The sequence below is a fragment of the Phaethon aethereus genome (genome assembly GCF_964289735.1).
Source record: "Phaethon aethereus genome assembly, chromosome: 1".
Taxonomy (NCBI): domain Eukaryota; kingdom Metazoa; phylum Chordata; class Aves; order Phaethontiformes; family Phaethontidae; genus Phaethon; species Phaethon aethereus.
The window spans coordinates 53021606-53082553 of record NC_138575.1 but is presented as its reverse complement, the minus strand read 5'-3'; the positions used below and the strand labels follow the sequence as shown (position 1 = coordinate 53082553).

General features: G+C 36.9%; 1 protein-coding gene across 1 annotated transcript; it reads left to right on the top strand.

The window, feature by feature from the left end:
• Positions 1 to 2202: 2202 nt before the first annotated feature.
• CDK17 (cyclin dependent kinase 17) lies at positions 2203 to 55715 on the top strand (the record flags this gene model as incomplete). Its single annotated transcript, XM_082014130.1, has 16 exons — positions 2203 to 2851; positions 17235 to 17399; positions 23977 to 24110; positions 40139 to 40264; positions 44723 to 44779; positions 46377 to 46491; positions 47016 to 47110; positions 47958 to 48020; positions 50971 to 51094; positions 51881 to 52001; positions 52541 to 52638; positions 52950 to 53055; positions 53862 to 53904; positions 55113 to 55203; positions 55438 to 55515; positions 55678 to 55715. Exons 1-16 carry the CDS (start codon positions 2734 to 2736, stop codon positions 55713 to 55715), a joined length of 1572 nt encoding a protein of 523 aa, XP_081870256.1. The 5' UTR covers positions 2203 to 2733.
• Between the last annotated feature and the right edge of the window lie 5233 nt (positions 55716 to 60948).

Genomic DNA, 60948 nt, shown 5'->3' with positions numbered 1-60948 from the left:
TTTTGGATTTAAATTAGATTTACTGGTAACCAGAGAAAGTACGTATGCATCCATTGAATTGGTCAGAATTAATATCAGATAATTTCCATTTAATTTTGTTAAATGGAATTAAAATTGACTTTTCTGTGAAATTGCTGTAATTTTAGAGAACCAATGCTAGCTTTGGATTGTATAGATCATATTTTCAAAGCTCTGTTCACTGAGATCTTGTCTCAAACTACCAAAATTTAGCACGTTCTGCAACTTTTGCCAGAAGTGAGAATAAAGAACTCAAAAAGTTGGGACATTTCCAAGTGCTAGATACGGGTCACTCCTTTTTAAAAAAATACATGTATCCTTTACACATCTGAATTAAGAATACTGATGCCTTAAGGGAGGAAAATTTCATGTTGGTGAGCATCTTTTCCTTTAAAAAACTGAATTATGTAGAAGGAAGCATTGACTCACACATGGATTCCCACTCCTAGTTCCTTTTTGTTGTTAAATTGTTGCAAAATCAAGCCCTGAATTTAACTCAGAATCTTAGTAAAAGTGGTGCTTCATCACTCCATGAAACCCTCCTTTAACAAGAGAAATTTTTTATCTATAGTTAACAAAATATTTGCTTTTATATTAGCTTGAGATTTAGATTATCTCTTGCATTTTCTAATCCATGTGTCTGTTAATTTATATGTAATATTTTTCAGCAGTAGACCTTCTTTTTGATTAAAAAGTTCTGTAGGCTTAAATATTTGCAAGATCAAAAGCCAAGAACAGCCTGCTTTCATATGAAGGCATCTGTTTTTTCAGTTACTGCCCAAGTGGAAAATTGGAAAGAAATTATTGTGCTGTCAGGTAGCTTTAGTGCATTACATAGCTAAAAATTACATGTATCCTTTTTGAGAATACATGTAGGTAGGAAGATGCAGGTTTCAAAGAACACTATAGGAAAATTGGGTAAAACCACATATTCCAATTTAAAAAAAAAAAAAAATAGGTTTTTAAGAGAAACATAGGCTATCGTTTTGGAAAAGTTAAAATAAACACAGGAATAATGCAGTTTCAAGTAAGGTCTTTAAAGCAGGTCCTGAACAGGAAAAGTAAATGTTCCCTTTGGACCGTTCTCTGAATGCAGTTTCTTAACAATAAGAATATCCTGCTTTTGAGTGAGAGAAAGCAAAATTATTCATACTAAGGTGTGGCTTTATTGCACGTACAGCAGTGCATTAAAAGGCCAGTTTAGAAACTGCTGGCTTAACTGTATCTCCAGCAGTTATTTTTTTATTTCCTATGTATCTGTACCTGGCGCCTGACTATTTCTACTTGTTGTAGCTGTGGTTGTCTAAGATGTTACCCTGTTTTGTAATCCACCTCTTTCCCCCTTGGATGCAGCTGCTGCTTTGCCAGTGATTGTACTGTTCATCTCAGACTTCGGGGCTCAAATCCCAAAGGTCGTCTTTTGTCTATGCTTATGTGTTAATCTAGTGTGTGATGACTGCTGTGCAATCTAGTCGTGTGATGGTTTAGTCTATGTACGCGTTCACCTACCACTTCCAACTTATTCCACTGATTTGTTCTCCTTTTTATTATGTAGCATCTAAACAAAGAGTAAGCTATGCAGTTGAAATGTGTATGCTTAAAGGGATGATGTCAATATAACAGTAATCATATTCAGAATTTGTTATTAATTGTAGATCCTTAGCGTCCTACTTGTGGAATTTCTCTGTTTAAAGGAGGACGTCAAGGAAAATGTGATTTTTCTTTTAAATTTTCTGTGCGAATTAGGTGTTTTGGAGTGCGAAGAGGCTGATGCGGGATGGGGGGAATATGAGCAGCTCAGACTTAAAAATATGCTGTGCTTGTGTTTAACACTGCTTATGTGATTCTTAGGGACCCTGAGCAGATGAACGAGTTATTGTGAAATAACATCTAGGGTGAATTGTCCATACAGAGTAACGAAGGACAGAATTGTGGTTCTTGTTGTGCAAGGGCAAACATATGGCACACTGCAAAGTTCACTTACTAGCTTGGGCTTGTGGCAACATGTTTATCGGCCTGGACCTTTGTTATTATTGCTTGTTTGCTCACCACTTTTCATGGAGAAAGTGCCTCCTTGTTTCCAGTTTAGTCTTAATGCCTGCCTGTAGAAAAACGTCTGTTCTAGCTGCCGTTATCAGGCCCTGGCTATCTATTTCCCTAGGTGGGATTGGGTTTGAGAATTGCTTTTGTTTTTAAGGCTTTTAGTGTTGTCCCCTTCCTCCTTTTGTGAAAAGGGCAAAATATAGAGAAGTTCAGTAACTTCTCATCCGTAAACAAACGGGCTGAAAGAGAGAGAAGGTTCCAGCCTCCTCAGCAGGTTTTGTGAAAGAGGCTGCGGAGGAGGTGGCAGAGCGCGCACTCAATAAGTTTTCAGATGACTATTTGTTTTATTATTGGATTTTAAAATCAGGGATCAAATTAGCTGTTTTGGGGTTTTGTTGTTGTTGTTTTTGAAGAAAAATATTCTCACTTGTGTAACAAAAATAAAAATTGCAAAAATGTATGGGCACCTACCTCTCAAGACATTCTTCTTCAGTCCGGTAGAGTAATCTTGCTTGAAGGATAACTTGCATATTGATTAAATTTTCAGTAAGCCTTCCTGCATTTTTATGAGGTAATTAAATTTTGTTTTCTGATGAACTAATTTTTTCTCAATTTTTGCTTTATAATATTTTTTTTTTCAGGCTTCCTTAAGCCAGACTTAATATTGATAGAATGAAAAAGTTTAAGAGGAGACTTTCCTTAACCTTGCGTGGAAGCCAGACCATTGATGAATCACTGTCTGAGCTAGCAGAACAAATGACAATTGAAGAAAACAGCAGCAAAGATAACGGTAAGCATATCTTGCACTTTCCAGAAAATGTAAGAATTTTATCAGGCCCCACTCAAGTGAGTGTTGTTGGGGTTTATTTCAGTTTTCACAATTGCATGGACTTCCTCACTAACCTGTTCTTTTGATTTATCTTACATTTGACTTTTAACACATTGATATGTTGTTACATATTGGTTTGGTTTGCTTTGATATTGAACTGTTACACAATTATTTATCAAAAGCTACCTAAATTGATATTTTATTGTGGTGTGCAGCAAGGATCATAGATGCTCTTTCAGTAAACAAACCCATGACTGTATGCATTTAGTGGGTCTCAGATGAACTTCATATGGCTTCAAATTAATTTTTTTCTCAAAATCATTATTCAATAATATGATTGATAGTAATTGCTTAACTATTATAAACAAAACTGTTTACCTTATCACTGGTGATAAGTAGTGCAGTGCACTAGTCTGAGAACTCCGTCACCTATTCACATCTCTGATTAGCATTTCCCTTCAGCAATGTGAAGGCAACTAGAAACATTCAGGATGACCAGCTTGCCTGTGTATTCTTACACAAGTCTTTGGCTGATTCCATAAATGAACTGGCTGCTATAAAGTCCACATTAATGATGATACTGCTTTTGAATGCAATCTGCAGTATTAATGACTGGAAGAGTTTTTGTTGCTTTGTTCTGTTTCCTGGGCTGCAGCATTTAACTCGTATTTCATCTTCTATGCTGGTTAGTATTATTTCTTGCTCTACTGACATCTAAGATTTTCTCAAGTATCAAGTGATCTAATTTTTTTTTTTTTCTCCCACTTCACACCAATAAATGGTTCCGAATTTTCCCATTGAAATCTGACAGGGCTGGGAAATTTGAACAGAAGTAGAGGCAATGGAATTTGCCCTTTAGACTTTCAAAAACTCATCCAAGATCTGTTGCATACCAAGCTTTTGAAAGCTGCATTTACCTTTGGCAAAACGAAGCTATTCATATTTTTCATTTTTACCCTTAATCCTTGGTATATTCGTTGCTGTTTTCCTCTGTTCGTCATGGGCCATGCCCAATAGTTTGGAAAATGATGTTTACTACAACTTTTTCTTTGTTAATACAACACGTCGACTCTGAAACAGTAATTGTAGTATTTTTACACTGATGTCTACTAAGTACTTTCTGAGATACTGAGCAGTTGTCCTCATGGTTTCACTTGTACTAGCCTTTGTTACTGATGCATACTTTGTTCAGACCTTTATATTCTTCTGACAGATTGATTTCATTATGCAAATAAGTGCTAAGAATATTACTCTCATGCTGGGACATGAGCATAAAAAATTGTCACCAGCATCAGTGAATGTAGTGAACTGCGTTGCTGAATTGATTCAGTTGAAAACTGGATCCAGGGAGAAAAAAAGGATTTTAAAGTGGACCATGTTCTGGGTGCCAGCTCAAGGGACAGAGGGCACAATAACTTGTTTACAGAAGCATGAGCTTACTCTGTCTTAAACCTTGTATGAATCTATTTGCAGTTTATAATATTTATCTAAGAATTACCTGAAACAGTAATACTTAGATGTCTTATGCATGCTTGTCGCTAAACTTTGACAAACTTAACTTCTCAGTAGATATTTAAAGTGATAAAAATACAGTTCAGGAAAATGTTTCTAATAACAAATTCATTATTTAGCTTTTAGTGCTCCTTTTATTTTGCTTTCCGCGTTATTTCATTGGCTGAAAGGAAGCTTATATGCTAATACTATGTGATACAATATGTTATGCTTACAACTGCAAACTGTTGTTAATGCCTTAGTAGAGTATCTTTGGATACACTGAAATGTTGTTGATCCTCTTGAAAGAGGAAGAATAATAAAGATAAACTGTGCTGTTGCTATGCGTAATCTTTAACTCATCATTTTATGTAATTTTTAAAGTTTTACTGGCATTTGCTTCCTTTTTATGATATCTCTAGAATGCAGATACAGTATCTGTCCTATCTTTGATCTTGCAGAGATGAACAGGATACTACTTTGTGGGTTTTTGTTTTCCTTTGTTTTTCCTTTCCTTTCCAACCCACCTTTCTTAGAAAGTAGGGTTGGAAAAATGCTTGCTGCACCAGCTACTCCTGCTTTTCTAACGGAAGCTCTAACTTTGCAACAGATCAAGATATTTTGGAAGGAGTAGTGTTCATACAGACCATAGGAATCGGTCTTTGGGCAACAACAACTGCTGGAAGAAACAGTACGGAAATGAGTTCTCTCTTTTGGTGAAAGACAAGTTTGGTAGAGAATATAGGCTGGAAAAAATCCTTCAGTGCACATGTAAAAAAAAAATATATTGGAGTGCTTAAATGAGAGAGGTTTGCCTTGGCATCTTATAAAATCAGAGTGCTAAGAAGCCTCTACTAACTGTAAATATCCAGCTGGGACACATGAGAGGATGTAGTCTCTTGAAGAATAGTTTATAAAGTGATAGCTGCATTAAGATCTCGAAAGTGCATCTTTTACTGCGATGGGGCTGATCTCAGAAGGCAGGAGTAACCATCTCCCTAGTTTTGTTTTAAAGAAGAATAAACATCTCCTTTACCCTGTGGAACAGAGAAACACAAATGTGCCCAGTTTGCAGGCTTTGGATCTGTTCTTAAAGGAACTTAAAAAGCACAGTCTAGTAAATCAAAGGCAAGCCAATATCTTGATCTACAGAGAATCAAAGTCAGGGATACAAACAGTCTTCAGAAAGTGATTCTTCAAATGTGGTTTATTTTCAACCATTATTAGATCATGAACTTGAGAAATGAGAGTTGAAGGGCGTCACAACTGTTCTTCTCATGCCGGAAGGCAAGGATAGGCCCTGAACACTGAAGGCCTTTACAGCAGAATTTTCTTCCATTGTTGTTGTCCGATTTTGTTTTGTTTTATTTTTTCTTCCTAGTGAATCACCTGTCTTGTCTCCTGTCATTTCATTCTGATGGTCCTGTTCACTGAGGGACATAGTTTTATACACACTAGCTTTTTCCCTTCCTGGAGAATGACTGTGTTACTGGACCTTGGAGGTTGTAGAGGCTACGTCCATAGAAAACCACGAGACCTAGGATCCACACTCATCTCTGTGTGATTTTCACATACATGACCTGTAAAATCTTTATTACGAAGTTCCATTTCAGCACTGTGATTCCAGAGGTAGATCACATGCATGTAGTACCAGGGACCTTCCCTCATGGTCAGCCTTTTGCAATAACCTGTCTTGTTCAGCCCCCCGGCAAATGTTTCCTCTCCCAGAACAATTCTGTCTGATTTCAAATAACTGCTGCTCCAATCCAGAGACCCACTTTGTCATTAGCTCCAGCTTTGAGTGGGTTGTTTGAAGATTTACTTTTAAAGAACAGTACTCCTAATGCAGAACAAATTGTCCCATTTGCAGTTCATAGACATAAAAATAGATGCGTAACTTAATTTCTTCGCAGTGCATTGATACCACTGAATCAGGTAGCCTTTTGTACGCGATCTCATTTCATACACAGCCTACTTCATCGCGTGATGTCAGTACAATCTCAGTATGCAGCACTCGCCCATCAGCAGCAAAATGAGATTAGCAGGGATCAACCCATATTGTTTGTTGCAGTAGCACAGAGCTGTTGCACTGAATGTAGAATAACCAACAGTTTTGCTTTTGGTTTCAGGTTATTTTGGAACACCATCAAATTATTTAGTGACTGGAAACCTATATATAATTAAATCTACCTTACAAGTTATGTTAGTCATAATTGGCTTCTGGGTGAGGAAGCATCGCAAAATCAGTTGCATAAACCATAAAAATACAGGGACCAATAAAATGCCTATTATATATCTGAAGCCTTGTGAACTGTGGACTGTATGAAGTATAGCTTGCACTATTCTAAGTACAGAAGCTTTTTGTGATCTCTGTTTCAACATATAAAACTGGTTACTTGGATTTGTTGTTTATTTTTAATTCTGTCTTGATTCGAGCACGCTAACAATGTGCTGGCTTGCCTTTTTAATTCTAGGTTTGACCTTAATATGTGTGTTCAGATTAAAATTAAAAATACTAAATGGTAATTTGTAGCAGTTGACAACTAAATGTGCTCCTGAAATTTTTCCTTGCCAATGACATATTAATGAAATTTGGCTAGAAGTAATATCCAAATCATGCATATTTAAAGCCCAATTAACTGTAAAATTTATGTAAATACTTTAAATACATATGAATACGCTCTTTAATGAAAGCAAAAATGTGGCCGTATTGTCTAATGTAGAATACATTATCACAAGCTCCAGGCATGCTTTTAAGAATAATTACATGATATATTCAAAAATACGTCCACAGCTCTTGCATTAATATATAAGTAACTTGGAAAGCCATTCTGTATTGCCGGTTTTTATATATAGATATATACACACATACATACTAAGCCAAAAAAAGTGAGGTTCTGATAGAAATGACTTAATGACTTTCTAGAATAATAATTATCTCCATTTGGTCTGTTTTAGCTCAGTGATGTGATCATAGGATCCAGTCTCACAAACACTTGCATAATTTTTTTGTAATTTTACAGGTGTGAGTAATAATGGAAGGATCAGCTACAGTAAAGTGCGTAAGTGTTTTTTAGGTTTAAGGTCTTAATGACTAGTTACTACTTTGATAAGAGGAATGAATGTTTATAAAAGTTGACACATTGCAATACTGTATCAGAACATCCAAATGGCTTTGTAGTTGTAGTCATTTCATATCATCTTCAGCACAGCTGAGAAAGTCCCATTCCATCTGCTATGTGTGATTCCTTGAGTATGGAAGGAAAACTGTGTGTTGAAACATATTTTCAAGACACTGTTCTTGAATTGAAAATGTGAGCACAGAAATACTTACTGGTAATTTATCAATACTCTGTTGATACTGGAGGAAAGTATCAATATAAAAATAACGGGGGGTGGAGGGAAGAAGTTCCCAGAAGTGATAGAGCTCATTCTAGAGCTACAGATTACTGCAAATAACTGGCAGTTGTCACAACTAAATACTGAACTTTGTACTGTCCATTACACTGTACTGGCAATGTTTTTATTATAGTCTGTATGTACCCTTCTGTGCTGTGGCATACATCAGTTTTTGTTACTGCTTTTCAGTATGGTTTCTCCATCCCACGTACGCTGTCCAACATAGTGTTCTTTCTTCCCTTCTGTTTTAATTTGCTGCTTCCCACAAAACCTGGAGGCTCTATTTATGTGTGGAAGTGCTTATAAAGTGAAATGAGCATGCAAATTCAGTGCCTGAAAGCATGCTGCAGAGACCTGTAGTCGGGGGGGGGGGGGGGGGGGGCAGGGTGTCCACTCACAAGTGTTTTCCTTCACAAGTGGAACAAAGATTTGGCAGGAGAGCATGGTGTTTACTTGAGGAAGTGGACTCTAAATACACCAGATTTCTGCTAGCGTAGGCTCACTGATGGATATGTAGAGATTTGTTCTCAAATGGCATTCAGATGGACTTGTTAAGTACATTAAAGTAAAACAGACGTAACTAGCCAGCACCGTTATTTCTGGAAGTGGGGCAAAGAGGAGCCAGAGCCCCTGTTTCCTGATTTGGTTGGCAGTGTGGCCTCCCAGATGTTTGCGTCGGGAGCTACAGGGTAGCTGCGTGTGAGGAGGCAAGGATGGAGGCTGGGGATACTTGTATCTTGGCTATGATGCTGACTCACATTAATTTAAATTGTATCAGAAACAGTGTTCTGAAGGATTTGGTGTACTGCGAGGCCTTGTTGAGTTACGCGGTTTTAAAAGGAAGGTTAATACTGGTGGTGTGTCATGCATATATGATAGGAGGTACAAGAGTACCATGTTTATGTTCCAGTGCGTGTTCTGATGACTAAACGTACTGTCTTGAGAATTTTCTTTTAAACATTGTGAAGTATATAAATCTCAAGGGAAGATTTTCAGCTTTGACTATTTTTTATTTGGTTGTGATCATCTTTGTCTTGGTACCTAGACTGAACGCAAAAACTTACTGTATGTGAAGTCAAATTTGAAAGGCTTTTTGTAGTGTTTTTTGGATATCTTCATCTCATTTTCTGTCTTCTGTATTATCTCTTCTTTCTGTAGTTTAAACAGACACCTTGGAAAAGTTTCTGTCCCAAATTTTAAAAAACCCAAAAGTTTACAGGACATTAGAGTGCAGTTTTCATCATTGAGGTACTTAATTTCTGGGAGAAACTGAGTTTCTTTAGGTTTCTTTTGGCACATTTCTTCAAACCTGCTGCCATTATTTTTTTGCCATGTGTCTTCCAAGTGAAGAACTTTTGCTCTGGACATGACTGCTGTACTCAAATGGATTAATTTTGAGCAACTGGAGGGAATCCCTTGACGTTCTGCTAAGTTTTTAATATTGTAATAGTCAATAGTTTGAAGGTTTTATCTTATTATTTAATAAATAAATACAGTATATATCTTAAATATCTTAAATGATTTTGAATGGTTTCTCGATTTTTAGAGTGACGTAATGCTTTCCTGGGTATTACGTAATGGAGTCCAAGAAAACAGCCCCATAAAATAATGTATAAATATATAGTATTTTATACAGTGCTCCTCATGTAGCTCTCTGAGAGTACAGATAGAGTGAACGTATAGCTGCTCTGAGTTATTTAAATATTTCTTCTACAGGAGCCATCACCTGCAATCAAGTAATTTTACTGAGTGGATATGACAGCCTTACAGCAGTGTAATTAAATATTGTACAGTGCAGCATACCAGGTCTAAGATGTCAGAAATTCACCTGCTTACATTCTAGGATTACTGAGAAATAAAGGGCTTCTTGACAACAGCTTCTTCAGGAAGGCAGTTTGTACAAAATATTTTGTATTGCATGTCCAAAAAAAAAAAAAAAATCAGGCTTTATTGCCAATAGACGTGTAAAAATTGAGTAATCACTAATACAGCATATATTCAGATTAGTTAAATGAATGTGTAGTAGATGATGCCAAAATATGATTAAGCTATATGACAGTAGCATTTGAGACAGTTGATATAAATAATTTTAAAAGGTTATCATGATGGACTGCGACCTTCATGAATGCAGGGCTATTTAGAGAATGAATATTTAGTTTCACATATGCAGAGTTTTGACACTTCCCCATTCTTTATCAAAATGGAGCGAGGATGAGGTCAAGGTGGATGGAAAAGAAACTGCGTAGAGTCCTGTCCTATAAAAACCAGTAGCTGATTCTCAGGGTATTTAGTGAGATTTTGTTATAGTTGAGCCAGTCCAAAGTCAAGCCACAGCTAAAAGCGGTGAGTGAGGTTCTGCCTCCACCCTTCTGTCAGCAACCACCCGCTTCGTGCCCTGTGATGACCTAGTTCAAAAACCTGAATCAAAATTAGACTTTTTTTTTGCTGGGGGAGGACCTTGAGCCACCTTTTTGGTAGCAGCAGTGAGTTGTGGCAGGCTTGTGGTTGCACAAAAGTTCATCCCTGGAATATGGAGCATTGCCTGGGTTCAATCACCATTACATACCCAAACTGGAGATCATGAACGCTAGGTCTCTGATACCTGTCTTATTTTGATTAGAAAAAAATCCTATTGTGTACTTTACCCGCATGAAATTAAAATGTATATGTATTTGTATGGTTTCCATGGGCAGAATGGATAATGGTTACTGAATAATACATTTTCTTGCAGACTTGTTCAGTTCTATCAGAGATGCTTGATTTAAGGGAAAATGTCACCATGTATGACAGGTGATTTTGATTCTTTATTAAAGCTAGATGAAGGAAATATCAATCCAAAATTTAGGCAATGAAGTCTGAAAGCCAGGTTGGTCTTTTTGTCACATAATAGGGATGCTCATGGGACATAAAAAAAGAAAAAGAAATAGTTAAATACGTGGTATTAGATATTCATGAAATGTGTTTTAAAATGCATTTACATTCCTAATGAAAACACTTTCTTTCTTTAATCCACCAGCTGACTGACATGTGACAGTATGTCAGTTGCTGAGTCCTGGCATAGAAATGCCAGGCAATTCTGCAGGCTCTCTGGAACTCAGATTAAGTAAATCCAGTTAAGTAAATCCAACACAGGAAAGAAAGTGGTAGTGTGGCTCTCTGTTACGGTAGATGGACAAGGAAAAGAAACATTGGGGATTTATTGAAAAATTGCTTAACTGGGGAGTAATTTCAGGTCAGGGTTTGTGGTTAATTTAAATTGCAGTTAAAGGAAGAAGAGGAGACATCTTTATAACCTCATAAAATATTTTTTTTTAACTAATTCTTCAGGCAAGCCTCTTGGTTATATACACTATTGTTCTACTCGACTCTGGCAGTTCTCACAATTATGAAATAAAAAAATCAGTTCCACTTACGTTCAAGCATAAATTCCTGTTACTTCACAATTGAAAGACTTCAACAGCTCGTTTGAGTTATTTTCTGTTCTTGTATGTTTGTTAACATTGGTGTGGCATTATTTCAAACTTAGCAATGCAATGGTACCTTATTGGGTACTGTATTTTCTTGAAGTATACGTGTGTGTTCTAAAACAGATTAGCAACATGGTCTAGCAACTCTTACAAAATTAGTAAGCTGAGCGGGTTGTTTTTTAAACAGTATTTTCTTTGAATGGTGCTGTTGTAGTTATTTTGCATTATGCCAATAATAACGGAAGTTTGAATGCTATGATGCAAGAAATACCAGAAAATTATCCAAATTAAATAAACTAGCAGCTCAGCATTTGCCAAACTGGAAAATCAAGTAGTACAACAGTGCAGTCACCATGCATTGCCCAATTCTAAACCTTGCTGAAGATGCACACTTAGCAAGATAACATGGATGTGACATTAAAAAAAAAAATGTGGTTTTCTATATATGTTTGTGTGTGTGTATGTATATATAAAAATAAAAATAAAAATAAAAAAAGCAGGACACATTCATATTTCAAGAAGTGTTCTGGGACATTGAAAAGAAAACCATGTGTCCATCCTGTACGCCAGTGTAGCATTTCTAAATATTCTCATTCAGAATGTTTCCATTAACTTTTTTCACATTTAAAGACTAAATTTGCACGATAGCTTAGTAGGTTTCATAAGAACTTTAAGAACTGAGCTGACATTCCTTAAAAGATGAGTGAAAGATGAAGTGTTTTGTAGCCAAAATAAAATAATGGCAACTAACCAAACACAATTTAAAAAGAACTACTGTGAAGTCTCTCTTTCAGCTTGCTTTACATATTTACAGATTTTATCAGTTTGGAATTACAGATTATAGAGCAGATTGAGGAGAGAGAGCTAGAGGTAAATAATTAATAAGGCCCTCTCTGGAATGGTGGTGCCAGCAGGAGCCAACATGAGGGAACTGCCCAGGTGCTGCAGAAGTCTTGCACCATAAGGAAGGCTGGAGATCTGCCTGGCTGTCCTCCAGTCTCTGAGGATGACAATTAAGGGTAACTCTAAGATTAGAGCCCAAAATATAATAGCATTTCCCTAGAGTACTCCACTGGTTTCTACTTCAGAGACTTCCTGAACTAGGCAAGTCTCTGTGCAGTTAGCGACCCTGAGCAGATTTCTTGTTCAGCCTCCCCTTGAGTCTTGTAAGCGTCTGATAGCTGTAACATCCTGTGGTGAGGAGTTGCCACAGACTGCGCAGTGTGAAGAACCGCTTCCGTGCGCCGTATGCAACCTACTACGGCTGGCTTTCTCTGTGACCTTCGCTCTTGTGCTGGAGGAGCTGGTGGATGCAGCTGATTCCTAGGAGACCTTTTACAAGTCTGTGGGTTGTATCATACCTTCTGCAGTTTTAATCTGTTTGAGAGGGGAAGATCGGAACTGTACGTGATAGTCAAAATGCAGCAGAACCATACACTTGCATAGTGGCATAGAGATTTTCTCATGTTTTTCTATTCCCCTCTTAATTTCTATCACTCATTTTGGTTGCAGATGAATATTAAGCCAATAGCACCATGAAAATACCTACTGGGCTACCAGAAACACCTCCATCATGTCAGCTGAGCCTTTGAGTGCTTACTGAGTTATGTTTACCAACTACAGTGACACTAACACAAGGACCGTTTTATATAAGGAAACATTTTTTTAAAAGAAAAACCAAACCTATAATCAGAGATAAAATTATAAGAAACAGTTTATAGATGTATGTAGTAAAGGCATTCAGCTTCTACAGTTTTGACTCATCTTACTCAAGACCAGGCAGGTGCACTACATACACACCTTAAAAACTACAGTGTAACCCTTTAAATGTAGTGAATCAACATATTAAAAATCCTGCTGAAAAAAATGAATTCTTTATGTGAATGAAATGAAATTGTAATTTTGGAAGAAGTACTTAGGAATCTTTGGACAGAGGGAGTTAAATACTTTTTTCAAAAGCACTTTCTTTAAATCTTGTGTCTCCTAAAATGCACAAAAATAAAAATAAAGTCTTGTACATTTATTTCCAGCAAGAGTTTGCTTGATCGTTTTCAATATTTGTTCCAGCTCTTAGCCGTTATAGTCACGGTTGCAAGGAGGAGGCAGCACACGATGCTGTTCATGTGAACATTTCTTTAAAAGTTTCTTGTAATGTGACAATGCAAACTTACCTGTATATACAAAAATACTTTCCCAGACCATAAGTCTGTATGTTATACCACTGTAAAAAGAGAATGCCGTATGATCCTTCCTTTTTGTAAATTAATGGGTACTCTGATTTTAAAAACCGGTTGTAATCAAGTACTATTAATACTTCTCTTAGTCATAAGTGTACTAGTAATCTGAGAGTTTTTGTAACCTTCATTTCATTGTCTGTCGGTAGTTATGCCTGTCCTCCTACATGACCTAAATTGTTGTTGCTAAATTTTGTAATAGGCTCCATAATTTAGAACAGTACTTACGACAGTGCAGGAAGGTAATAGTTGCCTATGATGGCAAAAGTTATTTCTGTGTAATTGGATCTTATTATATTAACCATTTGCCTTTCTTTTTCCCATACATTTTCTGTTTTCTTATCAATTTTATCTGTGTTTATCCTTATAATTGAGCTGAACTTTTTATATGTTAAGGTATATTAGGAATTTTGTTTTAAACTGTAAAATATGTACAAATCTACAAGTGCCATGAAGGAAACTGATTTTTTTTTAAAAAAATCATCTTTGTTCATCACACTGTCATGTTAGTGATAAACAAACATAAAACTCAATCTCTACTAGTTGTTCAGTGTATTCATAAACTCTGGCCTTTTTTACATGCTACACAGTTCATGGAGATAGATTAATTTTAGCAGGAGTAGACAAAAGCCATAACGTACAAGGGGAGTTATCAACTCTGTGCTCTGTGAATGCAGCTGTAGTCTATGTGTGTGTGTACACTCCGGTGTGGTTAATGATACTGGGATCCTCAGTGACTGTGAATGTATAGAGGTGGGTATGGGGGCCAGGGTGGCTGAGGCATTGTGCTGTCCCACTCACAGGCAGAGCTTTGTTTCCAGCCATATGGCCCTGCCCCTTTCCTGTGCTGCCTTTGGTGCTTCTCTGACCTTTGTTGAGACGTAGCCTGGCATCTTCAGTTTCTCATTAGGATGAGAAGAGTAATGTTTAATTTGATGCAGAATTTGCATTTTTGTGCATGAGACAATAATCTTGCCATGGGACATGCGTTTTCAGTTACCAAGCATTAGTCTCAGCACTTTGCGCAGGCTTTAAGTTACATTCCAAAGCGTAAGGCTGTTGACACTAGTGGCAGAGCTAAGAAATATTTGAGTGATTTTTAGCAGTACATTTCTATACTAACAAAAAAAAAAATCTGAGAGCTTTCTTTCTAGGTTTATTATTGGGGCTTTAAAACAAAACAAAAAACTGAGGGACTTTTGCTTTGCTTGCTCTAGCAGGGCTTGGTCAAAGGGAGGAGAGTTTTATTTCCCAGAAAAAATATCTTTTTGAGTTGGCTCTCTTTTCATAACAATTTAGTTTTAGAAACAATTAAAATGAAGTAGAATTACCTCCTTAATATATATTGTTTATTGCTTATATGAGGAATACAAATAAAGTAGTAACTTTAAAATTACGCAAACTAGCCACGAAATCCCACCAAGCATCATGGTTATAACTGGTGATGACTGTCTCAACAGAGCAAGCTATGTACTCATCAGGTATTTGGATTTGGATCAGCATTACCATTCATTTGTTCAGCACTGTGTGTAAACTCAGGGTGAGGTTTTTAGTCTAGAAATTAGAGCAAATTCAGACTAAAGATCAGTAAGGAAATTGGAGAGAAGAAAGCAAATTTTAACGTAAAAAGTAAAAGAAGTAGTTACACTGTATGTGAACCTCTGTTTCCTGTTATGTGGAAGCAGTAACAGATTCTGTTAAAAAATTGATGAAGAATTTGCTGCCTGCTGCCCTAGGATAAATGTGCTGTTGAAATCACACAAGGAAGCTGACACCACCCTTAAATTAAAATGGATGATGCAGTGTATTAGAAACAGAAATAAGGATTTGGGGCAGAGATGTGCAGAGTTTTGAAGGTGAAGACACTGATCGGACTTCATGAACGTGTATGTGGACTTAAGGTGTATTTTTCCTCATGTTCACCCACTTTGAAGCTGTGTTTATGAAGGATGCTAGTTGAAAGGTGCAGGCAGGTTCATAACAGTGCTGACATGTCCTATCACATTCTGTTTTTTGCTTGAAGCTTTTTTTTTTGCTTTTATTTTTTTCCTGCAGCAGCTTAGTTAAAGCTTTTTTTTTGGTCTATGTTACTCATGTTGATATGCAAAAATTCTTTGTGTAATTATTTTATAAAGTCACTGGCCTGTCCTTGGGTAGTTCTGTCCATGTACTTCTGTCTCTGTCCTTCAGACCAATCATAATAATATATCCAAAAGGTTTTTGTACATGTGGGAGGGAGGGGGTTCCCTTCAGGATCCTGTTTCCCTTGGGTTATTAGGTATTTGTTGCTGTTATTTTCCTTCACCATTGAAATTCTGCTTTCCATAAAATAAGTTCTGCTAGCTATATTCTTATTCTTATTTTATTTTGGAAGGGAAAGCAAGATTTTTGTGGTTCCTGCCTGTGAGAATGTAAGTCAGGGTGATGAAATAGCATCCCAGATTGCTCCCTGTCTCAGCAGGCATGAGCGAAGCTCTGAGCAGATCCTGGCTGTGTTACGCCCGGGGAGCAGTGGCTCCAGAAATGCCTCAGGAGGTGCCGCTCCATCCAGCAGCGCTCGCGCTGCACTTGCTCAGTGCATGGCTGCTGCCTTTTCCACCTTCCAAATAATACCAAGCACCACGTATCTGTAATGGTAGCAAGAATCAAATGATGGAAAAATAAAATTACTTGAATCGAAAGTGTTCATTGAGCACATGTTCTGGTCTTTTTCGTAGTACAGGGGCAGTGCTTGTATGGAGCTGCCGGGTGACTCTCACCTCTGGGTGCTTTTTCTGTGGTGAGAGTATTTCTTCTTTAATTTCTTGGATGAATGACTTCATCAGTGGTTCTGATAAGTCCAGTTTTGTGACAGTCTATACAAGCTGCTTCTTTCAGGGGTAAAAAAATCCTCTTTGTTCTAGTACCATGACAGTTCTTGAGTCGTAGTTCATGTGTGCAAAGTCAGGCTTGCTGAGGGAACATGAACACTCAATTTCTGTGCACATTTCTATACAAGATTTTAAAATTTCTGATGTTTCATCTTTTTTAAAAAGTGTGTATCAATAATAATAATTTTAAAAAAAATCTTACAATCCTGGTTTCGAGTCCAAGTACAGTGAACTGTTTGAGAGACAATCCAACAGAAAGCCAAAATAAGTCATTGAATACTTAATTAATCTGATATCCTTTAAGTTAATAACCTTAATTATGGCATGACAGCTCTGGTGGGTATAGACAGGTACATTTCCTTCTAAGGACTTCCAGTACTCAGGCCTTGCTACTAGTGAACCTCAAGAATTTTGGGAGGGGGAATATTTCCGAAGGCTTGCAGTTGAATTTGCTCATCATGTGAGTTGATCTAACAGCTGGTCTGTTTACATTATAGTAAAGATGAAACATTGTGCAAATAAGACAAATAATGAATTCAGAAAAAAATTATACTGATATTAAAAGCTACGTTCTATCCACATTTTTAGACTGTATATTCAGGTCATTTTCTGATCCATCAGCAGAGTGACAGAATTTAATAAAATGAAATTTGGGTAATATTTAATGTTATGTTTTGTATTAATTGATTAGTAGATCATAGAATTACTGCCAGTTCTCTATTACTAGTATGAAAGAGAATCTTACCAGAGTGGTGATTTCCTGTTTAGTAACTGTTTTTTTTTCTTTTTTCCTTTTTTTTTTTTTTTTTTTTTCCCTTCTGGCATGTTCCTGACACTCCTATTTGCTTATGGGAATGAATCTTTTGGTCCTTGTGAATTGTAGAGCCTATTGTGAAGAATGGCAGGCCTCCAACGTCTCACAGCATGCACTCATTTCTCCACCAATACACAGGATCTTTCAAGAAGCCCCCTTTACGGAGACCGCATAGCGTCATAGGGGGCAGCCTCGGCTCTTTCATGGCAATGCCCAGAAATGGGAGCAGATTAGGTAATTTACTACATTGTTTGTTTAAGTTCATTTTTTCTGTGAAGAATAATGTCTGTATTGATTCTTAGCGAGAGATACGGTTATTCTAATGCTTTAATAAATCTCTGGGAATGTAGTAGTCTTTTTCTAGGGTTGTTAGACAAACTTGTTTTTAAGGTACCCTTTAAGATTTTCAGGAGGAAAGCAATTACAAGAACACACAGAAGTCACCCATGAATTTCTGACGAGTTGCAAACTTACAAAATTTACAAAATACTCTTTCTTAATACTTTGCAAGAAAACGGTGTGTCCATCTCAGCTAAGCATTGGTGAAAACTACAATAAAGTGAATATGATAAAAATAGAGGATAATCATCCTATATGTGGAATTTAAAAAGAACTGGTATATTAATTAGACTTTTCATTATCATAAGAAAAAATGCTTTTTTTAGTGATAAATTAAGGCCACTTGACAATAATTATCTTTTTGTTTTGGTTGTGAGCTATATTTATGGTTCTGTGGGGCAAATAAGTTATGAAAATCTTTTTTCTTCTCCTTCAAGTAATTTGTCATGGTGCTGCCTCCAGTCACTATTAATATTTTACCCTGCTTTTATGTTATTTTAAATTATGCTTAATTAATTGATACTAGAAAATGAGAGCAAGTCACAATTTAATTAGAATTTTATGAATTTTTCAGTCTTCTGCCCTCCTTTAGAAGTGCGCGATAAACTGATCTCCTTCAAGATAATAGTCAAACCACTTATATCCTCCTCTGCTGTAATGTCACTCATCACAGAATCATAGAATGGAATAGTTTGGGTTGGAAGGGACCTTTAAAGGCCATCTAGTCCCACCCCCCTGCAGTGACCAGGGACATCTTCAACTAGATCAGGTTGCTCAGAGCCCCATCCAACCTGACCTTGAATGTTTCCAGGGATGAGGCATCTACCACCAATCTGGGCAGCCTGTTCCAGTGTTTTACCATCCTCATTCGGAAAAATATCTTCCTTCTGTCTAGTCTAAATCTACCCTCTTTGAGTTTAAAACCATTATCCCTTGTCCTATAGCAACAGGCCCTGCTAAAAAGTCTGTCCATGTCTTTCTTATTTGCCTTTTTACTGTTCGTGCTGCAATTCAAACTGAAAAAAGAATTCTGTCCTCTTGAATGGACTTTAGCAGCTGTTACCACAGAGAAAAACAGGTTTTAGAGTACACATTTTGACTACTATATTAATTGCTGATTTCACTCAAGTCCTATACACTTCAGGGGTTTTCATTTTTTGCCTAGCCAAGCTTTGCTTAAGTTGCCAAGAATCTTAACAGGAAGACAAAGTTAAAAAAAAAAAAAAAAATTGTGTACCTAAAGAAATCTCTGATTAGCAATGTTTAGTCTTTTATGGATTATTTGTTAAATCAGATGTATATAAACTGTGTATAGGAACAGCAGAGATGTATACTTCTGTATCCTTGTTCTTGCATGTTGCGTTTAAAAACATTCTATAATGTTTAAAATATAAATCTACCAGTAACTTATTAGTCTTCAAAATTTCACTATGAACTCAGCACTCACAATTTTAATACGTTAGTCTGTAAGAAGTGTTATAATAACATGTTTTGAATAGCTACAGATTCCTGTAGAATTTGTAATTTCATTGAAGTAGTATGGAATAGATTTACTGAGTGTATGCACATACATGTTAAACACCTCTTTCAGTTTTGGATGCAGTGATGCCATTAATGATGCCTTTTTTTTTTTTACTTATTTGATGAAAATTTAAGCTACTTGGACATGTTGTCTAGTGGTAGGTAACACAAATATAAGCATATACAAGCATAATTACTAATGATCTCTCTGCTCTTTCTTCACATCTTTCTTCCTTTTGTTCTTGCCATATGCGAATGGTTGTTACTCAGCAGGATACTGAGATTTTCTCCACTGAGGTAACATCAGAAATGAAATGGTCAAATATTTCACACTACGTTAAACTTTTTTTTTTCTTTGCATTCTTCATTCATCCTCTTCTCTTTCCATTTTTTCCTCTATTCCAATGGTGGAAAAATGCTATCAGAGAGATATCCTTGAAATATCACAAAACAATGGCATTTAAAGGATGATTATTTGGTTAAAAAACAGATTAAATCAAGACCTGCCGCAGGTGCATCTTCACACTGCTTGCTTTTGAATGAGATTATCGATATAAAAATTGGTTGAGAAGCCCAGCTGTGTTTTGGAGTTTTGTTTATTATCTGAGCAGTGAACATGGGTTCTTGCTGTTGGGGTAATGTGTAAAATCCCAAAATATTTTAAAAATAATTTCTACTTGGAAACATCTCTGTTAGGTTTTGTAAAATGTTTTGTAAAGACAGAAATTGTGAACTGATCTCTAAAAAGTGTGCCTTTGTTTAAAATTTTATAGTCATTCAATTATCATGATGATTTAAAATAAAGCAAATGCAGGCCAAATTGTGCATCAGCCATGCCACTGATGCAGATGAAAGTCTTGCTGAGGCTTTTCAGTTTGCATGTAACTACACAGCTTCTAGTCTTGTACCTCCAGAAACATTTAGCCACTGCAGTTCATGGTGGAGCCAGAGCTAATACTGGATCTGACCTGACTGAATGCAGAGCCAACTTAGTTGTCCTTGTTCCATATGTGTATTACTGGGAACACTGGAGAGGTGCTTGGAATATGCAAAGCCAGCACAGAGCTGAAAGTAACCCTTCTGGTGAACCTCAGTAGCTGTCAGGTTGATCCCTGCTTTTGACAGTTGTGTTGATATAGTTATGGAGAGGCTTGGTTTCTGTGTTATAAATATTGGAATTGAAAGGAATGATGTTTCCATAGAACTTTCATAGATTGGTAATGTTAACAGCAAAGGCAATTTCTCACTATTGCCTTCCTCAATTTGAATCATTATTAGTGAGACTAACCATAAAATTTCGCCACTTCACAAAAAAAGTAAGCTTTGGGAAATTGCACCTTGGAAGGGATCCAATATTTGAGGCACATGGTCATTTTTGTAATCATTTGAAATAAGATGGAAAGATCATGCAGTCTGACTCACTACTGACTAGTTAGTGCATAATTTTTTAGCTCACTTGGAGTCTCATTTGCTGCACTGTAGGTCCCCTGTATGAATTTCTGCTGTGGTGCATTCTCCACAGCTGAAATGAGAACAGCCTTTTCTTTTAAACATACTTCCATATTTTTCCTGTTATATTGTAGTCAACTACAGCTTTTCATTACATGGCCATACTGGTTATTTAATTAGCTATGTAGAATACATTAAAATAAACATCCGTGTAAGAGAATGGCTCGGGTAGTCAGTGAAAGCAATTCAATACATTACTCAACCATTAAAACCTCTGAAGACCATGTGAGCTGGCTTTGGTGTAGGTGAACTTGCCTATAGAAAAGCTTAGTGACATTAAGGAAATATTTGCATGATTGCTTAATCAAATATTATCATCATGCACCTGTGTAAAATGGTTAAAATGACTAGGCTAATGCCTTATTCCTGGGTTTATGCTATTAAAATAATGAAAATAAGTCTTTAGTAACCCCTTTTTAATTGAATAAAATAAAAGGACACATTTATATTAGATGATAACACAGCCAAGATACTTTTTAAAAGCTTAAAAATATCCCTATTTAGAATATAATTAAGACATCTGGAATTCCTTATAGATAGGAGAAATTCAGATGTGTTTAATAATCGATTTTTGGATGCTACACCCAGTATCCTGCTTCAACCCTCTCGGTTATGGGTATGTAGCTTATCCAGACTTAGCGGAATTAATCCTGTCATAGCAGTATTCAAAATAGATTGACCATTGTCTTATTTGGAACAGGCTGCCCAGAATGTTGGACCCAGGATGGTGGAGTCACCGTCACTGGAAGTGTTCAAAAAAATGTGTAGACATGGCACTTCAGGACATGATTTAGTTGATGTGGTGGTGTTGAGTTGATGGTTGGACTTGATGATTTTAAAGGTCTTTTCCAACCTTAATGATTCTGTGATTTAAGTCTGAAATACTACATTTTTAGACTATACAGACCCACTTTGTCTTCACATTCCTGATTTATAATGAGCAGGATCTACTTGCAGCTATGTTATCTGCCCCAAATACGTGGATTTGTGTTACTACTTCTTGAAATAGTCCTTAGTTGTGTATTATTGTATAGGTGGTCTTCTTAATAGAAGAATTATCTATGTCAACTTGGATGCTCTTTGTAATTCTGAGCATTGCATTTCAAAGTGTCATTTTCTTGGAGTAATTTCATAATACATATACTTTTGTGAATTGAACGTTTTATTTTAATATAGAAAGTATGACTGTATCAATCATGTGATTACTTCAGTAAGTGTCATCTTCTTTAAAAAGAGATTATGTAATTGCTCCATGGCTTAAAATACAATGCTTGGTTAATTTAATCAGTCTTATTTTGTGAGGTTGCCCAGATAACTGTCTCTTGTCTAGCTTCCCCAAAGAAAATAGACTTTGGGGCCCAATCAATGGGCTTGTACTAACATGAGGATAAATAGATTGGGGATCAATTGTCAGTAGCTGTTACACTTAATTTTACAAACAGAATCTTGGGAGCTGTAATTGCTAAAATGGATTACATGACCTCTCAAGAAAGTATTTTGAAAGAGAATCTTTAATAAAGAACTGATGTGGTGAATGTGCTGTTTACCAGACACAAGAATGCTGGCATAACAGCTTTGCTGCAGATAGTGTTTTAAATAATGTGTTTATAGTACTAAAAATTATTTCCTAGAGTTTATTAGAGATTTTTAAAAAAGGCAGCTATCAAGTCACTACAGAGACTAGGAGAGATTTCTTAGAGGCTTGGCAAAAGAGAGTCACATTTTGTCTGCTTAACTTAAGGTTAAGGCCAATCTTTAGGGATCACTTTCTACAAATCTTTTCCCTGGTTCAAACTACCATGCCTGTAGAAGAACTGATGAATATTTACCTTGTTTGAAACCAGGACATTGCTTCTTACTGTGCAAGGAGTGCAGCTTATTTTTTCCTTATTTGGTCCAAATATAAGCATGACTTGCAGGGAGAATTCTGATGCAATGTGGATTTTTAATTGAAGTCTGATCTGCATTGCTGTTGAAAAATTTGCTTTGTGCATGAGATGCTTGCTTAGTTTGTGTGTTTAATTACAGTACTTTGAGTTAAAATACATGGTGCCAATACCTTACGAGTTAATCTTTTTAGATCCAGTCTGTTTTCCATAAAAGGAAATTCTTTATACTGTGGAAGAATTTGATCCTTTGAAGTCTACATGATTCTATGTGAGCCAAACTAGACAAACATTTTAGAAGATATACTGATAACCAAATATTGGCCTAAAGGCTTTTTTTAATGTGAAATCCAACTTTCTTGCTTGTTGATAGTGGTAAAACTTGTATTTTCTCTTTTGTTTTTTTCTTTTTTTTATTGCTATAATGCTATGCAAATGTTAAATACTTCCAGGTATGTTGGTGGTAAGGCTGAATTGAGCTCCGTGTGTTTTCCTAATATTAGCATTTTTTTAAGGATAGAGTTGTGAGATTTTTAGTTGGTCCTCAGGTTCTCTTTTAGCCTTACAAGATCATGCTTAATACCAAGGATCAGGAGAGGGCAGGGAAACTGGTGTCTTTTGAAGCACCTCCTTTATAAAATGTTGGAGTTCAAATGTTTCAGAGGTGATGATGGAGCATTACTGATAGTGAATTGCTTGTATGACCAATTTCCCATGGGTCCTTTTGCAAGTTATTTGGCTCTTACGCTGTTAATGACGCCAACTTGATCTTCACTTCTCACGGTGTTTGTCTTCCAAAGTCTGGAAGATCCTGTGGTGCTTAAAAGTAATGTATATGTATATACATAATAGACATAAACTCTTGTGTGTGGATGAATCTACAGGATTGTATTAAAAGTACCAATCTCAGTTGACGTGAAGATCCTGCAACATATATAACTCAGGCAGACTGTTACCTGAATTCCTCCGTAAGCTCACAAATGTCACTTAATTGCTCCTAAATAACAGGTCCTCTGCTGGATCCATGAACACCAGTGGTTTTTGTATCTGAAGTTTCCATATTCAGCACTTCTGAAAAGAATGCCTATACCTCTCAGAGTATGATACATTCGGAAGTTACATTTAGGTGGCTAACATCGGGTGGTCTGATTTGAGTATTTTAAATATTCTCAGTAATGCTTTCTATCCAAGAGTAGCAAAAAGAGAAGAGGTAGTGAGGGAGTTAGGGAACCGAAGCTGTGAGGGGAAGGTGGCTTCTAGGAATTAAAATTGGGATTGGACTGCCTGTCTTCTCTTTTGGAAGATTGAGCTCTGCTGCAAACCAAATAAGAAAAATAATGATAAAGTTTGTGTAGAAGTCCTATAAAGTAATCCTCTTCATTTTGTGATTTCTGAGCCATAGAAAGTGTATCAAGACCAATGTGGCTGTGATGAGTCTTTGACTCTTGACATAAAAACCAATGCACAGTAATGATACAGTTGTTTTCCATCTATACAAGAGAGATGTTTGGTGGAATACTGATTAACTGTTTTCAATTCTTTTGATTATTTTTAAGATATTGTTCATGAAAATCTGAAAATGGGGTCAGATGGGGAAAGTGACCAAGCTTCGGGAACGTCATCAGATGAAGTTCAGTCTCCCACTGGTGTTTGTCTCAGAAACCGGATACACAGACGAATCTCAATGGAGGTAATTCACTTTTCATATAAGGATCATTTATATTGACAAGAGAGTTGGGGGTTGCTTTAATTGTTCGTTCTACCTGGTTGTCTTCTCAATTAACTGTAACCGTTCTGGCATATATTTCATTCAGAGAACATTATTTTAATATTACTTAAATTTCTGTCTCCATTTGTCATGCAGAAATCAGCTGGTTATCTTGCATTGTTCATGAGCTGTTAATTTTGAAAATTAAATGTTTTGAAACTTGGATTTTTGGGAAGAATTTCTTAAGTGTAGCGTTAAAATATGTAGCATTAGCATATCTTTCAATCACATTCTGTGCAATTCACCGAGTATATTCAAGAAGATACAGTGTTTAGACATTTTTTACTTAAGGCTGTTTTCTACTCTTTGTAAAACTAGTGCTACAGCAGTGATGGTCCTGACTGCTTCAGCCTTTCTCTCTCTTCCTGTTTTTTAATGAACGGAACTTTACAGGATGGTAAACAAAAGGAGGAAAAGTACCTTATGAATAACTGTGCACATAATTTCCTTTATTTATGAGTCTCATTATGAATACTAGCCACCCTTGTGCTTGCTTTGTTGTCATTTCCCTTGGTGAAGAAAAACAGAACACTTCCCTGTTTCCTGAGTGTATAAAAGTTACAATTATAATGATGCCTTTGTTACAGAAGCCTGTAAAATTTTGTAGCTTTATAGCATACATAGCAATACACATAGCTTCTGAGATTTTAAATCTTCATTCAAAGCCTGATATCAAATACAGGATTGGGGAAACAGATCTGGATAAGTTACAGTACGATGTCCGTGCCAAAATTTTTTTATTTGTGAGGCATTCTGTTATGCTTGGAATTCCAAGACTCCAAGCATGTAATGCTGGTATGATTCCAAGAACTTGTGAATTAGCTGTATTAATTATTTATATTGTTTCTAGCACCTGGGGGGGTTTGTCTTCAAATTCCTAAATTTGTATGTTAATCTCAGGTTTAATCTAAAGACTATTAAGCCATTTATTTGGGATAACTAAGGTGAGTCTATTGATTTATGCAGGATACTTAAGAAAAAAAGTCACTGTGAAAACGTGCACATCAGAATGCATACTAGAGAAATTAAAAATCAAGGAAGTTATTTTAAAGGATGGTTTACTTTTTGCTCGTCTGTTTCCTCTGGATTTTGAAATGCGCATTTAGAACAGGAAAGAAATGAGGAAAGTAATGATACATAATGAAATTAACAAATTGCAATGGAAATGTGTCAAGTCTTCCAGAGAGGGCTAAGAACCATAAATGGATTCTTTTAGATTAGGATTCAAGAAAGTCTAAAAGAAATTGCAAGAGAACTCAGGAATAGTCATGAAAGTTCAAGAAACTCCTGTGTCGTTTTTCAGAAGGTGTCCAATAAAAGCATTTTTTCATTGGCATCTTTAATTGTGAAACAGTTCTAATATTACTGTTTAAGAGGCTTTGGGAAGGTTTTATTTATTTTGTTTATCCAATGCTAATTTTCTCGTTTTCTCCAAATTCCAAATACTTGTTTCTGCATGTTGAAATTAACATCGTTTCTTCATTGACTGGCACTAATTTTTTGGCAGCTATTCATGTCTATTCTGTGAGAATTGTAACATTTCCCCCAAATCACTTCAGTATTGGCATGGTGACTTTTCCAATCAGGCTTCAAGCTGATGTACTCGGTCTCACTTCTGAATTGTAAGAACGCTGTCATAGAGGATATTTTTGTTTGAATTAAGTTTACTTCTTAGAATTGATTTGTAGCATAGTAGGTGGGAGTTTTACCTGTTTGCGCATGCCAGAGTAAAAAAACCAAACTGTAACAATCTTTGTAGCTTTGGTTAAAATACCTTTCTAATTGTAATTTTTTAAGTTGACTTTCTCATTTCTTTAATGAAAGGGCCTTAAGTGATTACATCATCTGCCTGTCTTTCCCTCCTCCTATTTTTCCCATGGGTCATTTTCTGTCAGTTTTGACAGCTGGATAGAAATCTCGGATGCTAATTTTCTATTAATTTTTGTGAAAAAAGCTCTGCATCAGGAGAGATTGCTAATGCATCCACTGCTAGGAAAGATGCAGCCTTTATTAAACACCACAGTATCCACATATGAGTTGAGTCTCAAGGTGTACATCCATAGAAAACCAGATTTTACTGGTTTTGCTACTCATGGAACGGGATCACTTGCTTCCTTGGCCTTTGAGGGAACCAAATAGAGGTTTCCTCTTGTACCAATTCTTGCCTGCACGCCCTGGGTGATTTGTGCCATGGAGCTGTCTGGTTTAATAGTAGTAATTGCATTATATAAAGAGAAAGAAACAAACTTTGTTGTGAAGTAAGTTTCTATTATTTCACTTTTATTTTGCTGGTTTGTGGGGATCTGTCCTGTCTAGACATCATTGGGTAGCCTCAAGCCGTAATTCCCTTTATAGTCATTTAGGATGAGTTATAGCTGTATGCTATACATATAAGTATATGTATATTATTGGAGTAAATTAGTATGTGTGTGACACTATGCTTTTGCTATAGTCTGCTGAAGTCATTAGTCATACTTGAAATCCATTGTAGAATGTATTTGATTAAATATACAAAGTTGGATAAACTCAGTAAAGCAATGTTCCTCATTCCTCCACATTAAGATTAATGTGCCTGTCACACTATGACTATATCCTTTTTTTGTTTAGTTTGGCCAATATTCACTGTATTTGTAATATTTTTGTCTATAGTTTCATACATATAGATTATGTATGTTTGTTTCTTTCTGCTGAATTGGCAGAAGTCCTGATTTGTTTTGAAGGTAGCTAATCAGGTAAAGCTGAAACCTTGCAACAGTCCTTTCTATTTGTAAGAACTTTGTGTATGTAACCAAATTTTTCATGCTCAGCTTGAACTTCCTCTAGAACTCTGAAAAATTAGCAGCCCATCAAAAAAAACGTAACTTTTTTTTAAAAATACTTGCTAAAAACATGCATACTGTAATCAAAGTGCAAATTACCAATACTGAATATTAATATTCCTGGGATATTTTGTACATTAGAATACACTATTTGATTCTTAGTGTCCATCCCCACTGCAGTGAACCATAATAAAGCTATTTTCTCTGTAATCATTAAATAATTCAGAGCTACAAATAAAATTGTGACATTGTCAAAGTGCGAACAGTTTCTCTTGTCCAGAGTATATGAAAGATTTTGTTGGGGAAAAAAACCTTGATCTTTCTAAAATATTAATGTAGCGATATCCTAGACGATAGAGAAGTACAAAATAGGCAATGGACATGCAACTGGAAAACGTGTTTGTTGTAGCAGAATCTCCATAGCAATAGAAAGCTGAAATTTCACAACCTTAAGTTGACCTGGTTTAGATGGGAAATCATCATATTGCAATGTAACCTGGATAGGAAGCATTTTAGATACGAAGTGGCAATACTGCAATGAGAAAGAATCCTGCTCTGCAGTTGAAAAATCTGCTGGGGTGAAAACTTTCCATCCGCAGTAGCAGCCATGGAGATACCAGCTTTCAATCTGTCACCCCCCCCAAATGACATAAAATTTAGGCCAGCATGACTGTTACAGGCAGGGAGGTGATATGCATTTGCTTCTGAATTTGACAACGCTGCAGTTGTGGGACTAGATTTTTTTAAAAATCATTGTTCATTGTTATCATGTGCTTAGAAAACAAAGAGAACATACCAGAATCTCATTGTGTTGCCTAGATAAAGTTTATTTTGCCTGTAATCCACAGGCTACAAATGGTCCATAACACGTTTGCTTTTTTTTTTTTCTCCTCTCCTTCCTTCCTCTCATTCAGGAGCCATGCTGACAGTAGGTGCGAACATCTATTGTGTGAGAAATTTGGCTTTCAACAGCTGTTAGGTTTTAATTAAAATGTCTGCTAAACTCATGCTAATATTACTGATTACTTAGTAAATCGGTGAAACTGTTTACCAAAACCGATGTACGGAATCTTTTTTTTTTTTTTCAAGCATCAGAAGCAATACAGCCTAAGAATGAAGACATGTCTGTCTGTATTTTAAGTGTAGGTCCTTTCATCATGTAATGAGAAACACTTCTCCAGATCATGGAGTTACAGCTTAAAGCATTTTCACTTTGATTTTCTGGAAGAGAAGACATGGGCAGTAATGCATTAATATAAATTCATGTTTCAAGCCATAAGTGTTCACTGGGGGCCCTGTGCCCGGGCACTGTATAGTGGATGCTTCATTAAGAACTGTGGTGGATTAAAAAAAAAAAAAGGGAGATACAGTCTGTGCAAATTGAAACATCTGTTTCCCTTTCCCAGAAGTCCAAGGTCTGTAAGCTGTCTTTGCATGTGAACTGGCGGAGGTCCATAACCCACTGTTCACCAGCTTGTTTCCCAGATATTTTATCCTGAGAAACAGTTCTTATCCATCCAACTGTCACATTAGTGACAGGAGCATGTTCCAGATCAGGCTGCTCCTACCACACTGCTATAGAGTATAAATCTCCCCTGGGAGGATTAGCTACAAAGTTAGTGCTTTTAGCTGAAGAGAGAGAAATATGAAGGCTATCAAGTGATCCTGTAGTCATGTGTGCGTTGTACTGGTCACCTCCTGAAAGAAAGGTGGTTGAAAAGAAACAGGTTTTTTGGTGAGCTCTACCCTTTACCAGGGGTGTGACTGCGTTGGGGGTCTTGACACAGCCTGAGTAACTCAATCTGCTGTTGCACCAGCTGGGCAAGGGTACCTTCTCCAGAGAAACACCCACAAAATTAATTGATGTTTCAGCTGACATAGTGTTAAGGTTTTCTGTCTGTAGGTTTCAGATTAGAGTGTGGTTCATATGTGCAAATACGGCACTCTTGGCTCCATTAAATTGTTTAAATTCTTGAACAGCAGACCGGATGGCAGTACTGATCCAGGCTTTCGGTCAGAGGCAGTACAGTATTTTCTCCTGTCATCAGTTTTGGAAGCAGGAAGACTGTATCAAAGACAGCCTGACATTCAACCCTACACCTCTGGCCACTCGAGAGGCTCCCTTGGATCCCCAGCAGGCAGTACTGCACAGTGCCTTCTCTGAGCAAAGGTTCCTCCTTCCCCCTTCCTTCTGTGCTTGGCAGCCATATGTATAACTCTTTCTGCCTTAGTTACTGGATGTTGGCTAATTTCTTTCTCTGCACCTCCTGAAAAAGAGTAGCTTTTCTCCCATTTGTCTCTCCTGTGAATCTTAAGTATGCGGTGACCTACCAGAAGATTTCAGTTAAAAAAAAAAAAAAAAGCAGCTGAATACTGAATACAGCTTGATTTTCAGTGGTCACTGTATTCTCTCCATTCAGTCATGCTTGGCAGCTGTGTCAACCATTTTGCAAGGTTACACTAGAAAATATGCTATTATTTTTGTAAACTCCTGCTTTCAAGTTCACATGAAGCTTGATGTTTTTGAAATCCATCTTCTAAAAACACAAGTTCGTGTTCTAAATTGCTAGTATGGTTTTGATGAAACCGATGGACCTTCTTTTGATTTATTTGATTAGACTTTCATTTCTTCTACAGAAGAAAACTGACACTGCAGCAAGAATAGTAATTACGGCCTGCATAACAGACAGACTTCTTTAACCTGCCTTTTACTAGATTTTCTAGAAGTAACTGTCTTGTTATCAGCAATTGATGCTTTTTTGCCCTTCTGGTAGGAACCCTTGTAATCCTGATGCTAAAGTTCTTTCATTCCACTTGCAAATGCTACTTTCCTTAGAAAAGTTGCTGTACTGGGTGTTTCTATAAGGGTGAAATATCTGCTTTTTTGGTTTTGCTTTTTTCATAACTGGGTTTTCTTTTTAAGTTCCCTTTAAGAGTAGTCTGCTATCATGTTGGATATGTTCAGCCATCTACAAAACACATCTCTAGTAATCACTGGAATGCAGGAGATGAGAAGTCAGTAGGTGGATGCAGTTTCATACCCTGCATTCCAGCCTCACTGTCCTGTCCAGGAAGGTCAGATTGCCAGTTCTTTATGGGACTTTCCCTTTGGTACTTGCACCTTTGTGTGGACGTGAATGGTTTGTGTTAGTAATTAACATTACAGAGGCTGTTTTAAGGGTCCAAGTTTGCATTTGTGCAGGGATATGTTCTGTTGTTTCTGATGGTATTTTTTCTGGTTCTCTTCCCCTCCACTTCATTCTTCTTGTAAGCTGATAAACTTATGCTGCCTTTTGTCTTTTGGGCAGTTTCTCCTGCTCTTCTGTTACAGAAACTGATGAAAACATACAGAAATCTATGTTTAAAAATTGAGAAGGTGTAGTAAATGAGGCAGAGCTTGCCTTACTAGCATCTGTTACTGCCCAGCACCTACCACCGAGTCAAACAGCCATGAGACCCTAGATTTCAGCAGGTTTTATGTTAAGAGGCTAATGCCACAGAGTGGTATCTTGTTAGGTGATACTTTAGCCAGACAAACAAAATCAGACATGATCTCTTTATGGTTGTTATTATTATTGTTCTTATACTCCCTAAGCACACTTCCTTGCGAGCTCTCAGAGATGCAATAAAATAATAACAAAACAATACAAAAAAACACCCAAGAAGAATTCTGAAGTATTTCTGGCATAATTTGTTGCACATTTCCTGTGTATTCATACATATGATGAAAAGAAAGTAATATCTCACATTTGTGTTTCATTTCGCCTTTCTCATATTTTTCAGAACTGGTTTTATGCATCACATGTATTTGTTTTGCTTTAGTTTGGTTTCATTGGTTGTGAATAGAAGGTTCTGGAATGCAGTTTCTGAATACTGTATTTGTGCTGAACAGTTTCAGCCTTTCACCTTAAGACTGCTGGGAGATAGGAAGTAAATAAAAAAATCCTGTCGGTTTTGGGGGGGGGGGTGGAGAAGGAAAGAGCAGCTTTTATTCAGTTAGTCAGTAGTCTAGACAGCATATCCATGAAATTAAAATTCTTGCTAAAAGTATTTTGCAGAAGAAATTATGCAGAATTCATATTTTTGACTGCTTATATGAAAAAAATCCTGTCTTGGACTAATTGAGACTTGCTTATAGACATAAAAATAGCATGCTGCAAGGATGCTGTAGGTTTCTTTTGATGGATGTGTATGCTGGTGTTTTGCTTCAAGACCTTGGAGGTCTACACGCCTGTAACCAAACAACAAAATTTTCTATAAATACATTCTCTGATCTGGGGTTGTTTGGGTTTTTTTCTATTTGCTTTTGCCGTTAGCAGTCTTGTTGTATGTCATAATTCTGTAGAGGGCCCAGTTGGCTTCAACTGTGCTAGCTGTCATTTGCCAAAAATGCAGTGAAATTTTTATAAGGCAACCTTCAGAAAACACTCTACATCGTATTTGATACTAAAATAGTATAGTAAGTACGCATATATAAGGTTCTATATTAGAGTGTTTAAATTCTCGTTGGCATAAGCAAATGTTTTTTAATTAATTTGTTTATGTATCATGAAGTAGCATGTAATACACATTTTTATTCAAATATGCAAGGAAAGAATACTGTAAAGAGTGTATTCTTTTTTTTTACAGTAAGCATGCCATGAAGTTTAACTGTGTTGCACAGAGGGTTATATGATGTAGCATTTTAGATCTTGTTAAGCATTCTCCAGTGAACAAAAGCGCTATGACTTATTAGCGAACAGCTTGTGGTTGCAGCTGACATGTCTCGCCAATATTTGCTAAAACTGGTGAGAAGACTAATTCAGACCAATGCTTATGCAAGAGAGCAAGGCGCTTTCGTTTGATCTATAGTGGATTGTTTGGGCTGTCAGAGTGATATCTGTAGACCTAGAAGAACAATTCTTTTTCTTTGTGAGGCTTTAAGAAAATTTTATTGATGGAATTTAACAATATTATCTCTTAAAAGATAAGCTAAAATTTAAGGCAGAGGTGGAGAGCTTGTTGTCTGCTGCCATACGGTAAGTACGTACCTTAAGTAATGGTTGGTGTGGAAATGTAACTTGTCAATAGACTGAAGAACCAAAGCAGTAAGGACTGGTATATAATGATGCGGCTTGGCAACATAGTTTGTGTTGTCCACTGGCTATCTGCTCCTGACAGAGCCAGCATCCTTCTCTCAGCTCCTAAACTTGCATCAGCAGATAATTACTCACTTTGTTTTCAAGGGATAGTTTTCTGCCGAATCAATGCGTTGTTAGCTTAGATCCTTTTCTTCTCTAAGAAGCGACGGGAACATCTGGCCACAGATGAAATACTGGGTTTGCAGGTAGTCAGCTCTTAGGTTAGCTAAATGAAAACATTCGAGGAATTGTGAACTGAGGCTGATGCTATCATGGTTTTCCTTTCCAGTTTTTCTGATGAGTCGTTTGGTACTACAGTATTGCCTTTTATTTTTTTGCCTCCTACTGCTTCACTAACAGAACCCTGGATCTTTCTTCTCTTGCTGCGGTTGTGAGTTGAGTAGCAGCCTGAAACAGCCTAGCAGGTGAAAGATCGATGGCATTCGTAGCCCAATAGATTTGGGAAAGATTTATTAGTGTTACTCCAGTCTTGAAACAGTCTGCAAATTGGCACATTTGATAAAGCATAAAAATAAAAGTAGTCTTAGTTTTTCTGCCTTTTGTATCCTAGTGAGGATTGGACCTGGGAAGTGCTGAGCAAATCCTTCCTTAGGTCAATTTTCTGGTTACTTATTTTTTTATTTTGTTATTATTTTTATTCTGTTTTATGCAAAATATTAGTGTTTATTATCCAAATGTGCTATATAAATCAAAGATGTAATGACTTGAGTCATCAGAAGACAGACTAAAATGTGAATATTTCAAATTGTTTCTTTTTAGAGCTTTTTTAAAATGTAGAGTTCAAATGTTCTGCATCCTGAGTTAGATTCATCTTTATTTCACTTCAGTGAAATTTACTGAAGTGTGTAGTGCATCTTGCCAAAAAATAAATGGTAAGTTAAAGAAAAACAGTGTTGATTTTTCATATCAGATTTAAAGTGCGAAAAGCTAACAGTGTTGCTTTCACAATAAGAATAGATTCATTTTGTGGGAAAATGTACTTTTTTGACAGGGTTTAAGAGACGTGAAAATTCATCTGTTGATCAGGAATGAAACTTTCTGAAAAGTGTCACTGTATGGCACTGAAGAATATTGTATGGGCCAAAACTAGCAATTAGAAAGAGGAATAGGTGGTAAGCTTGTATTATGGAGAATAGGAGAACAAAAAAGGATAGGTAGCAAAGGAATAGAGTTGTTTGAGAGTCAGATGTGAAAAACAGAATGTGGTGACAGAATTCTAGTATTTAACTCTTGTGAATGGTTTACCTATGGGTAGCAAGTCAAGAAGCTGATATTTGCAACTGTATTGTGGGCCACCCCAAAGTAAAGAAATAAAAAATGCTGAGGTTTTTGTTTTTTACTTCCAAGTATGTGTGAAAAACAGGAGATGTTTTGTGTGGGTTTTTTTTGTTTGTTTGTTTTTGCTTTTTGAAGACATTTGGAAGCTTGTTTACTTATAATTTTAAATTGCTCAGCTGACAGGACCTGCAGGACTTAAGTTGAAACACCTGCCTCCTTTTCTTGTGCCCAAGCATAAGTAGTCAGTGGTAGACAGAACATACACATCGGGTTAGAGCAATGCAGTTGGATGCTATCCAGACGAAAGAAAAGGCTCTACAAAGTGTAGCTCTTCTCGGAGCATTGCTTTAGCTAGCATTAGAACTCGATAGTTAAGATAAGCATGAGTTGGGGTAGTTTATCTCCACAGAAAACAAAGTGATATTAGTGTCACAAGTGCTTACATGTTTATCTGCCATCAGGCAGAGTAGGACAAATGTGATTCTCATTTCAGGCAAATTACAAAAATAGTATGCATTTCTCAGCCAGTAAAAAAGCAAGACTGAGAATAAGCATTGCATGTGAAGATAGAAAATGTGGTTTTAAGATGTAGAGGAGGGAGAAAATGCCATGAGCATTCTGGCTGCCCTAGCAAAGCACTGGTGCCTGAATATGGTCTCCAGAATGTATTCTGGAACTGGATCAAAAAATAGCTCATTAAGCAATATACAGTTAACTGTAGGCATTTGAACCTTTAACAGTGTGGCATTTACTCAACACTGATATTTTGTTGCAAGTTGACCCTAATGATAACCATAAAAGAATGAAACTAAAAAATTTTATGAATTGACAAGAGCTTTTTCATAAATTAGACCTCATTTGGAAAAATAAATTGAAAGCAACATCAAGAAAATACTATCATTTTAATTTTCTAAAAGTTTATTTTACCTGAAGTACTCTGTTGTCCCTGAAAGCTAAGATTTTGCATTCCAGTAAACCTTTGCGTGTTACAGTTACAAGGGAATGTACCCAGATTCCTTCTGCATAGTTGAAGGTCTATGTACACCACTTACGTGTTATATTTAAAAAAGGATACATAAGATAACACAGGGAATTACTCTAATTTACTGCCTTTAAAAAATGAAATAGAAATTTAAAAGACTCATAAACGGATGCAAAATTAATTAGTGTTTAAAAAGGACATTTAACTCTGTAGTGTTGACAAGCTCAAAATCTTAAGTATCAAAAAATAAAGAGCGTAGGGAAAATAATCAGTCCTGCCATTAATTTTACATGCTTCCTTATTACTTCTTTAAATAGCATTATAGCAGGATCTTGTAACAGCCCGCATTTTTAATAGCCTGCTAATAATTTCCATTATAAAAGGTTTCTTGGTGTTAGTAGTTTTCCTTGCTTTAAGGTTTTTTTTTTTTTTCTTTTTTCTGAGAAATGCTACCACATCATCAGATTCAGTTGGTCATTGAAATTAATGTGGACAAAGTCCTCTGTCCAGAAAGTGTCTTTTTCATTGGTTCACAGAATCCACACAGATTTAAGAGAATTAGAAATTCTTAAAAATCACTGTTCACTACTGTTGCTTGCACTCCAGCCTGGCCTGATGCCAAAATAGCAGCAAGCCGTGGGGTTTGGAAGAGCAGGTTTTGCTGCTACTAAAGCAGCAATAGCGAGATTGCGGCAGGGTGGCCGCACTAGCAGCGTGAGGGAGCGGAGATGGCGGATGCGTCCAACGTGCAACTCCAGGCTTCATCCGCTACGGCCAGCGCTCGGCCTGGGCGTCCTCACCATAAAGGCTGTCCAGCACCAGCAGGGAAATGGCTTCCCCCAGGCCTGACAGCCGAGCCAAACTGGCCAAAGGGCCATTCTGTACCGTCTGACATGGTGCTCAGCAAGAAAAGCTGCAGGGAAGGAGGGGAAAGGACATTTGAGGCTATGGTGTCTGTCTTCCACTTCCCGAGCTGCTGCTGGGCATGCTGAGGGCCAACTTTCTGGGAAACAGTGAATCAATTCCTTTTTCACTCTGGGCACACCACTTTTGCTTTCCCTATTAAATTGTCATTATCTCCATCCATGAGTCTCCTCCCCATCCTTCCATCTTCTCTGCATCCTGCAGGAGCAGGGAGCGAGTGCTCAGCTGGATTCGCTGGGATCAGCCCGCAGCAGGGAATAATTCTCTTGCTGCAACCAGCTGAACAGGTTGCCTAAGCCTCAGCAGACTACCTGGTCTTGAACGCTCCATACTCAAAATTGGTTGGTGTATGGCAGGGTTCTTGCTTTTCTTTTTAACGTAATCTCAGTTAAATGAATTGGGTTTTTCAGCTGTATCAAACTCATGTAATTTTAGTTTCCAGTTTTTCAGTTTAGCCACTAGGAATCGTTGTGCTTATTTCTCTCATGCACATCTAATGAATCCCCTTTTATGTTGCTGTATAGCATTTAATTATGATTGCTTTCTTTTCCCAAGAGGTGGTTGCTTCAATTATTGCAAAAACTGGGAGGAATTAAGGCGGTACAGGCAAACAAAACATAATTTCTCTCTTTCACGTATTTGGGTTTGCAGTTTAAATGACTTGCTTTAATTTTGCCTATTTTAGGCAGTTAGGTAAAGAATAATTATAATACAAAGAAGACTTTATATATGTAACTTTATAGATGATCTTTCAAATGTTGGTGTCATAAAAGGCTTCTGACTGGTAGGTAACAATTTTAATATATGGTTTTAAAAAAGAAGGCTTGGTTGACATTTCAACACAGCAAATAGGCGTGAGTATTGCGAGTAGAGTAGTAGTGTAGATCGTTAGGAGGAAAAATCTATAAAGTACTTGCTGCAGTTTCGATGAAATCATTATGTTCTCTGCTGAGAAAAAAAAACTTTCCTCAGCTCTAAGAAGTTACGGAGAAGGGATAGTGTTTTGGCTTTATTTACAATATGACAAAAATTGAGGCTTCTGGCACTTTAGTGAGTACTTGTACTCATTTTCTGAGGGGGGGAAAAAGAGTGATTATAGTCATGTATTATCCATTATATATTACAAATGTAAACAGAGAAATTATATTAAAAATAGGTATTACAACTCTGAAGAAATTTTCTCCCTGTTTTTCCCATCAGGTTGTGTTTTGGTTTTTGTTTTGTTTAAGACAGATATTGTGGGGTTGTTGTATGCCTCGAGTAAGCTATTGCCTGTGGTGTTTTTTCCCCCAAACTAGAACAGATTTTGGCCTCCGCATCAGTAAGTACTTACATTTAAACAGTATCTATATTATGCTCTGTGGAGCACCAAATGCCGCTTAAGCTCAGTTTAGAACTGAGGATGTCACATGGATGTCTGAGGGAAGTCACGGTGGGTTTTGCAATTGCCTGTTGCAAAAATGGCATAAGCAGAGCTCTTGAGAATGAATGAAGGGGAATTCTGTAATAGAATTAAAACTACCTCCCGTAATAATACTATCTGGTACCTAAAATATTTTTATCTCTGGTTTTTGAGTGGCTGGACTCCGAAATAATGAACCGTTAGTAACTGTAAAGCGTCTTAGGCTTGTTTTGTTTCCCTTCCTCTCCACTTGAAAAGATAGGTGTTTATCAGTGGCAGGCACTGTGCACAGTTAATGGCATAGTTTTCAAATGGTCATCACCGCTTAAAGGCTGCTTTTGCTTCTTTCTTCCTACACATACCCATCAGCTTTATACGCTTGGAAATCCTTTTTCAAGGCTGTGGAGCTAGATGTGAATCACCACTTTGGATGCCCCAAGGATGAGTGCTGTGGGAGGAGAGAACATACAGATGGAGAGCTCTGGGGTACAGTCGGCTCAGTATTTCATGAGACCTTTGAGTAGTGGTCCATGATTTCAGTATACCTATAAACAGACTCCGTAAAATACTGTCGAACAAGCACTATGGGACAGTAGGAAGAGAGCACTACAGCAGGTTTCTATGCTATAGAGTTAATAGATAGGAGTAGGAGAAAGCTATTTTGCCACAGGGTATATAGGAAAACGATAATATCAACTGTGTTCAGGAAGTTATATTGAAAAACTCAGCCCAATGCTCTTTTCTGCTGACTTGAAATTTGTCAAATTTCTGCTTTATTGTATGTTCTTGAGCAATGCGAGAAAGAAAATCAGGATATTGCCCCGCTGTTGATCAGGGATTACGACAGGAAGGTGGAGTAGAGGCTGCTGTTGGTCCTCTTCCTTGCCATCCCTGTCTTGTTCCAGCAGTTCCATGGTTTCCTGCTGCAGTGAGATGACAAAGCTGCTTTCTTTAAGGCAACATGAAGCTCTTTCCTTTGGGCTCATGTGTTTTAATGAGCTACCTGAATTTTCTGAAGAATGCAATAAATTAGAGGGTGGAAATATTTATTTATTTATAATAATCTGAAGCACTCTTCAGTATTGGAGAGGCATTTCTCTTTCCAAATGGCTCTAACTTCACTGAATTTGATTTGCCTGTTACAAAAATGGCATTAGCAGAGCCTGTCAAAAAGAAGGAAAATTCTTTAGTAGCAAATACGGCTTTATTGTGGGGATTACTGATAGCTCCCATTAAAATTAATTACTACTTCCACTCTCCTGAAAACCACACAGTTTTAAAATTGCCAATGTTTTGAAAAATTTGAAATACCAAAGTTGAAAATTAGTAAAGAAATTGGAAGCTGCCAAAACTGAGACATCCTTTTGTTGTCTTTTAACTGAACTTAAAAATGTTGGTCAAAGCTGCCGCTATGTGAATGGTACTTATTTTGTTTAAAGGCAATTTTAAGTTTCTGTACAAAATAAGAAATACTGATACTGATTTTGTCCAGTTATGCAAAGAAGCTGATGTTGGGCAGCGAAGTAGAAGCTAACAGATTTTGTGCTCTGTACCTATGAGGTGTGAGGAGCAAAAAAGAAAACAGGAGGGTCAGCTGCCAGAAGTTAAAGCTTTGTTGGCATCTCTCCAAAAATTTCTGCCTGTATCCAGTGGCTGGCAGTGAATAGCATATGTAGATCAATCGTCTGGGGGATGTATATTAGCACTTCAGTCCTACCTGACATTCAACTAACTCCCACATTGCATTCGGTTTTTTAAATATATATTTTAACTCATATGTTTTGCTCAGCTATTGCTCCAGGTGTGTGTATGGATCATACATATACATGGTTCAAATTCATTATCAACACTGAAAGCTTAGCAAGCTGTCCCCCAAGATCTCAAGTCCTGAAAAGTCTGATGATCCAGTTCTTTGGCAGCCGAAGCCAATTTAGCTGCCGGCTTCCTGGGCTTGCCCGCTTCCTGGGCTTGCCCTGCTGCCTCTCTTGCCTTGTGTTCAGGCTGTGAGCTTGTCTGACCTTACACTGAACCTGTTCAGAGCACAAAGCTGGCAGGAAGCTATGCACTTCGCCTGAGATAGTTTCTTGATGATTTAGCGTGCTGAAATAGTTCAAAGCTGCTGCAAAGACGTGAGTAGAAACACATGGCCAAGCCTGAGGGGAACCGAATGGGGATGTAGCTGTCAGCATTTAGGTTAGCTCGGGACGCCCAAAATTCAAAGCTGGAAGTGATAGGTAAAATAGACTAGGGTAACATGAGGAAGAGCTTACTGCCCTCAGGTCAGCATTGATTAAACCTGAGGTCCACCAGCAGAAATCTGGAGGTTCCCTCTTCTGATGAAGAAAAGTGTGAAAACAGTGGTTCCAGAGGTGTCTTCTTAACTTCAGGGTAGAATCCATCGGGGTGGATTTTATAGTTTGATGCTGAGCATGGTTTTCTTTACTGGGGTAAACTACCTTTACTGAAAAACAATTCTGGCTATTACGGAAATTACTTCCCATTTTTTTGTGAGTCTGGCGTTTCCCTTGTATCTCTGTGGTGGTGACTGGCTGCTTTAAGAGAATATTTGATCATTCATTTCCTGGCATGTTTGAGATTAAAGCCAAATAAAAAATAAAAAATTGATGGGAATGTGCAGCCATCCCCCCAGAAAAACCCACTTTTTTTTTTGTGTGTGTCTGTGTTTGCTGAAAGGTAAAGTAATTTTGCTTCCCTCTTGTCTTAGAAATGATACATGTTGTTGTTCAGAAAATTTACTGGTGAAAAACAGAATATGATGTAGGGAAAACTACTTTTATATAATGGCAGTTTGATTTTTTTTTTTAATGATCCTCTAATAAAAAGTTTGAAATAGAAAAATACATTCATAATAGTTTGGCTATAATAATGAAGTGATTTGGTTTTGTAAGACTAGAAACATAGAAGTTTAAATAAATTTATAACTTTTAGTAGTCGGAGAAAGATAGGGTGATATATTTTGAATCGTGGAGGTCTCTTATTATTCTAATGTAATTACTATATGAAAAAAAATATATTTACCAGCCTCTGAGTTCTCAGTTTCTCATATTCCAGGTATGTATAAGTATTCAAGTAAACTCAATACATTTATCCACAATGTAATTAATTACATTTTAATATTCATTCCTCTTGCTAGAGTAATGAGTTCATAAAGCACTGATTTTTTTTAACATGTTATCTAAGCATTATCTAAGCAATTCGAAGTATTACTAGAGGAGAATGTTTTTAAAACAATTTCTGTGAGATTACTTATTTTTCATTCATATAAATATTTCAGTTTTACGTAGTAACATTGTAAAAACAGTAACACTACAGGTGTTAGAAGATGTTTTAGGAAATTCTAAATTATACTTGACCCTTCTCTTTATAAACATTATTTACTGCAGGATTTGAACAAGCGCTTGTCCCTGCCTGCTGACATCAGGATACCTGATGGCTATCTTGAAAAGTTGCAGATTAACAGCCCACCATTTGATCAGCCAATGAGTCGACGTTCTCGTAGAGCATCACTGGTAAGTGTAATGCGTCTGCCTTGCTAAACCAACTTCAGATTCCATTTAATGCAGATGTCTGTATACCACAGGTATCATTCAACGTCATTTACACCTCGGCTTTTATGTCCTGAAAGATACAGCACTTCAGCGTCTACCTGTCAAAATCTATTGAAGAATTTCACCCCTTCTTTCATTTTTCTTCTGCAAACTTGGCCCTGTCGTTTCTCAGTGAAGGTCTTGACCCATTGAAATCAGTGGCTAAACTCAACTCCCAAAGTGTGTATACTTAATTCCTTTTGCGTTTCAGAGCAGGGATGATCTGTTTGAGCAAATAGGCCACGTAGTCTTCGGTCAAGGCTGAGGCTCTCATGTGATACAGTAAGGCCCTAAAGCAGCATAATATGAAGGCAGGTCCTCCTCACTGTTCTTTTTGTACTTGATAACAGATTCTCTTTTTCAAAATTACTGTTGAGATGATAGATTTTTCATAGAATCATAGAATATCTCATGTTGAAAGGGACCTATAAGGATCATCGAGTCCAACTCCCTGCTCCTCCCAGGACTACTAAAACTAAACCATATGGCTAAGAGCATCATCCAGATGCTCCTTGATGTCACAGTACAGGATTACACCCACACCTTGACAGCCCTACACTCACCATTACATGCCAACATAAATCTTTCTGTGCCCACGACTGAGAACAGCAAGCTGTCCATTCCTTGGGCAACCAGACCACAAAGTTCACATTAAAAAAGCGCCATTCTCTCTTAAACTCCATAGCCTTCCTAAATAGGATGCCTAGTGAACTCTACTAAGGTTGAAGATACTTTTTCATCTTCATAATGACCCAGTAAAAGTCTTAATCAGGCCCAAGTATTGCATCTAGTTTTCAGTCCAGTTCATTCGCTTTATTCATTTTTTTCATTTTCATTTCATCTTACTCATTTTCATATTCAGTTCATTCATTTTATTATTTTTTTAAAGCATATGTGAATTCCTAAGAATATGAATTAGTAAATTTACATATATCTTTTTACGTTATTGGGTTATTTTAAAAAATAAGTCTTTTCTTGAAGATGGCAGAATAAGGATTCCTATACTGTAATTAGAGTATAATTGCTAGATATCCTGGACACTGATATAAAATACACATATCTCTGAAATAGTAAAAAAAAAACCCATAATTGCCTTATTTTTATGAAAATTACTACATTTCACTCATAATTTGATCTGTCAGCTTTCTTAATGTTAATTGAGGTCTTAAAGAATTGCTAGACTATTACTGACTTCCAAAGCAAATTCATTGGCGAGAACTTCTTCGCAGAGGAAAACTGGATAGTTTTGTGAAATCTGCATTGTTCTTTGTTTTCTTGATTTAATGGCTTACTGGCTGAAAAATAAATACGAAAGTACATGTAGTGAATTAATTTTATTAACTGTGAAATATCTTTATTTTATTCTTTGTGAATTACTGTTTGTAACAAAACAATGCTTGAGTTTTATCATGTATTTTTCCCCTGAAAAAATACAATCTAGCGTGCTAGACTAAAGCTCTGATCTGTATGTTGCCTTTTACAAGAAAAATACTAAAAGAAGAAAAGATGGATGAAAGCACTGAAAGTAATAATAATAACAATGTAGCAAGCTGAAATACTTGTGGGGGAATTTTGTAACTCATTAACCACTTAGTTACTGGTGTAGCATTGAACTGAGGAACAGACTTCCCCAAACCTTCTTTTCAGATGCTGGTGGAGTACCTTTTCAGTAGAACCTCTTCAGTGGGATATAGTATTTGGGGTCTGGAGGGAGTTTCCTGTATATCCAAATTCCCTTGTTCATTTAACATTGAGCCCTGAGAGCAGTTGAAGTTCTCTCCTCCTTACGTTCTGGAAGACAGGCAGAAAAACAGTGCCCTCTAATGAATAGGGTGTGTGTATTGAGTCGGCTTCCTGTCACAAGGTTGTTCCGTTTTGCCTTTTAAAAATGCTTTCAGGGTTTAAAAGTCCAAAGTGAAACCTGCCAGCAGTGCTGTGGTATGCAGACGTGCACTTGCTGCATTGTCTTTTCATGATTTCAAACTCACCTAAAAAAAAAAAACAAACCAAAATTCAAGGACTCATTCTGAGATTGTCATTGAAAGCTTGCTAGCTGACTGTTAATTACAATGTATGAATATTGTGCTCCGCTTCAAAGGCATGTCTCTTTTCAAGGCTTAGTAGGAATCAAAGGAAAAAAGCTATAAAAAGTATCAAGTGAGGACTTGTTATACTTTAGGTCTGGTGTACTTCTTTGAAACACAACAAAAAAATTAGCTTTTATGGTAATTGTATTTTGTGTATACATGTACATGCATGTGCAGTAGCATAGGTGTAACATACACACCAGCCATTAGAAGACACCATAAATATGGTGCATTGGTGTTTCTGTGTAAGTCTAGACAGATGTGTATTGCAGAAAAAAACTAAGTCAGAAATTATTTTGAAGGAGAAAGGAAATTGATCCTAGTTTGAGGAATTTAAAAATTAGTTTTTCTTATGAGTGGTAGGCAACGAAAATGTGATTAAAAAATTAAAACATTAAACATTGAAAGGCAGGACTTGAAGAATATCTGTCCTCTGAAGGACATATCATCAAATTGTATGATTTTATTAAAGAAGATTTTAAGTTTGTTAGCCTTGATTAACAACATGGAGGTTTCTTAGAAATCAGACTTTTAAGTTGTATTCCAGGCTGTCTGGCAATAACAAGGCCAATGTCTATGAGTTCTCCTTTAATTTCCCTGTAAACTAAGCAGCCTTATCTTTTAAATTCTGATACTATCTAATGCTCACTTCAAGATATGTTTGTTTAAGTAGGTCAAAATGCACTTTGGAAACATAATATTTATTTTACTAACATTGTACCTGTATCAGTGCTATGTTTAAATGTCACAGGAGCTATAAGGGGTTGTCAAATATCAGCTTTGCTTGTATTTTGGGATAAGCAACTTGGCTTCACCAAGCTCCTAATTATGCTTGATGCTGAAGTATCCTTATGCAATTTTAAAACATTTCAATTCTAACACTAATTTAATAATGCAGAATTACTCTTAACATAACTATGTGCCCATTTTTTCCTCTTAGATATGGCAAATATGTTTACAGGCAAGATCTTACATTTACTTCAGATGTATTTTCATGCACATGTTCTGAAAATTAAGTAATAATCCAATTTTTCTTAGTATACCTTCATATTGTTGTCAAATCTTAATACAGGCAGAAGTTTTTTTGTTGCACTGTGTTACCATGAAATAATACACAACTGTAATATCCATCAGAGTTTAGGAGCACATCAACGTATTCAGATTTGTGGATGTGGGTGCTGAAGCCAGTCCGGGGTCAAAGTATCATTCCTTGGAAAGAAATAGCAGGTGGAGAGCTATGTTTGGAAATGGAAGGAGGAGGTGATGTTAGGAAGAAAACCTGGCTTTTTTGTTGTAGTGTGTGTTCAATTGCCAGTAAAGGAAAACCCCATGAAGCCTATGGATTTTGGATTTTGACAGGCTACAGGCTATATGCACTTCGTAAAACACACCAATTTTAAAGCCAATTTATATGTCTGCTTTCCGCATTCTTTATACTGTAAGAACAATATGAAGCCTTGGTATAGTTGACAGTGGTCTTATCTGAAAATAACTGTATTAACTCTATAACTCCACTTAATATGAGAGTAGCTGTGGGATTTGAATAGGAAAAGAGTAATGATCTTACAGTCTTTAGAAAAAGGTGTTATACAGGCAGGCAGATCTTCCTGGCTTGCATTGCAGAGCAAAGTTGGTGACAAAAAAAGCGAAGGTGAAGAGATCCAAGTAAAATACACAAAGACTTGAAGTTACGAGCCCTGAAACGTAAATTGTTGAGACAAAGCTGAAGCTTGTGGAAGATTGATGTTTAGGGATTCAACTGGCAGAGTTTTAGGCTGAAAGGCATTGAGAGGTCAGGATGGGAGAGGAAAACTGGAGCTGAGATCTTGAACGTGTTCTATGTTGTGTATATATTGGTAGAGGGCAAATAAGTAATGAAAGTCATTTTGAAAGAAGCAGCAGCATATGGATAAGCAAGAGAAAGGATGGAATAGTTTGAGATGACTTCTGTGCTTTAAGCTATGACAACCTCAGTAGTAGTAATCAGATCAGAAGAGTGGGGGAGACTTAAGGAGGAGGTAGGGTAAAGTGGGGTTTTGGTCTAATTGTACCTCAGTACGTAGTCCTTCCAGGATACACAGTAGACTGGCCAACAGGATGAGCATTAGGCTTGGATGCTGAGATGCATTTATATCATAATATGCTGAATAGTTTTTAAAATAGCAGAATTGTGCAGTGTTTGGTCAAGTACTATCAGGTATTTTTCTGAAACAAAATTTAGCTTGCTGATTAAATGTTGTATAAATAAAGTGTTCAGTTTTAGTGATGGATTTTCTCTTTCTTTTCACTGCAGTCAGAAATTGGATTTGGAAAAATGGAAACCTATATCAAGTTAGAAAAGCTTGGAGAGGTATGAATAGCTTTCTTCTGAAATGATTACTGCTTTGATGACAATGTCGTGTAAAATTTTACATATGTTAACTGAAAATCTTCGTGTCCCTCAAAATACCCGTTGAATTTATCTTTTCAGTAAACCAAACATATTCAACATGTGTAACAATGTCATAACCACACAAATGTTCCATGCATATATATAAAAAAAAAAAATTAAGGAAAACCATCACTGAGCTCGTGAAGAGCAAGACTCCATTAGCAAATGATCTGTGACCTTCTTACGTAGGCTGGATTTGTATGCAGATAGACAAAATTATTCTGTCAGTCATAAAACTAGTTAAGTCTGGTGTCCTCCTGCCTTGAATTCGGTGTTAGGGAGCACTCATGCTGGACAAGAAGCCATCGCTTGCTGGGAGCAGGCAGTAGCTATGCATGTTCCAGTAGCGAAGCCTGCACGCCTGAGTGCTGCAAAGTGAAATACGTAACACTGAGTTTGCCTTTCCCTCTGGGAGGGCAGCGACACGGCGCTCTGCCTCCACCCAGCCTCGGACTTCCAGAGAAACGATAGAATTCAGGAGGGGCAGGTGTCAGTCCTGTCCAATTTGATTGAGGCTGGCCAATGGGATCAAAAACGGACAAGGAGCACTGGAATGGGACACACTGAATGCGGCAGAAGGAAGCAGGGCTTCTCTGCTGCGAATATTGCGAGTCCTCTGTTCACAATGTTTTAGTTTCCAGGCACATTTATTTTTTACTTTGCCTCTAGTACTTGTTAGGTGGGTCACTAGACTTGACATAACTTTGCCTATCTTTGGAGTGATGTTAATCTAGTAGCTATCAAGTCATAGCTGCGGGTGTGCGTTCTCTCACTCGCCTACAAAGTGTAGAGGACAACACCAGGTAGGTAGAGTAACCTAGGGCAGTTTCTGTAACTTTGTTGCTTCCTCTTTGCAATTGCAGGGGAGTTGCAAGCTTGCTTGCTGTTTTGCCAGAATTTCTTGACCTTATCTAACATGCCTTGAGAGTTTTGAATCTCTTACAGTCTAAGGAAAAAAAAAAAATTGAAAAAAATTAAGCTTCATAATATTCACTGTTCATTATGTCAATCAAAATAAAACTTGAAAACTTCCCCCCCTAATATTCTCATGTAAAATATGTAAAAAACAAGGAGCTATCAAAAGGAGTTATATGTTTTCGTAAAAGTAATGGAGGAGTATGGCTGCAGCCTTCGGAAACATAACTGCAGCGTAGTGTGGAGATACCTGAGCTAGTTTTAATCAAGTAGAGACTTTAAAGAGGGCAAGTGATCCCAGCAGCAAACTAATTTAACACTACCTGATCTGACTTCTTTGGTAGCTGTATGGGATATAGCTTTCCATGTCACTTTCAGAGTTGTTAAGCATACGCATCTCTTCTGTCTTCTGTTTGTTCAGACCTGCGCTTACAAGATATTTCTGTAGTTTTACATGTATCAAAATAAGACAAAGTAAAAACTATTCATATCCAAAATGAAACCTATTGGAACCTCAGACAGAAGTTTGTATTTTCTTTTTTAGCTGATCTTTCAATGAAGGAACAACTTGTAAAATCATCCTCCTTTTTCCATTTTGTAGGGTACTTACGCAACAGTTTATAAGGGGAGAAGTAAATTGACAGAAAACCTGGTAGCTCTGAAAGAAATCCGACTGGAACATGAAGAGGGAGCACCATGCACAGCCATAAGAGAAGGTGATGACTCTTTTTACTACTTAGAATTTCAGATACTTCTGGATTTCTTTCTGACCAAAGTACTGTTGGTACTTGGAAATACGTAAGCCACATGGGAGATTAATGAAATTGGTATTAGTTTTGATGAGCAAAATTTTAGTCTAGATATATTAAGGGTTAGTGTTTCAAATTTATTTACTTTATGGGGGTGGTTGTGTTCTCAAATGCAGTGTTATAAATGGATGATTTTATACTGATCTAGACTATTATTAGTGAATAACATTCAGGGATTCAGAATACATTTTAAGAAATCACTACTTCTGCCTGAAATACATAATTCAGGAAATATTTACAGTTTGTTACTCATGACTGGTATTTTGATTCAATACCTTTCTTCTTAGCTTAATATATATGAATATTACGTTCTTCAAAAATAGCTTTTTAATTTAAAAAAACGAAATAGATTCTATGTATGAACTTGCTAGAAATGCATTTACTGCTCGTGTGTTTTGCGTTTATTTTATACTTATAATTCTCTTTTGCAGTGTCATTATTAAAAGATCTGAAGCATGCAAATATTGTTACATTACATGATATCGTGCATACAGACAAGTCTTTGACTCTTGTTTTCGAATATCTGGTAAGTGCTTAAACAACTGGTGAGCTCTACATTTGATTTATTGTTTCTGAGTAACACAGACTTAGCAAAATAAGGTACTGTTTCTAAAAATGCTGGGACTGTTAGAGTTTTCTCTTGCATCTAGAACCATTCAGCTGAAAATGAGAAAAGTGTATTCAGTTCTTAAATTGCTGTAAATCAGCAAATACTGCTCTGATAATTTCAGAGTTTCATTAATAGCAGTTAGTAGTGATCTACCTGAGCAAACTGTCTACTTGTACCAAAATCATTAACTGTAAAGAAGGACAATCACACTGCTATTCAAACAATATTTTTCCTGTTTCATGCAGCTCTTGCGAGTTAGCTAAGGAAAAAAGTATACTTTGATGAAAACACATTTCATCTTTTTGTAACAATCTTTTTAAGCAAGTGTCTACAATTACATATCTCACTTGCTCACCTCTTGCATTGTAGACTCTTCATTTTCTCACTGAAGCTTTACCTAATGATCTTTTTGTGTAATATGCTGGAATATAAGCCTAATAAGAGGGATGAAGAAAACCTCCATTTCCAATGTAATTAGAGAATACAGCAATTTCATAAAATACTGTGCCTTCTCCTCCATCCTGTTTGTGGCAATAACAAATGATGTTGCCTGAGGTTGATGCAGCTTGCTGGAAAACATGGGTATTTATAGCCTCTGGAAAGCCAGAGTTTTCTGCATGTTCAGGCTTTTGCGTTCTTTATCATTGAATATCTTTTCCAGAAAACTGTTTTCTGATTAATTATTTTGTTTCTAACAATAAATAATATTCATGTAATCTGTTGTCCACAATTTTACTGAACAATGATGATGGTGTTTTGACAGGACAAGGATCTGAAGCAGTACATGGATGACTGTGGTAACATTATGAGTATGCACAATGTAAAGGTGAGTGTTTTCACTGACAGTGACTGTCTTCCGGCTTTCTCTGCTCTAAGAATTTCAGAGAAATTAATAATCAGGAGCTATATGGTTTAGGGCTTTTTTAAAAAAATAAAATAAACTTCCTTTTTGACCTTTGGGCCTGGCTTACCTATATTTGACATCAGATGGAGTCTTTCTTTTTTGTTTTGATGGCTTTTAAGTGTTTAAAGCACTGAAAACAGGATATTACAGAACTTTATATGTTTTCATTCTCTTTGAAGTTACATATTTGAAAATAAAAACTTCCTAACAAATAATATATTCATAACTCTTGACCTCTTCTCCTCCTTCCATTATTTTATACTCATTTATTAAGTCTGTAATTTGGTATATCTTCAAAAAAAATTTATATATGCACACTGTGGAAAATGTAGCCTCAGTCATGAATGTGGGTTTGGATGCCACTGCTTACCACAGAAGTAAGAAATAAATAATACGTATTTAAGAATCAGCAATGTTTGTCTTTCCATTAGTAATAAAATGGAACTTATGTTCTTTAAGGTTTAATTGTCTGTTGCTGTGTCAATTATGGCTGTGGCCCGGTCAAGTGACTGAGTTCCCAATCTGGCCTGCTGAAACTAACTCAGGTTCAAGTGTTACCTCTCTCGTAACAAACAGGTTTTAACTTGGAAAACAGGAATAACTGTTTATGTTCTTTAATACTTAACGGCTTTATAAACAAGATTCCAAACAGAGGACAACACTATCTTGAAATGAGTGAAGTTGTCCGAGGAGGCTGGGTTGCCAGTACCACCTGGCTGTGTTGCAGCCTTATTCTTATGCAGTAGCACATGGCACAAACGCGGTTGATGGCACAATGTACTAAATACTGTCGAGTGATGGGTTTTGTGTGCATTCCAGTAGAGTTGTCATCCTTGGTTTTGGCTTAGTCATGTGTTGAGAAATCTGTTCTTAGTTGAATTGCGTATGGGATTCAGTCTAGATATTGGTCACTGTTTGGATAGCTTTTTCTTTTATTCTGTTGTCACACTGAAGGGAAAGACATCTGCCCGTAACCTACTCTTTTGCTTCCTTTGAGAGTCCGTAAAAGGAAATTCTTTAATCTGTATCTATTTCAGAGAGACAACAAAAAACATAATTATGCTTGTGTTTTCAATTCACTACAAGTTAATAATTAGTGCTTTGAGCTTAAAAAAAAATAAAGAAAAGCTGTAAGTGGTAAGCTGACTCCTGTAATAAGTGCAGTTAGAGAACAAGCAGAATCTGCTTGTGGTAATCCAAGCTAAGCAGAGGAACTGTTTTTCGTTGTTTGCCTGTGGTTTAAGCTATGGCCTAAGAGCAGATTTATATGGTCAGTACCTTTTGCACTGGGAAATCAGAACAGCTGCTTAACTGTAGTAGTAGCTGTAGGTGCTGACATTACAATAACTGGGGGGATGGGCTGTTATTAACATTTGTGAGACCTCCCTGTCATCATTCACCTCACGTTCCTCAGCTAGTTTTAATTTTTTGAGTTTTAACAAAATGAAGATACATAATATAAAGATGTGTGTGATCTCTTCAGGCATTACTGTTTCAAACAAAATTTTGAGCTAATACATGTCGTCCTGTGTGTTTCCAAAAGGATCCATGCCAACTGCGGTGAAGATCCGCAATTTCTGTAGCATAATCTGCCTTGCCTTCTTGACTAATCCTTGCAGTTCCAGTGCAGGCTGGAGATGGCTATCGATTTCCACAGCAGTCCTGTTAATATTACTTGGGATTGACTACCCCTGCAACAGTATGGACATGAGTAGATGCAGCAAAACTGGTTGCTTCTCATTCTGCTCTTCAAAAAAGAAAAGAAAGAAAAAAATCGATCCCAGTTCCTTTTTTTCTAGAAAGATAAATCCCACATAAGCAGACTGAGAACAGATGGATGTAAACTACACCTGCTGTGTATTTCTCCAGTTTAGGAAAAAGAATTTGGTGGTGTCACCTGGTACAAAAATAAACTGATGTGTTAGAAAATGGTTATATAAAAACATTCTAGTGTTTCTTCTCAAAAGTCCTATTAAATGCTGAATTTGTCACGTTGGTAAACATTGCTTTCTGTAGTGCTGTTTATTTTTTCATTATACATTTGATCATCTATACTGGCTGAGAACTGTTGTGCAGGAAATGCCAAAAGTCCCATGTTTAAGATCAGACCCTTTATACTTGAAGAAACTGCAAAATAGTAGTTCTGAATGCATTGATACGGTAAACTTGCTTGGCTGCCCTCTGATAAACCTTTCTTCATCCCTTACTACTTCTGTGTCTATATACGCGGTGCAGCATTAATATGCATGACTGAAGTTGCTTGCTTGGCTTCTTGTTCCAAAGGACTAAAATAAACCTCTGTGTGTGTCAAGGTGAGGGGATGGATATAAACGCCAGAGGCAGGTGGGCTGCTTTCGTAACCCTCGTTTCCCCATTTCTCTGTGTTTCATGAGCTTGTGAATCCAAGTGTATTTTTCCAATAGCATGCCAAAATGTTCTTTACATAGTCTGGCTCAATTGGATAGAAAGGATGCTGAGCTGCATTTTCAGAAGGGATTCTGTGGCAGAAGGGAACTTGAGTATAGTCAGAGACAGTTACCTTTAAAGATACTAGTGTGGGGAAGAGCATTGGTAAATGCTTACTTAAACAGCCTGTGGTTCTCTTCAGTTAAGCAGAACAAATTGCTCTTAAAATATTTGTTACAAAGTATTGTGTTAAAGCAGTGCATTAGCATAAAGGGATTTTAAATCTGTAAACAATAATGAAGATGCTTGGAGTGTGTTCATATGGAAAAGTAACTTTTTGAGAAGTATTTTTGTCCTGCCTACAATACAGAAACGTAACTCCACAGCACCCAAATGGGCTGTTTTAGTAGTGTAATCTGTAGATTAACACTTTTAGTCTAATTTATATAAATGTTCTCTTTTGTAGCTATTTTTATATCAGATTCTTCGTGGTTTGGCATACTGTCATAGGAGAAAGGTATTACATCGCGATCTGAAGCCACAAAATCTACTAATTAATGAGAAAGGAGAACTGAAACTTGCAGACTTCGGTATGGCCTGAAATTATTCTGTAACAAATGTTTTCTTCACTCGGCAAAAGAGGCATCTTTCCTTAAAAAGGAAAGGTGGGAGCATTGGGTCTGTAGTGAATTTGTGTGTTCTCAGATGGAAAATGAAAGTCAACCTTTTACAGGATGTTCGTCATCAAAGTAGTAGGTGTGTAGGCAATACTGTCGCTTGACTTGTGGTTTTTAAGTAGTCTTACGGCTTTCTTTGAAATTCACACTTAGTCAAATCCTTAAAGTGGAACTCAAGTTGCTTTTCCCAGCACTCCACAGTCACTCTAAAGCAGAGTGACCATGACAGGCGAGAGAAGGGGTCTGTCAGATACTGCTGACAAACTGACAATGTTAGGGTGGAAAACCCCTGCTGATCCAACAGTGATCTGGTTTGTTTCCACCATTTTATTATTCATTTGTGGCCCTCTGCCTCTTGCAACGTAATTCTCAAATGGAAATGGTGCAGAAGGGTTTACATGGTGGGAGGTGTCATACTGATCTAATGCTTTGTTGGTTTGATGAAATTTATAGGATTACTCTAGGTTTTATTCTGTTTACCTTCTGTGCTTAAAAATACTGATCATGAGATTGCTGTAAATACTAAGAGGCAAATCACAAGCTGTAGAAATGTATTAGGGCTTTTTAATGAACATAACTGGGAAGGTATTTATAATAAGTATGATAAGGTTGATTTAGCTCTTAAAAATCCTTTGTCAGTTCCGTGCAAAAAAAGATTTCATCAAAGTGCACGACCCACTTTTTCTTTTTTTAATCAAGGATTGGCTAGAGCAAAGTCTGTTCCTACAAAGACCTATTCCAATGAAGTTGTCACGTTATGGTACAGACCACCTGATGTTCTCCTCGGATCTTCAGAGTATTCAACTCAAATTGACATGTGGTTTGTATAGCTTTGTCTAATTTAAAATTTTGTTCTCAGTCAAGTTAAAAAAAAGTCAATTCTTTATTATAATGTAGTAGCATTCAAATATTAATCCTTTGAATTTTTGAAGGCTACAACTGAGTTAGAGTTTTAGAGAAGGGATTGGCAGACAGGGAATATGCTATTATTTCTCTCTGAAAATGCAGAGAACGTTTTTACTGCTTAGAGTAAGCAGGCAATAGGCTCACAGTGTTAGAGAAAAAAAAACAAACGTTCTCCTAATGATATGATAACTTGGTATTTTACTATAAACTTCAATACAATTGGTAAACTTGACATCTGAAGAAAGCGGATATAATATAGCTGTGACATAGGTTTTGTTCAGTCTTTGACAGTTCTGTTGCTACATAACTTTCAAAACTATTTTTAATAGCATGTGGCTAACAACTAATTTAATAATTTGTTTTAATAGAAAAGAAATTACAGAAATCTTTAAAAGCTGAAAGCTTAAATTGTTGGGTTGTTTCTGATTTATCTTTTTCTCCATTTTTATAAAGGGGTGTCGGATGCATATTTTTTGAAATGGCATCAGGAAGGCCTCTTTTTCCTGGTTCAACTGTTGAAGATGAACTGCACTTAATTTTCAGACTTCTGGGTAAATGGATACTTTTAGCAGTAATGTTAATGCTATATGTTTGTTCTTCTAAACACTTCTTCCACGAGAACTGTAGATCTTTATCTATAAACAGTGCTGTTTTATATTGCATTGTAATTAAAGTGAATGAGTATATTCTTGATAAAAATGATTGAGCTGAGTGCACAGCTGAGTTTGTACAACATATACTCGTTGACTGATTTTTTTTTTTTTTCTTTCCTGCTTAAACTACAGGATTAAATGCCTATTTATGTCAAAGTTGCTTCTTTACATTTTTTTCAGTTGAATTTGTTGCCTTTTTTAAAATGCAGGAACCCCATGTCAAGAAACATGGCCAGGCATTTCTTCCAGTGATGAATTTAGAAACTACAACTTTCCTAAGTATAAACCACAACCCCTCATCAACCATGCGCCAAGGTACTTTGTGTTTTATTAATAGAAAATACACATCCCTGTGGCTTTGCATACTTGTAAATGTGAACATGTTTCCAAGTATGGTCTGCTACTGAGTGCTGTAAAAATACACATCAGTTTTGTTATTGTGGGCAGATAGTAATGCAAAGCATAATCCTGGTACTATGTGATTACTTTGTCTAATATCATTCAAGGTACCACAGCTCCACAATGACCTATAGAACTATAAACTCCAGTTAATAATGCCTGCAATAGCAGGAGTATTCACACAACACTTCCTAAATAACCTGACTTCTCTTCTGTTGTATAATAGACCCATTGTTAAAATGGCAAGGTTTCCTTGAGCATTCTGTTGAAATCATTCTAAAGCCATTGTGAAGAATTTGAAGGGTCTGCACAGTTATTATAAGTAAACTTTATAAAAAAGACTACCACATTTTTTATCAACTCTGAAGAAAACAGTCTAACATTATGTCCTTCTAGTAAATGAGTAGTGTTAGGCTTTAAAAAAAAAAAAAAAAAAAAAAGCTTTTTTGCTAAAATAAATGATCCAGGTCAACCTAGTAAATCACAATCCAAAGTTCAGGATTTATCTGTCCCCAGTGTTTTTAAAATAGTCTTGTTCTGAGATATTGGTACTTTTATGTATACACATTAACATGCAGAAAAGTTGTTTGGGTGGAAGCATTTCCATGTTTAAATTCAATTTTCAGGTTTGATATCATTTAATGAAGTCAATTCCTTTGCAGTTTTGCTTTTGTAAATATAGTTCAATAACTTTTAATTTTTTAAAATATTTTTGTTTTTAGGCTAGACACAGAAGGAATTGAATTGATAGCGAAGTTCCTTCAAGTAAGACATGTTTTGTGGCTTTACTTTATAGAAGTGCAAGTTTAGAGTTTTATTATATTATTTACAAAATGTATTGGAAGCTATAGTATCTGTTAAATCAATCTCAAAGTGGAATATGCAGCAGAGTCTGTAGAGGAAGAGGTTTGGGAGGAATGACAGTTTCAGGAAGCACGTGTACTGTAAGAATTTAAAACCTGATGTTTAAATTCTGTATTTTTTAATTTTTGCTGGAGGTGATTTATTCTCTTACTGCTTCTGGTAGAAGTAGAATTGATTCTATGTTAGCAATTCACTGAAAAAAAAAAAGCTTTTGTGAAATACAGTATTAAAGCAGAACTTTTAAATACAAATACTAACTTTCTGTAACGATGACCTTAGCTTACTGCTAGAGAAGCAGTTACTAAGGTGTAATATTACTCTTTGATCTTGCAAAGTGTATTCAAAAGGTGAAGTGGTACGTGTGTTTAATCTTTTGATCTGTATTAAAAATGAGCCAGAAGCAAGACGGAAGGACAGCTGTTCAAGTTTTTGAGTGGATGCAGAAGCACTGTAACTTCACGGTGTTAAAAATTCTTAGTACAGAAGGAGTAGTGCAGTTACTCTGCTTTGCAGCCTGTGATTTGAATTCTACATCAGGTCTTCATTTCATTACACATTGTGTCAGAACGGTGCTTGCAGTCCTTGTTAGGACTTTGTTCTTATTTGTATGCAGCTTTTTGAACGTCTGCATCTTCGTCCAAATGTTCACATATACCCCAGCAGGAGACATTTGAGCACAGATTGGAGACCGTGTTGTCTGAAGTTCTGTTTTATGCAAAACGCTGCAGCATAGTCTATCGAATTAGAAAACTTTTGTGATCTCATGTAATAGCATTTCATTGCAATTTAAGATTAGAGTATAAGGTAGACACAAGTCTGTCATCTAATTGTTATTACACCTATAAATAAAGATTAGGTATATTTTTGACTTGCATCTGTTTACAGCAGCTGTTTTGACTATTTTAGCAATCTTGTTATATGTTGATAATACTGGTTTAGGTAGCATATGTTAGATTTTCATGTGTGAAAAGTAATGAAAACAAATTTGTCTTAGTGAGTTAGCGGGAAATATGAGCAAGTAGAACTCTATTTCTCCCTTTGATGAAATCACTTGATGCAGAGAGTTTTTTAATGAAAACAAACACACTTGTATCCGTTTATGTTAATAGTATGAATCGAAGAAGAGAATTTCAGCGGAAGAGGCCATGAAACATGCATACTTCAGGAGTCTTGGAACAAGAATACACACTTTGCCTGAAAGTAAGAGGAGTTGTAAAGTAGCAGAGTATTGTTAGGATAGTACATTAAATCTAAGTACATTGCTTAAGGAAAAGCTCTCGAGTCCAATCTATTAAAGAAGTCTGGTATATACTGGCTCAAATATTTGGGAATAGGAAACGTTTTTTTATTTAAACTGTATAATTAAGATTAGAACTTTGTTCAATAAAGCATAGTTATGTTTGGATATGAATTAATTTCTTTGTTACATTCCAGGTGTTTCAATATTCAGTCTAAAAGAGATTCAGTTGCAAAAAGACCCTGGCTTTCGAAATTCCACTTACCCAGAGACAGGTATGGAATGCTTAGTATTTTCTCATATCTGCAAACAGAATGCTGTGCCAGAGACATTCGGAACTGAAAAATACTTTGTTAATACAGGAGATGTAGATAACAACAGAATACTCTGTTGTGTGAATGCTTCGGTTTCTTACCATGGTCCATGTTCTGTTGTAGGACATGGGAAGAACAGAAGGCAGAGCATGCTTTTTTAAAGTGGGCGATGCAGAGTCAAGCCCAAGCCTATTCTGTCAATCAAGGACTCGGATCTGAAGGCAGTGCTCTCTGTTGGTGGACTTGGAATCGCAGTTTGTCTACACTGTCCTCTTCACAGTGGAGTCTTTTTATTTCCAACCTGCAGATTATGTTTTTATATTTGTTGTCACAGTGTGACAATTTTTTGTACAGTTGGTTTTAAGGTCTCCTCTGCCACTAGAGCCAGTAGGTTACAGCTGTTGATGTAACTGTAGCTGCAATTTTTGTGCAGGACTGAGAAACACAGTGCATTATTTATTGCGGAATCATTGCTGCTAAATAACTACTGTCTGTATAGTTAACACAACAGTTCCATGCCTGAAGAAGTTGCAATGGCTTTATAATATGTGAATGCATCTGTTTCTCTTCATAAAATGTTCTACTGCTGCGGGGTTATTTTGTATTTCTTAAACTGCAGTGTTTCCTGGAATGTAAACATAGCTTTGCTTGGCTGTAGGTGAGCCATCTTTAATGCTCTAAGTTCATGGCACTTAATTCCTTATTTAACATTGGAAGTATGTGTTGAAATAGTTGAAAACTTATAACGCATATTATGTTTTTGAAAAGCACATGGTGTGAAAGTTGATTCAAACAAGTGAACAGTAACTATTACTTGCTCTCAAATCCTATGTTAGTTATTGATAAATTAGAGCATGGAGACTGGATGATCAATTTTGTCAGGCTTACTCCAGCATAAGATATTTGCACATTGTTGTGCATGTGGGGCCTGCAGGAGCAATGACTTTTTTACCTTGTTTTTAACTTAGAAATACAAATTACTAGGAAAGAGAGGATTCATATACCTTGGACCCTGGCTTGCTTTTGAAATTGCGAGTCTTCTCATTACAGAGGAACGAGACAACTAATTACAAGAACATGGGAATAATGTCACACTTTTCCCACCTTGTTGCTCTCCCATTTGTGCATTATTCACTTGAAATCAACTGGAAAGATGCAAGTTTGTACTTGATAAGAACTCACTATACTACAGAGCTTTTACAGTGGGAACTTAGAGAGTTTTTCAGATCTTAGATGTTATCTGTTTACCGGAGATAGTAAACATGTTACTACTACGCTTATGCATCTCAGTGAGTATCATAAGTACACCCTTGGTGATGGTTACAGTATTTTTAAGCATTTGTGTTCACCTTTATGAACTTATTTGTTTAGTGCATCTTAAAGAGACTGTAAATCTTTATTGGTATATTTTGAAATGGTCATGTAAATCTTTGGCTGGTATATCATGAAAATAGTCATAGGTAACTTAATTTTTCCTGACGTTCACTGTAAAACATTCAGGGGTCCTACCATTTCTGTTCAGGAAATCTTGTAGTTTATTGTTATTTAACAGTATTAAGTGAATTTTTGTATATTTCATTTTAACTTTATTTGTGAATAGTGATTGTGGCATGTTTGGGGGTGTTTTATTAATATTTCATTGATACTGGTAAATTTGAATTGGTTGGGTTTTTTTATTTTCTGGAAGAGAGAAGTTCATGTGTAATGGTGACTATTGGACCACTACTGCTTTTCAGCATTTGTAAACCGGTTTTACGTTAAATCTTGTAGACCTAACAAACTGCTGTTATTTCTAACTGACCGACCTGTATTAATATTGTACTTTTGAAAGTATAAATATTATGTGGAATTCTTTGGTTTTGTTTTGAAATTTATGATAACAAAGGCCCTGTGTTGTTAAAAATACAGACTAAGTGAACCTTGCGGTTCTTGGGGTGTTGTTGGAAACGTTTAGCTAGATCTGTCTGTTGTGGGAGTCATCAGTTTTAACTTTGGACGCTTAATAATTCGTGCAACGCAGAAATAGTGGCAGTGAACAGTAACGTGACTCATCCGCGACTGAGGCCGTTCAGGATCTTATCGTAAACATGGTCCATAGTCTACTTGTTAGCAAGCAAGTCCTGCATGTCACACGGTATCAGAAGTCTTTCCCAGGTGTAAGAGAGTAATATGTGTCTCAGATACACGCGTGGGCCTCCCACTGATACTAGCGGGAGAGTTACGTGTGTGTCAGAGGCAGATTTGGCACTGATGAAAAACCTTTGTCCTGAAATAGTTTTATATATTTTTTTATAGTTGCTATGGATCTGATCTAGATTTTATACTGATTAACTTTGTAGGAAATATGTTGTAGACGTGATGGTGTTGGAGAAAGAAGTATCAGAAAAACATCTTTTTTTACAGAAGTAGTGAAGATAGAGAGTACGTGTTCACTGTGGATAAGCATGGGATGTAGTGTTTCTAGAACAGTAATATTTTATAGGTCATAAAAGTAATAATGGGACGCTAATGAGTAAAGGACTTGGGTTTAACTGGTAAAACGAAGTGCATTAACAAATTTAAAAAGGCCATCAGCTGCAGCTAACAAAAGGAGGTTTCCATTTTAAGTAGGAATTCAGCTTTTTTGTTACAGATTAAAAGATCTTCCATAAAATTAAAGCCCTCTGTTTATGAAGAGATTTTTTTCTAAAGACCTGCAGATGAATCAGTTTGCTTAGGAGGTAGCTTTAAAGAATGTATTTCTTAAGAAACTTGGCATCTGTCATCAAGCCAGTTGTTTGGGGTTTTTTTAATTGTTTATAATTGCAATTCTTGCATCAGCAGAGACAGTTCTGTGGCAGCTGCTGTGTGGGGCAGTAGTCAGTGAGTCCGAAGTCGCTGGGCATTTCTCTGACATCCTTTTCGTGCAGTTCAGTGTTCTGCCTCCTGTCTGACGACATTCAGGCACTACGGACTTGGTTTCACGGTCACTGAGAACTGTAGGGACTGTTGGCCTTTGCGGGAGAAGACCTCAACCGTGACAAAAACCAAGCAGATAGTCCCTAAAAATGGATGACTTTCAAGATTTGGTATGACAACCTTTGAAGATGAGTGATCAGTTAATAAGAAATGGCCTGCAAGTTGTTGCCGATAATTATTTTAGAAGATACCCGGTGTATCCCATCAACCCCGGGTAGGAAGGCCAAGGTGTGTGTCTAGATGCGTGTAGGAATCAGGTGGGCTTGAAGCCAGGGAAGAGGCAGGTAGTGATGAGGTTGCGTGCACAGGCAGGTGAAGGTTGGAGGGGAGCAGGGTGGGTGGGGATGGGGATTGACAGGACAGAGTGGGAGATGGAGGGGGCAAAGCCGCTGCTCAGCAACGCTCCAGCGGAACGTGCATCTCAACACAGCTCTGTTATTTTTGTGCTGCTTTACCACAGCGTTAAGTAGCCAGAGTGTATCCCTGAATTGGGCAATAAAAGTTAAAATAAACAATTATTAAAGAAGCAACATGCTTTGTATTTGCAAATCATTTGAAAAACTGCAAGGTAGCATTCTTTGGGCTGCTTGCTTGTTGTCTGCACATGAGTTTTTTCAATGTAATAAAGGTACATTGTTTCTTTTTTGCAACGTTAAGATGGAATTAAGGTTAAGAATACATTTGGTTATTGAGGACACAATATATGAAAGGTATATTGTAAATATCCCTAAGCTAAGTATTATAAACCCCGGAAATACTCAGAATTAAGGTCAGACTTGAAAGAAGTCCAAACAAATTAGAGTATGGAAATGCACAACTATAGAACACAGTGACATCAGAGAAAAAATAGAACTTGCCTTGTCTGTGACAACCTGTGGTCACAGGCATCTGATCATTTTGTCCCGTCACTGATGGGCAGAGTTGAAATAATTTGTGCACCTTGTTAGCGCGTTTCAATACCTTTTTTTCCCGTAGTAAAGTTTGGCTTTGAAACAAATGCAGCATTTCTATGAAATTTCTTAATTTGGGGGAGGAACTTGAATGCTTACTTCTTACAGATTTTTTATTTTTTTTCCAGAGACAGGGCTGTTGGAGATTTAATGTTTGGCCTGTATGTGGGTGAGCAACATCCATGTATCTCGCCAACATCCATGTCAGAGCAATTTGAGAGATGGACAGGATAACAAGTATAGAGTATAAAACATAAAGGAAGCACTGAAGAAGTGTTTAGCGAACTGGTACATTGTAAAGTAAGCTCTGGCTGTACAGGTAGGATGATTTTGAAAAGCATAAAAGCCAAGTAGGTATGTGGGCTTTGTCATTCATGCCATACAGCCTTTTCATCTGTGGATTTTAGCTGCACAGAAATCACACTCTTGTTCTAGGCCACAGTGGAAATTCATGTTGTCAGAACTGGGACTAGAGTTTAGCTATTCCAGATTTTTTTTTTCATCTTTTGTGTGTGATTTTTCATTGGGCTGTACTTCGCCTCTCTCGTTAACTGAACGAAAGAGATTGATGTCAGTGGAAAAATGTGTATGTTACAATTTTCCATTATTTTCACGTGTTTTCTAAAATCCCTTAAGTCATTTAAGTTCTGTAATTTTTGAGCCAGCTTAAACTGTGAATACACACATGTGCACATACTTACTGTTGTAAATAACTGCTTCATTTATTGTCCTGGCTGCAGCCTCCAAAATCACTTAAGAAGCAGGCCTGCCTGAGCAGATTGCTTTCATGGTCCTCCTAATGAAATACGAGTCTCGTTCAGCCCAGATGCCATACCTTGCAACATGTTTTCCCCCCCGAGGGCTGTGAAGTTCCTTCATTTGTTGCAGTGGGATCTTCTTGCTGATGGAATTGCCAAGGCTGCGTATCGCAAACGGGGGAGAACGCTCTTCCCTATCCCCTCTCCAACGTGCTCCTGCGGACCACCTCCCTCCAGGCCCCACATGGCAGGGTCAGCGCTGCCTGCTCCTCTCTTCCACACCCTGAGCTTGTTTTTTCAAAGACTGTTTTTTTTTCCCCCTCCTCTTCCATTCCCTGTTCCTTAATTTGCAGGAGGCGGCAGCTGGCGTGGAGCCATGTTAGGAATAATTAAAGTTACGTTTATCTGTTTGCACTTCTTGCGGAGTGAACACGAACTGATGGGAATCTTTCAAGAAAAAAAACCCCAACATATCCAAGAGTCCTCTCGTCTGGGATGCTTTTCTACAAATAGTTCCCGGCCCGCCCCGAGGCCAGCCGTGATGCCGATTGCTCCGGAGTCCTTGCCTGAGGTTCATTCTCCTTTTTTCATTTAAATAAGTGTATACTCCTCCTCACTAATGCTGTCAATCTCTGTGCCCTCAAGAAATATGTTTGTACTCCATCTGTGTAGGCAGAGCTCTCATGTATTAATTGGTAAGAGCAGTTACAGTTCAGGGCTAAAAGGGA